Source organism: Coturnix japonica, chromosome 28 (assembly GCF_054131305.1).
Source record: "Coturnix japonica strain WE chromosome 28, WE-NBRP24, whole genome shotgun sequence".
NCBI classification, from domain to species: Eukaryota; Metazoa; Chordata; class Aves; order Galliformes; family Phasianidae; genus Coturnix; species Coturnix japonica.
Genome location: NC_140690.1, coordinates 5,388,818 through 5,457,224, shown reverse-complemented (window position 1 = coordinate 5,457,224; position 68,407 = coordinate 5,388,818). Strand labels below are relative to the sequence as shown.

At 45.2% G+C, this 68,407-nt stretch overlaps 6 protein-coding genes, 1 long non-coding RNA gene and 1 pseudogene across 11 annotated transcripts; 7 read left to right on the top strand and 1 right to left on the bottom strand.

The window, feature by feature from the left end:
• LOC146756166 (obscurin-like) overlaps positions 1-2,966 on the bottom strand; it is a 265,736-nt pseudogene extending 262,770 nt beyond the window's left edge.
• A 25,366-nt stretch (positions 2,967-28,332) lies between these two features.
• On the top strand, positions 28,333-31,399 carry LOC146756165 (obscurin-like protein 1). The gene is made up of 3 exons (XM_085524818.1): positions 28,333-28,675; positions 29,532-29,722; positions 31,382-31,399. Exons 1-3 carry the CDS (start codon positions 28,588-28,590, stop codon positions 31,397-31,399), a joined length of 297 nt encoding a protein of 98 aa, XP_085380944.1. The 5' UTR covers positions 28,333-28,587.
• A 1,693-nt stretch (positions 31,400-33,092) lies between these two features.
• On the top strand, positions 33,093-35,033 carry LOC146756164 (obscurin-like protein 1). The gene is made up of 3 exons (XM_085524939.1): positions 33,093-33,480; positions 33,804-33,916; positions 34,633-35,033. Exons 1-3 carry the CDS (start codon positions 33,222-33,224, stop codon positions 34,687-34,689), a joined length of 429 nt encoding a protein of 142 aa, XP_085381065.1. The 5' UTR covers positions 33,093-33,221; the 3' UTR covers positions 34,690-35,033.
• Positions 35,034-37,999: 2,966 nt separating this feature from the next.
• On the top strand, positions 38,000-39,291 carry LOC146756163 (myosin-binding protein H-like). The gene is made up of 3 exons (XM_085524817.1): positions 38,000-38,269; positions 38,965-39,231; positions 39,278-39,291. Exons 1-3 carry the CDS (start codon positions 38,152-38,154, stop codon positions 39,289-39,291), a joined length of 399 nt encoding a protein of 132 aa, XP_085380943.1. The 5' UTR covers positions 38,000-38,151.
• A 31-nt stretch (positions 39,292-39,322) lies between these two features.
• Positions 39,323-40,980, top strand: LOC146756162 (immunoglobulin superfamily member 22-like). The gene is made up of 2 exons (XM_085524816.1): positions 39,323-39,708; positions 40,694-40,980. Exons 1-2 carry the CDS (start codon positions 39,396-39,398, stop codon positions 40,978-40,980), a joined length of 600 nt encoding a protein of 199 aa, XP_085380942.1. The 5' UTR covers positions 39,323-39,395.
• Positions 40,981-47,592: 6,612 nt separating this feature from the next.
• LOC146756161 (rho GTPase-activating protein 32-like) lies at positions 47,593-49,788 on the top strand. 2 transcript variants are annotated; one of them, XR_014937579.1, is made up of 4 exons: positions 47,593-47,832; positions 48,030-48,175; positions 48,495-49,476; positions 49,692-49,788. XR_014937579.1 is itself a non-coding variant. In XM_085524925.1 (3 exons), the coding sequence occupies exons 1-3, from the start codon at positions 47,807-47,809 to the stop codon at positions 48,923-48,925; spliced, it is 603 nt and encodes a 200-aa protein (XP_085381051.1). In that variant the 5' UTR covers positions 47,593-47,806; the 3' UTR covers positions 48,926-49,527. The 2 variants fall into 2 exon arrangements, 1 of the variants encoding a protein (XP_085381051.1); XM_085524925.1 differs by lacking the exon at positions 49,692-49,788 and having other exon boundaries at positions 48,495-49,527.
• A 505-nt stretch (positions 49,789-50,293) lies between these two features.
• On the top strand, positions 50,294-52,009 carry LOC146756160 (uncharacterized). The gene is made up of 2 exons (XR_014937616.1): positions 50,294-50,378; positions 51,714-52,009. It is a non-coding gene; the product is annotated as an uncharacterized LOC146756160 (long non-coding RNA).
• A 2,456-nt stretch (positions 52,010-54,465) lies between these two features.
• LOC146756159 (myosin-binding protein C, cardiac-type-like) lies at positions 54,466-67,019 on the top strand. Of its 4 annotated transcripts, XM_085524933.1 has the most exons (8): positions 54,466-56,359; positions 57,504-57,721; positions 60,354-60,870; positions 61,076-61,206; positions 62,579-62,724; positions 62,968-63,189; positions 63,939-63,982; positions 66,563-67,019. In XM_085524933.1, exons 1-3 carry the CDS (start codon positions 56,149-56,151, stop codon positions 60,387-60,389), a joined length of 465 nt encoding a protein of 154 aa, XP_085381059.1. In that variant the 5' UTR covers positions 54,466-56,148; the 3' UTR covers positions 60,390-60,870; positions 61,076-61,206; positions 62,579-62,724; positions 62,968-63,189; positions 63,939-63,982; positions 66,563-67,019. The 4 variants fall into 4 exon arrangements, 3 of the variants coding, with proteins under 3 accessions (XP_085381059.1, XP_085381058.1, XP_085381060.1); XM_085524932.1 differs by lacking the exon at positions 66,563-67,019 and having other exon boundaries at positions 63,939-64,406; XM_085524934.1 differs by lacking the exons at positions 61,076-61,206; positions 66,563-67,019 and having other exon boundaries at positions 63,939-64,406.
• The last annotated feature ends 1,388 nt before the right edge of the window (positions 67,020-68,407 follow it).

Genomic DNA, 68,407 nt, shown 5'->3' with positions numbered 1-68,407 from the left:
TAAATTCATTTTCCAGGATGTTCTTGCCCTTATAATTGTAACAAGAAAAATATCGGTGGACTTTGGGAAAACAAAAAACCCTCTGAATTTAAATATTCATTTAATTTGCATTTTGTTTTCAAAGTAAGCGAGAATGGCTTTTGTATAAATCTATCTGCATTCCACTGCCTTTATTTTATTTTATTATTATTACTATTTTTACCTTCAACAAAGAAATGAGCACTGCTTTTATCATCAAAAACATCACAAGTGTATGTATCCTCATCTTCATAATTCGCATCGTTGATGATGAGTTTCTGATACACGCCATCGCTCAAAATTTCATATTTGTCACTGGGATGAATTTCAAGATCCTTTTTGTACCACTTCACTTTAGCATTGGCACGAGACACCTGGCACTCCAGGAATCCCCGATGCTTTTCAAGTGCAATCTTATCTTGCAGAGGCTTCACAGTTCTCTCAGGCAGCTCTAAAAAGAGGAAAACAAACAAACAAATATATGTGTGTATGTATGTATGTATGTATGTATATACACACATTATATATATACATACGTATATATACACATTATATATATACATATGTATATATATACATATGTATATTATCTATATATATATTGATCAATATATTTTATATATATATATATGTTATATATATATATAATGATCTGCACAGTTTCTGTGAGAGAGGCTAACTCAGTAGTGATAGTTCTTCTATGAATGATTACTTAGATGGTGACGCTTTGTTAAGCACTTGATCTAACGCACAGCAAATAAAGAGCTAATTAAAAGAAGACCTGTTATCCCTATTTCACCACTTGGATGGCTAAATTTCAGAGGTAAGGAGTAATTTTCTCAGCACTGTACAGCAGTGAAGTGGCAAAGCTGGGGACTGAACTCTTGAGTAGTGTGCTAACTCAAATGTCTCCCTTTTCTTCATCACACTTAACATCATATATATACCCTAACATTGTATATATTAAAAAAAAACAACCCTGTGCTCTTTTCCTGTGCCTAATACAACTCCTCCAATCTCTGTGCTCTGCCAGGAGGGACATGTCTAAATAGGGTGGCAGATACACGCAGGAGATAAATATTTCCACTTCCCTCAGCCAACACTGCTCTGAATTTCTATGGGACACGTCGTTGGATGAAAAGGCATTTGACAAAGAAGGAAAAGAAAAAGTTTAGTCTGCTGTGTCATTCTCTTGGTAGCCAGAATAACTAACCCTCGCCAGTGTTAGTTCAAAGAATAGGCAGATTTTATCTCCTGACATGAGCAGTAATTCAAAGAAGCTCGTATATGATCCTGTATCCTGCATATTCACTGCAGGCAGGCAAAGACATTATGAGATAAGGGAGATCTACACATCACTCGTTATGAACACCTCATAAAGATAAAACCACACACAAGGGGAGAGTTTATGAAGAGGACTACTCTTGGACTGCTTTCCAAGAGGCATCAATTAGTAACTCCCTTCGCTCATTTTTCACACTACTCTACAGTGTCCTCCTGAGCCCCCTTACTCCTGTTGCCAACTGCTGATGCAGGGAATCCTGAGGAACCAAGGATTCATAGTTGTTCCATCAGTAGTCCTTGGTCAGCTCTCCCTCCCTGCCCCTTCTGTTTTGATCCCACTAACCAAATTTTAGTTAGTCTGAAAAGAGGATGGAAACCTCCGCAGAAATTAGTTTCTAAATATCTTGCAATGGGCAGCTTGTAGGAGCCCCATCTCAATGCCCACAGCACAGGAGGCAGGACTGCTTAGCCCATGCACTAGTGCATTTACCAGCACAGATGTAAGCCCAGATCTATGCACACCAAATCCAGGCTCTCAGTTTGCACAAGGAGGCATCCATGGAGCTGAAGTATTAGGCAGATATTGTGGTGGGGCAGCAGTTATTGAGACGCCAGACAGAAAGGACACAGATAACGTGGCAACTCAGCTTTACCATTATGACTGATGATGGAACATCTAATTTCACTGCTCAAAAGAGAACTTACATATAACTGGAAAGAATGAAATTCACAGGGGAAACCACACACAGACACACACAAAAGCAATACAAAGGAGATGAAGGATGGTTCACATACTAGTGATTCACTCTGAGACGCGAGCAAATGAAAGAGTATCCCCAACCATTTGCCTCCTGAAATGCTAAATATATAAACTCGTTGCTGTGATAACTCCGCCAGACGTGAGTCATACACTGTAAAACCTTATGGGGTCAATCAGTTTAACTTCATAAATTCATTACACCAACAAAAACAGACCATCGTGTCCAGGCAGGTTCATTTCAGCTCTTCAAAGCTGTTGGTAAAACTGCCTGAGAGCTGAAATGCTTACCAGCAAAAGCTAAAAACTGTAAATCAAATGTAATAGGCTGGCTTTGTCTACTGTATAGAAATGATGTCTGAAAAAAAGAAAAGAAAAAAAAAAAAAAGAACCTAAACCAGAACAAATGGAATGGCTGCATAAAACAGCCAGTACTGAAACAGCAACCCAACCTGGTTGCAGAATGAGAGAGAAAATGAGAGTTCACCAAAGTCATGGGACAGGACAGATGTTCATGTTCATGCTAACACTGAACCCAAGTGTCCACATGAGGACAGCATCTAGTAGGAAATCAGAAAAAAGCATCCTTTCATACGTCCCTTAGGAAGGTGGCATCTACCAGGGCACAGCAGACCCGTGTGTTCAGTAACCAGTCTGATGCTTCAGAGCCTGGTGATGAGCTACAAACTGGGGTTTAACCAATGCAACACATGGAGGGAAAATCTGTCTTGAGCATAAAGAAGAAAGAGAAAGGTATCCAAAATGACTAACCAAGAAATGCCCAAACTGCCCATGAAGCATTTCTTCCTGTGGTGCAAAATACCACAATAGGATTTATTTGCTCTTTCAGTTAAACATAAAATGAACCTTTAGGGTAGCTGATGTCTTGTCTTAGGCTGCTCAGCATGTGGATGTTCCCTGATCTTCATATTCACACTTGTGAATAATGAGACTTCTCTTATTTCCCTGGGAAGTAATGCCCACTTTTTTACTTTGACAGAGCTCCTTCCCATCCTAGAAGGGAAAATATCAAGTCAGATCTCCATTAGTCCTTCCATCTCTGCACTGAGCAAAGGGAGCCTTCAGATCTATGCTTAATTCACCCACTCCCCTAGAATTAATGGAACTGTGCTTACTGGAACATATGCTGAAGCTTAAGCACAGTGCAGTGTTTTCAACATGTAGGAATGGCTATAGAACTTGCATAAATTCTGGCTGACCTATGACAGCTTAAAGCACTGCGGAGGACAGTTAACAAGCCCATTTGGACATCACCTTGAATAAATGACGTTATCCCCAAGTAAGGGAAGGAACAGCTGAGCACCGGGGAGGTACACAAAGGGCCAGAGCAAATTCTCACACAGTCAGGTGCAAAGAAAACTCAGATTTCACCCTAAAACCCAGTTCACAACAAGGCTACAAAATCCCGGCTGAGAATTTCTGTGTTAGAGTTGAAACTCAAGACTGTACTCCAACCAACAATATTTTGTGCAGCATGACCTGAGGAGTTCACAATAAACCCAAAACAAACTTCCATTTCTACTTGATAAATGAACTCAGGACATAATAACAAAGAGTGCTGATCTGGGCAAGTAAAAGAGCACAAAGAAAAGGGAGCAATGCAAAAGCTATCAAGCAAAAGCTCAGACTCGCATCCCTTGGAAGTGAAATTAAAGGCTCTCATTCATTTCCAGAGAAGTCAGAAAGGAAAATACCATTACATGCCATACCTTGAACCACTTGACGTCCACCTTGGGCCTGGACAGCTCACACTCAAATGTGACCTTGTCCTTCTGAATGACGCTAATGTCTGCAAATGGTCTGCTGATTTTCACAGGCAATTCTGAGAAGGAGAAAGAAGGATGTGGATTTAGTTGGGAATGAGGTCTCTAGGAGCATCTGGCGTAAGGAATAATGAAAGGCAGTGCCTACTCTCCATGCTTACTAGAACTTGTAATTAACAACAAAAAAAACTATTGTTTTGAGCACATTATCATTACTTGTGCAAGGGACAATAACGTTCCAGCAATCCTCTTGATATTTGAGGGATACTCTGGTGGTAATGGCCCAGTGCAAAACATTCTTTGCAGCTGGAAGGGAAGCTGGTTCTGCTGTTAAAGTAATCTGGGACAGGAGCAGATAATGACACCTTGCACCAACCAGTACCTGTCAAATTGAGCCTCCCCGATGAATGATTTGGACTAATTAAGCTTTTCCCTGATGAAAGCCTAGAAGTATATCACAAGAAGGACCAAGTTACCCATGACCTTTTATTTGTCTTACTCAAGCATCTCCTCCTGACCATAACTGACAATAAAATATTCAGCCAGACTACAGGTTTGAGCAGCTGAGTTGTTTCTAGGATCTCCTGTAATCTTAAGCTTGGAACACACACTTGTCTTTTGACTTAGTGTCTTTTATAGTGCACTAAAACAACAGGTTTTCACATGGCTATTCCTCATTTACCTTGCTCTGAACTCATTCTCAAACCATGCGGGATCAGTCCAGGGAGAAGGCGAGGAGAGAGGAAGGGAAAGGGGAAGTCTATGGTCCTCTAAAATCAGGCTTCTCAGCCTAAAGCTCAACAGCAAATAGCAGTCCACTTCCCCACATTGCTAGACTCCAAGCATTTAAAGAACATCAGCTGACCGCATTATGAGCTCTAACATAGCCAAAGGAATTCATATATTCAAATATTCTCTTCAGTGATGAGAAATATGGAGCATAACTTCAGACTTCTGCTGTTAAACTCTCACTTCTATCATAAACCAGGGTAAGAGTTCAATGCTGTTTTAGATGGAGGACTCATATTTTAAATAACTCATCTTGGATTCCCTACTACAATTAGCTAAATTCCAGTTTGGATCATGCTTCACCTTGGATCACTTAGGGCTTCAGCCACTTATTGGAACTAACTTAGTTTGTCTACAGAGAAGCTGTTTTCTATAGCAACAATAAGCTGTGATTGCTACTGGATGTCGGGAGAGCACAAATCCCACAGTTATCCTGTACCAACATCCTCTCCTTCCATCAGAACAGCAAGTTTTTAAACCAGACTCATGCAAGCTTGCATGACACACCTTGTGCAAAACTGTTGGCAGCCATCAGGACAGCCAGTTGCTTCCTGTATAGACACTGTTCCATCAGTTTTGGTTTTTTGTCTTGCTAGAACAACAGCCAGTGTCTGAAAACTCACACAACTGAAGCAACCACGCTGATATACCACAGTCACTGGAGGTGCTCAAGAGCCACGGGTATGTGGCACTGGGGATGTGGTTAGTAAGTCCAGTGAGGGTGGGCAGGGGTTGGACTCAGCTATCTCAGTGGTCTTTTCCAGCCTTGGGTGCAACTTGTAAGAGGGAATGAAGCAGCAAACTGCCCAGCACTGAGCTGCATTCTTCTGACACGTGGTATCAGTGAACTGCTGTATTTCCCTATCTTCTCTGGAGCTATTCATCTAACCTAACTGAAACAGTTATCCTGAACTGAGATATAAATCAGGATGACAGTCACCCGTGGTTGCTTATATATTCAGAAAGATACTCTAGAGGGTAATTCAGCGCACCTAGAAATTAAAGTAGAAGTTCCTTAGTCAGAAGTATTCCACAGCCAGGTTTTCAGCTCGCTACCACTACATTAAAAAGGAGAATCCAATTAGTGGTGTGGGTCATTGATATTGTTCCAGGGGGAACTGTGGCTGTTCCATGCCCACAGGGTAGAAGACAGCCAGTCTTCCTCTAAGCCACATAAACAGCTGCTTAGTGCTCCCAAAGCGAATACTCACCAGTTGTTTCCAACTTGAAGGTCATCTTCTGGCCAGCAGCCTCGCAGATGTATTCTCCAGCATCTTTCTTCTCCAGCTGCTCCACAACCAGACGCCGTGCTTTGCCCACAGATTCCATTTGGAACTTTCTGGAGGAGGCAAGCAGTCTTCCATCCTTGTACCATTTTACTTCGCTTGGATCCTGTGCTACTTCACAGCTGAGGGAGGCACTTGCTGCCAGGGCAGCACTCACCTCTTTCTGCACCTGCTCCTGGTTTATAAACACAGGTTTTGGCTCTGAGGGAAGAAAAGAAAAAGTATTGACTGAGGGACTGAAATGAGACCAACTTGCAGGTTTGTATGTACAGGTTGGAACAGGTTTAGGTTACCACTTGTGCCCAAACTAATAGCCTTCACTAGAGAATATCAGCTCTTCTGTTGAAACAAAGTGTCAAATCTAGGCAAGAAAGAACCTAGGAACTGAAGGAACCAAGAGGGTCCTTGAACACCAGTCCCATGGTTGCAAGTCACTATGCAAACATATTGAACCCAAAAGAACATCTGTCCTGCAGGCAACCAAAACCTGAGTTCCTTTTACTTAAGACCCACTGTGAAACATCAAAACACATAAACATGTGATAGTCAAACCATTGGCTGCCTTTTCATGACCCAGAACAGTACTCCTGGCTTCCTGAACAGACTCCTCATGGCATCTACCATTGCCACAACTGTGACTGTCAAAGACACAAAGGAAATATGCTCACCAACGCAGTCCTTTGTTCTTTGTGTGTGATTTGCAGATATCTATCTTACTTTGAGCTCTGGCAATAGTCAGCTCTACCAGGTCTCTTACTGTGAGTAGCAGACTCACCTATCCAGATGCAGCCTCCAACATAAAGGCATAGTAAAAAGGCAGTGTACTACTAGGAGAAGTTCCTGCTTCTCCTGCCACGAAAGGCTGCACGTAGAACATGCACTCCAGCCTCACTGCACATACTTATCTTAGTCAAATGTTTAGGTGAAGAAGAATTACAGTTTGGGATATCAGGCACAGGAGAGATTTGAATAATATCTTGAATATTGCTTCCATTGTACATATATCAGTAATTATTATTCTACAGACTGAAACAGGTCTTTGTGCCATACTAAAACCAAATACTTTCTACAAACCCAGGCAGTCAAGTATAGGGAAAAAACCTCAGCACAGACTACTGCACCTGGATCACTGTATAATGGAAACTAGATTTTACTTTACTGTTCTCTGCTGTATTTCATACAACACCTGTCTTACCTGTGACATGAATCTTGAAGGTGAGTCTCTGGCCAGCAGCCTCGCAGCTGTACTCCCCTGCATCTTTCTTCTCCACCTGGCTCACCACCAGCCGACGCTGTTTGCCCTCTGACTCCACCCTGAACTTCTTGCTCGAGGTGATCAGTTTCCCCTCCTTGTACCACTTCACCTCCGTCTTCTCCTGGGCCACCTCGCAGCTCAGTGTGGCATTTTCTGTTGGTGCAGCCTTCACCTCCTTCTGCACCTTCTGCTTGTTGATAAAGGCATCCTCTGCTTCTGGAACTGGAAAACATTGGGTAAAATATACATTAGATATGAACAACTTGTGACTGGAAGACATTAAAAGTTGCTTCTATGTTGTATTGGACCATTTCCTGGAGCAACACTGCTTTACAGTGTTTATCACACATTATAATGCATCTCAGCTCAGTCCCTATGGTCATCCCATCCCTCTGGGTAGTCTTTACTATCAGCTGGAACTCCTAATTTTCAGATTTCTTCTAATGAAGACAATGACAGATCTTCATCTGTATGTCTTTTTGATATTGCTCCACTCTGCACTGGAGATCAGCCAAATACAGCTCAATTATGAAGACCTCAAGATCAGGAAACCATAGAAATTTAAGAGCAGAAAACCATCTTTTGACTCTACCCTATGGTAATGATATAGCCCTTAATATGGTGAATATTTCGCCTACATTAGATTTTGTAGCTCAGTTTTATGCATAAATCATGGTTTTCTACTCTCAGCAACCCCTGATTCTTCAGAGAACTGGCTGAGGTCATCTCCTCTTAATACCTAACACATATAGAAGAAAGTGTTTAAAGCCCACCTTACCCTTTGTGTCAACGAATGGAGTTAGCATCAGAAAGATAGCAAGTGTAATTAGTTAGGCATACACACTTCAGTTAAGGTGATTCAGTTAATCACTTTGCTAAGTGGATCGATTGATACATTGAATCTTTTATTGATTACTTTAATGACTGTTTTATCTGATTCTCCTTTTACCAACAACTGGTTGCTGAGAGCGTTCATGCTAGTTCCTATTTGAGTCGTGGGAGAACAGATAAACCCTAAATAAATGGGCTTCCATTTCTATTCCATGGTTTGCCCTACAAAAGGCTGTAGAAGTGCAGAATATTTCTGACGCACTTACATCATGGACTTCTCTAGTGCTAGCCAGCTTCTAACAGCAGAGCAATTTTGAATAAGCTTCCTATGCTTGTTTGGGTCCCAGGAAAGATCCCAGGGTCCTGATGCTGATACCAAGACAGAGGCTCCAAGCATGAATGCAGGACTAGCAGGTGTGAGGGGGATTGACATTGCCTTTTATTTGCAGTGGAGACATGGAAGACCACTCATTCAGATCATTCATGCAAGCATATTCAGGCATACCCAGCTCAGGTGACCGGGAAGGCTCCTGCTCCCCAGCAGTCATGGCAAACCCTTCCATGACCTGTCCCCTATCTCCTTCCTCCCTACTGTCACTCTGTGAAGCCTTCTGCTGCCATCCCTTTCCCTTCCTTCATGACTTTCTCCTCTGCATGCTGTCTGAATTCTGAGTGGCAGCAGCTGCCCAGGAGGGTAAGTTCAGGTCAAGTTCCTGTGCTGCTGACCGTTGCAGTATGTGCAATCCCAGGATTCACACCACAGCTCTACCACCAGCACTGCAGTCCACTGAAGGTGAGGGAGCAGGGCAGCAAGCCAATGCAAGAATGCAGTTGATACACTCTACATTTGACCTCCCTGCTTGTATTGACTGCAGAAGCATCATTCTCTCCACCCATCTTCAACAGCCCCTGTTTTGACTGATGATTTTCAGGGAAGGTTCAAGTTGGATGTTAAGAAAAACTTCTTCTGAAGAGGAATGGTGATGTGGTGGCACAGTTTTGCAGGGAGGTGGTGGGGTCACCATCCCTGGAAGTGTTCAATAACCATGGAGATGTGGCACTGAGGGACGTGGGCAGTGTGCATGGTGGGATGGGTTGAGGCTGGATGTGGGGATCTTTGTGGTCTTTTCCAACCGCAATGATTTGATGAAGATCAGAAGGCTTCCTCATTAGCAAGACAACAAACATGGCCTAGACCAACCAGGTGATGCAAAACTTCTCACAAATGCAATGGAGCTTTGGCCCACTTCAAATAAGGATTTCAGCGTGCACCACAAATACTGAGATAATGAGATGGCAGAATCAGCCCTTTTTACTCTAGTTTTCTATTGGTTTCCAAGGTGTGCAGCACTTGTTTCTTTTAAGCAAGAAGGTCTAATCTGCATCCCGTAATGCTCAACACTGAGCACCTAACATTCAACATGTCCTTAAAATGGGATTGTTCTGTGCTACCAGTGGAACCCTGGGGTAGAGGAACCCTGAAAATCTTTCTGAGTGCAATGGTAAGAGGACAAATTAAGACTCAGGAAGCCATTGCACTTTGGGAGAAGCTAGTAAGATGAGGATTTCTGTAGTGAAAGAGCCAACCACTCCAAGAGTACTCATAATCCCTCCTGACTTTCACACCACATCATTTTGCAGTGAGGGCTGGACTTGCACATCATGTTACAGTGAGAAATACATAAGAAATACAGCAACAGTAGCTAGGCAAGCACTCTCCACGTATGGCAGAGGAGGAGGTATTACATTACCCTGTGCAGCCATGAGCTCATCCGGTCTGAAAGAGGACAGAAAACCTTTGGTTTCTGAGGCAAACAGCTAATAATAGCCCTCAGCTAGCAAAATTCAAGTGTAAAAGCACTACATTGCTGTGTTTTCTCCCTACACCTCTGCAATAAGACGTGGGCTGGCTTTGGCTGCTGAGGATTAACTTGGTTGATTCCAGCTGTTGCCATAGTCTTTCTGTCATCGTTCATATTTCATTTTCTCTGACAGATACCTCCCAAATCTACCCTGTCTGTAATCCACTCTTTGCTGAAACTGCCAGTTTCCTGAGCCAAAAGCATGAGCTACACAACTCACGGAACAGATCCAAAGGCCCCAGAATCACATCCACGTGGTGTGGGAATAGTAAGAGCTGATGGTTTAGAGTCTACACCACAGGCAGCAGCAAAACTGTCTACTACAGGAGCAGAGATATATTGCACACCAGGGACTGAAGGAGCAGAATGCCCCAAGATGGAGAGAGCAAAGACTGCAACCTTTACAAGGGAACAGAACGCAAGCTATGCCCTGCAAGGACACCAGGTCTGTGTGAGCAGAAAGGCAGTAGACTCCCAGTACAGTTGCTCCTCCACATAGCTGACCAAATGCCAAACCTTGACCAGGATTAAGCTCCAATGTGTTCACTGCCATAAGAAAGAAGATGAGAAAACAGATTCCCTGTCCTGATCAGCTCAGAATACAAGACAAGAACTGTAAAGTTAACAGAGAACAAGCTGACTTACGAGCAAAAACCAGCAGAGTGCAGCTACAAATAAAACAGAAGACAAACCCTCGTCATCAGCCAGCTCACTAATGGTCACTCAGAATGCAGCTGATGTGCCCATGGCTATCTGGAGTCTAAGTTAAAATTTACCGGATCATGTGCAAAATATACTGACACCAGAGCAATCTCTACTGCAGCTGGAGTGAGGGATCTGCCTCCATGCTAAACTCTGAGACTAATGAGAAACGTACAATTAGAAAGGTATCAATGGATTCATGACTGGTCATTACATTTACAGAACATGGAACGAATGGTCGTCAACATGGGATTCAACAAACCAAAGGCAAGTGCAATGCCTCTGACTAAAAGTTCTTAGGACACCAACAACCAAACCTCAGTGCAGCCACAGTAGAGATCTGTAACTACTACTGTTGAAATATCAACTGGTAGAGCAGTGTTGCACATTGTACAAATCACAGTTGGACATCCATGGACAGCTGATGATAAACTAGTTGTAGGGGAAGAGCTGGATGAAACACTGTTAAAAACAAATAATCATTTTAGTTGCACGTTTGTAAGCATTTCTTTTCATCCTCCCAAAAACAGTTGCATGGCAGAATCAAGAGGACACATTCACACAGACGTTTCCACAGCCAGACTATGGAATAATCAAAGAATATCAACCAAAATGTGTTTCCTACCAGTTACATGAATCTTGAAGGTGAGTTTCTGGCCAGCAGCCTCGCAGCTGTACTCCCCTGCATCTTTCTTCTCCACCTGGCTCACCACCAGCCGACGCTGTTTGCCCTCTGACTCCACCTTGAACTTCTTGCTCCAGGTGATCAGTTTCCCCTCCTTGTACCACTTCACCTCCGTCTTCTCCTGGGCCACCTCGCAGCTCAGCGTGGCATTTTTAGTCAGTACAGCCTTCACCTCCTTTTGTACCTTGTCCTTGTTTGTAAACACGTCTTCTTTCTCTGCAGAGACATCACAACAGTCACACCGTTTTGCTGTAGTCTGCTGCAGAGCTAACTCCAGCTCCCCGTTTTCACTATACTTGCCCTTCACAGGGACCATCGTGATGCCTCATTAAGGCAGGAAAACACTTTCCCCTCTATTTTGCCTTGGGAAATGATAAGCATATCATTTCATATCACATCATATCACATCATATCATATCATATCATATCATATCATATCATATCACATCATATCACAAAGCTAAACATTTTGCAGTCTGATAGCAGATTTGGACATGTGATTTAGAACACCTGCATGCACTACTGAACCTCCTCCCTTATCTTTTTTTCTTCTCATGTCTCTCTACATTTCCAGAAAATCAGAAGGGAACGGCCCTCTAGAACAGGTTGCCCAAGGAGACTGTGGATGCTCCATCCCTGCAGGCATTCAAGGCCAGGCTGGATGTGGTTCTGGGCAGCCTGGGCTGCTGCTTGGCAACCCTGCACATAGGAAGAAGGGGGTTGGAACTGGATGAGCACTGTGGGGCTTTGCAACCCAGGCCATTTATGAGTCTGATTAGTGGCATTTTCCACCTAATTGTGTCATTAAAATTTTGTAACCAGATCTCCTCAAACACCTCCCCTTTTCTCACTCTTTGCATGCCCGGTGTGCTCTTGCACTGTAACCCAGCAGACACCAGCTGACTACAAGAGCTGCACAAGTTACCCTCCTTGCCTATTGTTTGTTGCAGTAATTCATTCCTGGATGGAAAAGCACATGTAGAAAAGTGTTGCTATGACACTACATGACAAAGAAAGTCCTATAGCCAAAATGTTTTGCACCAGAGAGGCTGTAAGTTGATCCTCCAAATGCAAGACACACAAAATGAAGCATTCCTTTATCTCCAGGATTTCAAGCATTTTCTCACCTCTGACTTTCACTTGGAATGTTGCTTTGTCATCTTTTGTTTCACAGCTGTAGCTCCCTTGGTCTTTCAGGGTCACATTTTTGACCATGAGCTTGCGGTGCGTCCCCTGGGAGATGATGGTTGTCCTCTGGTCCTGCTTCACCTCTGTTTGATCTTTCTCCATACGACAGCTCCGCTTGCAGCTGACACCTCACACACCAGCTCCAGGTCTTCAGAAGGACTGACTGATATTTCTGGAGTCGTTTTGGGCTTGTTGACAACATTAATGGCTTCATCTGAAGAAAAAAAGAGAAAGTGGTTTACATCCTGACTCAGGCTTATTCAGCACAGCATGAAGATACAGTTAGAGCTGATTGTAATGTCTCTGCTCATTACATTTGGGTGATCGAGTTTCACCTCTGGAGGTACTCACATACAAACGTGTGCTTGATTCTCCTGTGTAAGGAAAGAGTAAGTTCTATGCAGACAGTTCTTATTTCTTTTAATCAGTTCTGTATTCTGCATATGTTCTTCTGAAGCTAAAATGAAGGCAGCTAAGTAACATCTTTGCAATACATGAACAAACCTATTCAACACCTTGTCTCTAAGCTAACAAGCAGCGTTTGATGAGCACATCAGTATTTCATGCCCTTCATTCCATCCAGACAGAACCTGCCTGAGGAGCAAGCTGATGGCTGCCAGCTACGGGCAGACCTAGCTTAGTATTGCATTTCTTAGAGCAACAACTGTTGCTTTCAGTCACTGAATATACCAAGGCCAATTGCTATGCCAGGCACATTTATGGCATCAGTGAACAAATAATGCCTTAAAAATTGTAATAGACAGGAGCCATGAATTCTTTTAAAACTAGGTGACCAAAGAAGAACAGTCCCTCTAGAGTCAAGCTGTTAAGAACTAACAGCATCAATCAATATCACATAGATAGATTACTTCCCTGCCCTAAGACCATCTTGTGACCATTTGGTGCTATTAATTATGCCCTCTTGATGGCTTTTTTGTCTGAGCCATGTGACATTTTGTGATAGGAGTTACTGCTAGTGTTCCCTTAACCCAACACCAAAGTAGGAGGTATCCATTCTCAGGGAATCATGCAGGCTTCCTCTGTATTTGATGCTCAGAGACAGCCCCAGAACTTTTTAAATCTTAGCTTAGCTCTCATCCAATAATGTTCATCAAACAGTGCAACTTGTCCTTTGGGGATGCCTTTGATCTGCATCAACCAGTTCCAACGGAGTCTTCTTGGATTGTTTTAGATCAGTTTTTCAACAGATAAAGCCAGGGTCTTTGAATTACAAAGTGAAATTGCAGAATGCATGATTCTCAACCAAACAGAACAGGAGGTGGGATGCAGGGTGAATACCTGAGCCAACACCACCTGCAAGCAATCCTTCAATATCTTAGGAATCTCTAGCCATCCCAAATCCAGTGTTGGGCTTGATCTATCATCTCTGCTGAGTTTTTAGCTAGCTGATGGTGAGCATCATGGTGGTGATGGGTGAGCAGTCGGACTAGAGGGTCTTAATCAACCTTAAGGATCCTGTTATCAGAGGAATGTGAATGTGCTGTTAGAGGTCACAAGCGCTGCACTGCAGCATGAGCATACACAGCGAAAGGCTTTCAGTAGAGCTTCAGTTCATAAATGAGGACTGGGTTATGGAAAATAGGCTCAAGATAGAAACCAGAAAACAGATCTTAACGCCAGGTTCTGTGAATGCAGCCAGCTGAATTTCACAGATCTTGAATTTCAATGACAATTTCTTGTGTTATTTTACCCTCCAGCTCCACCCTGAACAGGAACATGTCAGTGACAAGCATTACTCCTCCAGGCTTGACCTGACAGTGCTTTACTTGTACTATGAGCTAATGCCAGGAAGAGCAGGAAAAGAGTTTCATCCACGTGCCTTCTCCTTCCTTAGTAAAACCAGTGTGAAACTGCAGCCACGTCAGGCTGAAGGAGACGTCTCAGATGTCCTGCCTGGATGCAGGAGCTCACGTGTCAGAGGATGTCTGGCACGTCAAGTCTCATGGCAGTGCAGTGCATGACAAACTGCAACAACACTTTCCTGTGGGCTCCTTTGGGCACGAGGCCCAGCGGGTGACACACCTCTGGCTGCAGCTCTTCAGAGCCTCCCAGCAGCCACGTGATGCCCATGGGAGAGACACAGCTGACCCGCACAGCAGATGATTTACCAGCTAGCTCTGGTTTACAGCAAGAGAAGATACAAGTGGCCATGCTGAATGGTGAAATACTGCGAGTGTGTGGCATGGGTATAAGATTTGTGAGCCTGAGGATGTTCAAAGTCAGGCTGGACAGGGCTCAGAGCACCTGATGGAGCTGCGGTGCCCCTGTTCATTGCGGGGGGAGTCCAACTAGCTGACCCTTAAGGGTCTCTTCCCTATCTATGAGATACACGAAAGCTGATTCTGCAGTAACCAAGCTACCAACAGCAGTTGTTTGTCTTACAGTTTGCCAGCACAGATTTTAAAATAACAGCATTGATTACTCATTTGATAGTCACATTACAGTGCAAAGCACATGGAAACGTCCACCAGCTAATTCAATTAATTCTGGGGGCAGACCTGCCAGTATGAAATATTATGCTATCATGACTGAGAGAAGAAAAGCAAAATTAAGACTAGCTGACAAACCTTGGCAGGAAGTTCTTTTCTCCATCAATTTAGTCCCATTATTCAATTCTGTTGGGAGCTGTTACCATGTCTCTCTGGAGTTTGTTCTTTGAGAAGAAGCAATTAAGTAAGCTCTCCAATGCCAAAGTGCATACACTACTCTAGGGCTTTGTTGTTTCTCCATGGATCAACAAGGGTGACAAGCCAGCAGAATATGATAAAGAGCCTCATGCATACTCAGTGTGAAAAAAAAAAAGCCAATTGTTGCTGGGAAGAAGGTTCATTTGCATTTGTGTCATCTGCAGAGGGTACTGCAGAAATGGAAAGTCTTCCACTGGAGCAAACAAAGGGCTCTCATTTATTGCAATCAAGGCCCAGCGTGTGGATCTCAGAGATCAGACCTACACCCTGCAGCAAAACAGAGACCTGCGTGGGAAAGTTAAGTTTCTCTCTACATCTGTGCAAGAAAAAGCCCACCATGGAATGACAGCTAAGTAAACATCCCTGTGACTCTTCACAGGTCTCTTCTACATTTGGGATCACTGCTACAAAAAGAGCTGTTTACATCATCTCTCGTGGCCACCCTGAGAGAAGAACAGGAAGACTGGGATGCTCTTTTTCCTATCTTTCCCTTGATTTCCTCTATATCTTAGGGACGAATCACAGGACAGAACACAGAAATCAAATGGCTCTACAAAGCAGATTGGCCAGTTCAAGTCAATACACCCACTGAAAACACCCCAGATGCTGTCTGACAACAGCTGGACTGTCGGGGAGTCAGGTGAATGCAGTCTGCTGGCCCTGGGCAGGAGGAGCACAGCCCAGACTGTCACATACCTTTCACTGAAAGCTGATAGAGCATTTTATCCCCCTCACAGATGCACTGATAACTTGCAGCATCATCCATTGAGTCGTTGTGAATTTTCATGGTGTGTCTCTTCCCCTCAATGTGCAGTTCATAATTTTCACTGGCCTTGAGCTCCTTCCCATCCTTCATCCACTCCACAGTAGCGCCTGTGTCTGAAAGCTCAGCCTGCAGTTTGGCTTCCTCACGCAGCTGAGCGGAGATCTTTTCTACATCTTTGCCCTTATTGGTAAATCTCACTGCAGCACCTGTCAGGAGCAAAGGCCTCGTTATTTCAATTGATATCAGGCTAACGTGGTCAATGTTTGCTGCAACATCTCTGAAAAAGTATCACCTTCTGTTCCTGCACTCATCATTGTGTCAGTGCTGAGCAATTCAAGATATTTCATTTGGTCTTCTTGCCGGATTTAGTAAGTAAAAATCAACCAAACATCTCCTTCTACTGATTAAGAATGCTCTAAACATGCTTCTGCAGAGGTTTCCACCCAATGACAAACAGCTCCTCCCATCATGAATGTTTATTTGTTCTATTTGGTCACGCAAATGTGATTGAAAGAGTTATTATTGGAATGATTGCTCCCCTACTTCTAAACTATTCCAGTGCAATCAGAAAGGCTGTCTGAACCTGGAGCTGAAAGTACTGCTCTATGGTGATGCAGTGGTAAACCTGCTGACTGAATGCACTGGCCAATACCTGTGAACTGCAGACATTCATCAGCTGGCATGAAGCAATCTGGTTCAGATACCAAGCAGCTGGGTAGATTGGCTTACCCTACACTCAGTGCTATCATGTTTAGGTCATTACCAGGACTCACGTCAGTCCATGGGATGCAATTTCAGGTGTTTGGTACAGTCAGTGAATGCCTGCAGCCCCAGTTCTAATCATCAGATCACAGCAACTATGCCTTGACTGGAAGAGGAAAGGAGAAGGATCAAAGCAAATACCTCTCACTCTCATCTTGGTGCTGACATCAACATTTTTGGTAACAAATTTCACTTCTGCTCCATCATCGTTCTTGGTGATGTTCTTTATGATTAGGCTGTGAGTAGTTTGGGTTCTCTTGATGATGCAGGTCTCGCTTTCCTGTAAGACTTTACCATTGAGGTACCAAGTGCCGCAACACGTTGTTGTAAGGTCAATATTAAACATGGCATCCCCTCCAGGTACAGCTTCACCAGTTGTTAGGGGGGATTTCACAGCCAGGACTGGGTCTGAGGAAGAACAACATGGATGTCTTAATGCTCTTTAGATGCAAGTCTGGTATCTCATTTAGAGATGGAAGATTAAATCATAGGGACATTTCTACTTCTCCCTTTGCATGAGTGCTAGAAGAAGCACTTCTGTGCTTAAGATCTGTTACAGAAAGTTCTGCCTCTTGCACATGTGAGATATCAAAAGATAAGGATATTCATGTCTCTGTCACAGAAACAGAACTTGTATCACTTCAGTGGTAGCTGGAGGTTGATAGGAGATAGGAGAACTAAGAATAAAGGAAAGCCTTTGGTGTGTTAATGCACTACTGTCCTTAAAGTCAAAGGAAACATCTTTAGGGAACTAACACAGCTGCTCATGGGGTTTTTGTGCTTACCAAGGTGCACGCTCCCTGGGAATTCCAGAGACGGGCTCTGTCCATGCGCATTGACTGCAGACACTCGGAACTGATCATCAGCCTCTGCAGACAGATTTACAGCCCCTGCACAGCTCTATATAACAGTCTTATAGAACTACCTCTAGTAGAAGCAATCTCCACACAGAGATTCTTTCCCAGCACACTCCGACACGGGGGGGGGGCAAAACGAGGAGGGGGCCACATACACACACAGCGCCAGGGGGGGCCCGTAACTAACCCCCACCCATCCTTTAAAGGGGTGTGGGGTCCGTTTTAATGGGGGGGGGGGCCGAGACCACCTTCACCCCCCCCCCCATCCCCACCCCATCCTTTAAAAGGGGGGTGTCCATTTTGGTGGGGGGGGGTGGCAGTGACAATCTCCCCCCCACCCCATCGTTTAAAGGAGGGGGGGTCCGAGACCACCCCCCCCCACCCCATCTTTTAAGGGGGGGGTCAGGGGCTCATGGGGGGCAGCACATCGTGCACAACTTTGGGGGGGGGCCTCTAAAGGGGGGGGGTTACAAAAAGCATAGCTCTCAACTATAGATGGGATTGGGGGGGGCTCAATCGATTGGGGGGGGCCCTTCATGCAGGGGGGGCACAGCGTAAGGCAGCGGCTTTGAGTGGGGGGGTTGGGGCTGTTTGGCCTTCGGGGGGGTTATTGTGCGCCCCACCCCCACCACCCCCACACACAATGGGGTGTTAATGTGGGGGGGGGAAGGCTTAGATTAGTTGCGTTCCCTATAGCGCTGCCCCCCCCGTCATTAACCCCCCCGCTTTATCCTTACGGCTGAGCCCCCCCCCGACAGCTCCCCATTCATCTTGATGGGGGGGGAGGTTTGTCACACGACCCCGGCGCGGCTTACGGCACATCGTCGACCCCACCCCCACCCCCCATAACCCCACCCGGGGGGGGAGGGGGCGATGTGGTGAGTGGGGGGGGGGTTCCGGAGGTGGGGGTGAGCAAAGCGCAATATGGTATGGGGGGGGGGGGTCCTATAACTGGAGGGCAGCGGCTGCACAAAGAGCCCGCGGGGGTCGGAGAGCAGCACTTTGGCTGGGGGGGGGGGGGGCCACGGGGTCCGGGGGTAATGCTGCCCCACCCCCTCCCCCACCCCCCACTGCCGACCCCCCCCCGCGTTGCCCCCCCGCCCCAACGTCAGCTCCTGCGGCAGCTCCTCGTCGCTCTCCTCCTCCTCTTCCTCGTCTGGGGGGTCAATATGTGGGGGAGGGGGGGTCCCATCGGGCAGCGGCAGCTCCGCCGGCTCCGATTGGCTGAGCCGCAGTGCGCGGGAGCGGCTGTTGTGTGCCGGTCGGTGGAGGGGCGGCTCTTCATGGAGCTGCCCCGCAGCCAACAACAGCCTCAATGAGATCCTGGAGTCCCAGACGCTGGAGGATGAGCCGGGAAAGAGCAGAGGCTCCCCACAGAAGGGCAAATCATGTCTGATAACGTGAGTGTGGAGCACAGCCAGCCCCTTCCTCACATGTGTGGGGCTTCCATGTTCCTCTGTGCCCATTGCAGTGTGCCACCCCAATCCTGCTGCCCAGCCAGGAGTGGATGGGATGAGCAGGTTGGGATGCACAGAGCAGTGCTCAGACATTGCTGGGACATTTGTGCACTGCTGTTGAGCTTCCCTTTGTGCAGCAGGGGAGAGGATGGAGGTTTACAGGTGGATGGTTGTTATTTCTATGGCATTGCACAGGTGGTAGAACCTTGTCCATTCCCAAACTTATTCCAGGGCATGCGGGAATTTGTGCAGTTGTAGTTCCTGAATTGTGCTATTTAAAACCTTCCTGTAAATGGGGATGTTTTGTAATGCCTGCTGGGGCTGCAGGCAGCATTGCCTTCCTCCTTAGGGGGCAGGTTTAATCACAAACCTCCCTATTTCCTATCACAAACGTCCTACAAACCATGTCTGGGCATTGCTGTCTCGGCCTGGATCTCAGCTCCTGAGACTGTCAGATGTGAAGCAGCAGCTGCTGGGACAGGGCTGGCTCTGTGTGCCCTCTGTGGGTCTGTGGGCACAGAGTGGGGCAGAGGGATGACTGTGAGAGGGAGGAATTGCCCAGCCACTAGAAAGAGGAAATCAGCTGAAAAGGGGAGATTTTAGAAGCACTGAGGCTGTGGCTGCTTTGACAGTAAGAAGAAACCAAGCTGTCACTGTGCAGATGGGAACTCCAGTAGGAGAGCTGTGGTGGCTTTACAGATGGCAGACAGCAGCTGGAGTGTAGAGCCAAGGGTAGGGGGGGGATCTTCCTCTTAGCAATGCCATGCAAAGAATGATGCAGACTCCTGCAGGGTCGGCTTTGCTGTGTGACCCTGGGTGGAAGCAGCTGGAAGGTCTCAGCCCTTCTGCGTTATCCCAGGAGCTGGGGCAGTGCTCGGTCTCATCCCACCTCTGCTAATAGCAAATGCAGAATCCCTTATCTGAGTGCCCTTTTCTCTCATGTAGAGTCACCAACCCTGGGAAGTTCACAAAAAGTTTGGGTGTTGTGTTGAGGGATGTGATTTAACTGGGAAGTATTGGTGATGGTTGGACTGGATGATCATAAGATCATCCAGATCATAAGATTTGAGATCATAAGATCATAAGATCATCCAGGTCTTTTCCAACCTTGAAAATTCTATGGAGTTGTAGCAGATTGTGGGGGTGTAGGTGTGGTATGTGTATGTACACAGATGGGAATATCCGTATGGAAAAGATAGATCCATGTGTGTTCTGGGCTGCACTGAAAAAGGGGTGGCCAGCAGGAGTGGGAGGTGATTGTCCCCTCCTGCTCAGCTCTTGTGAGGCCCTATTTGCAGCACTGTGTCCAGGCCTGGGAAGGATGGGGAGCTGTTGGGGGGGGTCCAGAGGAGGGCCACTGTGATGATCAGAGGGCTGGAGCAGCTCTCCTATGAGGAAAGGTGGAGGGATCTGGGCTTGTTTAGCCTGGAGAATGGAAGGCTGTGGGGAGACCTCACTGTGGCCTTTGAGTACTTGATTGGAGCGTATAAACCGGAGGGGGAATGGCTGTTTATGAGGGTGGACAGTGATAGAACAAGGGGGAATGGTTTTAAACTGAGACAGGGGAGGTTTAGGTTGGATCTTAGGAAGATGTTTTTCGCTCAGAGGGTTGTGACGCACTGGAACAGGTTGCCCAAGGCGGCTGTGGATGCCCCATCCCTGCAGGCATTCAAGGCCAGGCTGGATGTGGCTCTGGGCAGCCTGGTCTGGTGGTTGGCGACCCTGCACATAGCAGGGGGTCGGAACTGGATGATCTTTGGGATCCTTTTCAACCCAGGCCATTCTATGACTGTACAGTTCCATAGTGGAACAAATATAAAATGCTAACTATGTAAAACATGGAGTCAGACCTGTGTGATTTGTCCACACCAGGAGGTGATTAGAAAACAATTTGTAAGCTACAAAGCTGCTTGCTGGAAAGGAAAAGAAAATAAAACTACAAGAAAAATGGAAATCATTTCTTCCTGAAAATAGGAAGAATAATGGACCTGACATGAAATTTGGGTGAAGCTGCCTGATTTTATGAAGCTATTCCCATTGTTTTCTTGGTGCTGTGTTTCCAAAATGAGTGGTTTCTGGCTGTGCTGCAGCACCAGTCTGCATGTGAACATCAACTCTATTCACCATCTGGGAAGATTAGGACTTCCCTTCTCCCACCAGCACCACTGAATTACAGTTACTCAGTGGTTAAACAAAGGAATCCTTAAAGAAGGGTTTACAGCTGTCGTGTTATCTGAAGTGCTTGGGGCATTCTGATGCTATTAAGCTCTATGTATTAACAAGTTCAAAAAGAAAAGGTAGGCATCTGATTGTTGTGCCAGTTTCTAAGTGATTTGGAAAGCTGTACCACCCAACCACTCCTTCTATTTGATGGAGGTGACAAAGCTCAGTTTAATTTCTGACTGCTGTTTAAATTCTGAAGCTGGAGCTGGTTCCTGGAGCAGAAAAAGCTCGGAAGCTGTCCCTCCTACAAGCAGGCACCTCTGAGCAAAATATGACATCTCAGTTTCTGATGGTAAGGTCAGGAGATCTGATTCCATCGTCTAGCTTTCGGCTTCACGCTATGTTAGTGGGACCTTTGGCATCTAGCACTGACCAACAGCAACTGACAGGCTGGTAACAGTGCACCCCAAAACAGTTATGTGTCTATTTATGTTATGAGGGAAAATTGTATCGCATTGAGATTTCCTATTTTTACTCTTTGCAGATCTAACTAGCTACTGGAAGAATCCTGTATGCCATGTTCACACCATTTTCAATCAGCTGGATGAGTCTGTTGTTGGCATTTTAATACCATTGACCAGGCAGGCAATATGTATGGAGTATTTGGCTCTCTCTACAGTCATGAATGTTTGAGTATCTTCAACATGTGGCTCATTGCTTCCATTTCAGGCTGCCCAGAGAAGCTGTGGGTGCCTGTCCTTGGTGTTGAAGGCGAGGTTGGATGGGTGATGGGCAGCCTGAGCTGGTTAGTGGGCAGCCAGCCCATGGCAGGGTGTTTAGAACTTAATGATCTTGAAGGTTTCTTCCAACCCAAGCTCTCCCATGATCCTATGATTCTGTGATTTCATTCAGGTTTATTAAGATGAGATGAGTTCTCCTGAATGTGCTGTTCTCCATATGATTATAATTGGAGTCTAGATGGGTGACTTAAACCAGACACCAAACTTTCTGATGGCCAAAATGAAGTGAAATCAATCCTTTACTGTGTCAGTAGTCTGTAACTAGAGCTTATCAGGTAATTCCCAGCCTCCTCCCTGTATCAGTGGCTGCACACAGTGAAAAAGTCTGATGGGATTTTAACCTCTAAAATGTTCCAAAGCAACCAGAGGGTCAATATATTCTCTATGCAAATACCTGCAGGAATAAGCTTGCCATGTATGTCCTCAGGTACCACAGTAGTTAATGGTGGGACTCAGTAGGTCATGCTGAAAGTTGAGTCTGCTGATCTTGAAGGTCTTTTCCAGCCTACATGACCTTATGCTAATATTTCTGAATTTTATTTCTGTTCAGCTCCCAGAAAACCTCCCACCCAGCACCCAGCTGACCCTGTGATGAAAAATAAAACAGAAACCTCAGTGACGCTGGCATGGTCCCCTGCGAAGATGCACTGCCCCATTCCAGTCAATGGCTACATTGTGGAATGCAAGAAACTAACTGGCTTCACCTGGGTGAGGTGCCACGAGTCTCATGTCCCCGTCCCAGAGTTCAAGGTGAGCAATCTGTCTGAAGAGGCTGATGATCAGTTCCGAGTGTCTGCAGTCAATGCGCATGGACAGAGCCTGTATCTGGAATTCCCAGGGAGCGTGCACCTTGGTAAGCACAAAAACCCCAATGGAAATGGGTCAGTGTGTGCTGAGCAGCTGTGTTGGTTCCCTAAAGATGTTACATTTGACTTTAAGGATAGTAGTGCATTAACACACCAAAGGCTTTCCTTCATTCCCAGTTCTCCTATCTCCTATCAACCTCCAGCTACCACTAAAGTGATACAAGTTCTATTTCTGTGACAGAGACATGAATATCCTTATCTTTTGATATCTCACATGTGCAAGAGGCAGAACTTTCTGTAACAGATCTTAAGCACAGAAGTGCTTCTTCTAGCACTCATGCAAAGGGAGAAGTAGAAATGTCCCTATGATTTAATCTTCCATCTCTAAATGAGATACCAGACTTGCATCTAAAGAGCATTAAGACATACATGTTGTTCTTCCTCAGACCCAGTCCTGGTTGTGAAATCCCCCCTAACAACTGGTGAAGCTGTACCTGGAGGGGATGCCATGTTTACTATTGACCTTACAACAACGTGTTGTGGCACTTGGTACCTCAATGGTAAAGTCTTACAGGAAAGTGAGACCTGGATCATCAAGAGAACCCAAACTACTCACAGCCTAATGATAAAGAACGTCACCAAGAACGATGATGGAGCAGAAGTGAAATTTGTTGCCAAAAATGTTGATGTCAGCAGCAAGATGGGAGTGAGAGGTATTTGCTTTGATCCTTCTCCTTTCCTCTTACAGTCAAGGCAGAGTTGCTGTGATCTGATGATTAGAACTGGGGCTGCAGGCATTCACTGACTGTACCAAATACCTGAAATTGCATCCCATGGACTGACGTGAGTCCTGGTAATGACCTAAACATGATAGCACTGAGTGTAGGGTAAGCCAATGTACCCAGCTGAACCAGATTGCTCCATGCCAGCTGATGAATGTCTGCAATTCACAGCTACTGGCCAGTGCATTCAGTCACCATGTTTACCACTGCATCACCATAGAGCAGTACTTTCAGCTCCAGGTTCAGATAGACTTTCTGATTGCACTGGAATAGTTTAGAAGCAGGGGAGCAATCATTCCAATAATAACTCTTTCAATCACATTTGCGTGACCAAATAGAACAAATAAACATTCATGATGGGAGGAGCTGTTTGTCATTGGGTGGAAACCTCTGCAGAAGCATGTTTAGAGCATTCTTAATCAGTAGAAGGAGATGTTTGGTTGATTTTTACTTACTAAATCCGGCAAGAAGACCAAATGAAATATCTTGAATTGCTCAGCACTGACACAATGATGAGTGCAGGAACAGAAGGTGATACTTTTTCAGAGATGTTGCAGCAAACATTGACCACGTTAGCCTGATATCAATTGAAATAACGAGGCCTTTGCTCCTGACAGGTGCTGCAGTGAGATTTACCAATAAGGGCAAAGATGTAGAAAAGATCTCCGCTCAGCTGCGTGAGGAAGCCAAACTGCAGGCTGAGCTTTCAGACACAGGCGCTACTGTGGAGTGGATGAAGGATGGGAAGGAGCTCAAGGCCAGTGAAAATTATGAACTGCACATTGAGGGGAAGAGACACACCATGAAAATTCACAACGACTCAATGGATGATGCTGCAAGTTATCAGTGCATCTGTGAGGGGGATAAAATGCTCTATCAGCTTTCAGTGAAAGGTATGTGACAGTCTGGGCTGTGCTCCTCCTGCCCAGGGCCAGCAGACTGCATTCACCTGACTCCCCGACAGTCCAGCTGTTGTCAGACAGCATCTGGGGTGTTTTCAGTGGGTGTATTGACTTGAACTGGCCAATCTGCTTTGTAGAGCCATTTGATTTCTGTGTTGTGTCCTGTGATTCGTCCCTAAGATATAGAGGAAATCAAGGGAAAGACAGGAAAAAGAGCATCCCAGCCTTCCTGCTCTTCTCTCAGGGTGGCCACGAGAGATGATGTAAACAGCTCTTTTTGTAGCAGTGATCCCAAATGTAGAAAACACCTGTGAAGAGTCACAGGGACTAAATTGATGGAGAGCAGAACTTCCTGCCAAGGCTTGTCAGCTAGTCTTAATTTTGCTTTTCTTCTCTCTCTTTGTCATGTTAGCATAATATTTCATACTGGCAGGTCTGCCCACAGAATTAACTGGCACAGGCTGCCCAGAGAGGTGGTGGGATCCCTGGAGGTGTTCAGGAGCTGTCGAGATGTGGCCCTGATGGATATTATCAGGGGGCATGGTGGGGTGGGTTGGGGTTGGAATCAAAGGAGGACCCCCATGTATTTCATCAGGAAGCACTACTGGTAATAAGACCTTTGGAGCAAATCCTGGTAGGGCCACGCTCAGCTGGTCCAGTCCGGAGGCTGTTCCTCCTTACTGCAGTATCTGCAGTGAAAACCAGCACCTGCTTTTGTGTGGCTGAGCTCACATCCAGCAGTGGTGAGGGGACTACAATGATAAGAGACAGTTGCTGAAAAAATGAATGAAATTTGACTGTATGATAGGACGGAGTTAAATGTATTGACAGGATCTCAGTCATCCCAGTGTCCATCAGCTGGCTCTCGAGCTCCTAAAAGACAGGCATTCTGTAGAACGTTGTTGAATTTGTATTATCCATGCGTGTTCTTGGAACTTCAGAACAAATGCGTGCATAATCCAAACTTTGATTTTAGCAGCTCTGACTGTGCTGTCTCAACAGACCCAACTCAGTTGTGTGCGCTGTTTTGAAATGATATGTTAACAAGAAGTTGGAAAACAAACTCCATTACCTGGAGTAAAATAGGACCGTGGCCTTAGGCTTAAACCTTTGGCTAAGACAGTGGTGAGATTTTGAATCTTTGAAGTCAATTATTCCACTGTGTGTTAATAGGGGCCAGTTTCATCATCTAACTTTTGTGCTCCAATTACTTTCCATAAAGGAATTCTGTTTTTCTTTTCAGTCCTAAGTGATATCTCTATCTTTTAGGCTCGATTTGTTTGCCAGGGGGTTACAGTGCAGTAATAGAACACCCTCCATTGATTTCCTTCTAGTTTGCTTGTTCCAATTCTTTCCTCAGGTTTCCTATTTCCGACATTTTCTTGAAGCCTTGGGCTTCTTCCTTTGGCTCTGTCCCCTGTACAGTGTATGTCCTTCAACTTCTGGAGATAAGGTAATCTGGTACGTGGTTTATAAAAGCTGCCAATTTGCCAGCTTCTGAATTAGAATCCAGCAATTAGAACTAGGATTAAACGTGTACGTTTGGTCTTACGATAAATGAATGCCTCATGGTCACCAATGTCCCTGCAGTTCTTTACCATCATACATATTTTGAGTGTCCATATTTTGTTTCAGCACTGGCAGACTTCATAAACAAAGAGACAACTGGAGGAGTTATCAGAGCCGTTGCTGGAAAACATGCTGAATTTGTTTCTGAGACCTCTGAAGCCAATGTCATGGTGAAGTGGTACAAAAATGGCAAAGAAATCACGACCAGTAAGAAATTCACAATGGAAGATAAAGGGAAACTGCATAAGCTCGTGGCTTCAGCTGTAACGAAAGAAGACGAGGGAACATCTGCAAAATTGGAGGTGACACTCTGATTTTTGATTGGAAAGTCTCAGGTAAGTTTGTGAGGCAAACATGGGATCACAATCCATGTAAAGCACTTCAGACTTAATTCATTTTATTTGTCCAGCCCTGTGGGTTTCCAGTATTTAGGACAAAGATTGCATAGCTCTATTGAAGCAATTCTGACCTTCCTGTTGTCCCTATGCAAATCCACAGTATGAGCAAATAATGTAACTGTGTTGTGATGAATTCAGGACAGCCTTAGCTCCAACTGACGCTGGAGTCATGACTTGAGCCCTCACATCTGGGCTTCATTCTTCTAGTTCATGAATTGCCTCAGTGCTTACATCATGTTTAAACCTCTGACTGAAATGGTCCTAAGTTCTTAGCATGGGAATCCTGTCTCCTCTTTGGACAAATTAAACTCCATATTTGGAGAGTTCAGTGTCTCCTGCTGTACCCGAAGGATGCTGTGATCTCTGAGGTGTCTCCCTGAGGTGCTGTAAGCACAGCCATTAGCTCATAGTGCAAGTAAAACACTGTCAGGTCAAGCCTGGAGGAGTAATGCTTGTCACTGACCTGTTCCTGTTCAGGGTGGAGCTGGAGGGTAAAATAACACAAGAAATTGTAATTGAAATTCAATATCTGTGAAATTCAGCTGGTTGCATTCACAGAACCTGGCGTTAAGATCTGTTTCCTGGTTTATATCTTGAGCCTATTTTCCATAACCCAGTCCTCATTTATGAACTGAAGCTCTACTGAAAGCCTTTCGCTGTGTATGCTCATGCTGCAGTGCAGCGCTTGTGACCTTTAACAGCACATTCACGTTCCTCTGATCACAGGATCCTTAAGGTTGATTAAGACCCTCTAGTCTGACTGCTCACCTATCACCACCATGATGCTCACCATCAGCTAGCTAAAAACTCAGCAGAGATGACAGATCAAGCACAACACTGGATTGGGATGGCTAGAGATTCCTAAGATACTGAAGGATTGCTTGCAGGTGGTGTTGGCTCAGGTATTCACCCTGCATCCCACCTCCTGTTCTGTTTGGTTGAGAATCATGCATTCTGCAATTTCACTTTGTAATTCAAAGACCCTGGCTTTATCTGTTAAAAAACTGATCTAAAACAATCCAAGAAGACTCCGTTGGAACTGGTTGATGCAGAACAAAGGCATCCCCAAAGGACAAGTTGCACTGTTTGATGAACATTATTGGATGAGAGCTAAGCTAAGATTTAAAAAGTTTTGGGGCTGTCTCTGAGCATCAAATACAGAGGAAGCCTGCATGATTCCCTGAGAATGGATACCTCCTACTTTGGTGTTGGGTTAAGGGAACACTAGCTGTAACTCCTATCACAAAATGTCACATGGTTCATACAAAAAAGTCATCAAGAGGGCTTAATTAATAGCACCAAATGGTCACAAGATGGTCTTAGGGCAGGGAAGTAATCTATCTATGTGATATTGATTGATGCTGTTAGTTCTTAACAGCTTGACTCTAGAGGGACTGTTCTTCTTTGGTCACCTAGTTTTAAAAGAATAGATGTCTCCTGTCTATTCCAATTTTTAACGAATTATTTGTTCACTGATGCCATAAATGTGCCTGGCATACCAATTGGCCTTGATATATTCAGTGACTGAAAGCAACAGTTGTTGCTCTAAGAAATGCAATACTAAGCTAGGTCTGCCTGTAGCTGACAGCCATCAGCTTGCTCCTCAGGCAGGTTCTGTCTGGATGGAATGAAGGGCATGAAATACTGATGTGCTCATCAAACGCTGCTTGTTAGCTTAGAGACAAGGTGTTGAATAGGTTTGTTCATGTATTGCAAACACGTTACTTAGCTACCTTCATTTTAGATTCAGAAGAACATGTGCAGAATACAGAATTGATTAAAAGAAATAAGAACTGTCTGCATAGAACTTACTCTTTCCTTTACACAGGTGAATCAAGCACACGTTTGTATGTGAGTACCTCCAGAGGTGAAACTCGATCACCCAAATGTAATGAGCAGAGACATTACAATCAGCTCTAACTGTATCTTCATGCTGTGCTGAATAAGCCTGAGTCAGGATGTAAACCACTTTCTCTTTTTTTCTTCAGATGAAGCCATTAATTTTGTCAACAAGCCCAATACGACTCCAGAAATATCAGTCAGTCCTTCTGAAGACCTGGAGCTGGTGTGTGAGGTGTCAGCTGCAAGCGGAGCTGTCGTATGGAAGAAAGATCAAACAGAGGTGAAGCAGGACCAGAGGACAACCATCATCTCCCAGGGGACGCACCGCAAGCTCATGGTCAAAAATGTGACCCTGAAAGACCAAGGGAGCTACAGCTGTGAAACAAAAGATGACAAAGCAACATTCCAAGTGAAAGTCAGAGGTGAGAAAATGCTTGAAATCCCGGAGAGAAAGGAATGCTTCATTTTGTGTGTCTTGCATTTGGAGGATCAACTGACAGCCTCTCTGGTGCAAAACACTTTGGCTATAGGACTTTCTTTGTCATCTAGTGTCATAGCAACACTTTTCTACATGTGCTTCTCCATCCAGGAATGAATTACTGCAACAAACCATAGGCAAGGAGGGTAACTTGTGCAGCTCTTGTAGTCAGCTGGTGTCTGCTGGGTTACAGTGCAAGAGCACACCGGGCATGCAAGGAGTGAGAAAAGGGGAGGTGTTTGAAGAGATCTGGTTACTAAATTTTAATGACACAATTAGGTGGAAAATGCCACTAATCAGACTCATAAATGGCCTGGGTTGCAAAGCCCCACAGTGCTCATCCAGTTCCATCCCCCTTCTTCCTATGTGCAGGGTTGCCAAGCAGCAGCCCAGGCTGCCCAGAACCACATCCAGCCTGGCCTTGAATGCCTGCAGGGATGGAGCATCCACAGTCTCCTTGGGCAACCTGTTCTAGAGGGCCGTTCCCTTCTGATTTTCTGGAAATGTAGAGAGACATGAGAAGAAAAAAAGATAAGGGAGGAGGTTCAGCAGTGCATGCAGGTGTTCTAAATCTCATGTCCAAATCTGCTATCAGACTGCGAAATGTTTAGATTTATGATATGATATGAAATGATATGCCTATCTTTTCCCAAGGCAAAATAGAGGGGAAAGTATTTTCCTGTCTTAATGAGGCATCACGATGGTCCCTGTGAAGGGCAAGTATAGTGAAAACGGGGAGCTGGAGTTAGCTCTGCAGCAGACTACAGCAAAATGGTGTGACTGTTGTGATGTCCCTGCAGAGAAAGAAGACGTGTTTACAAACAAGGACAAGGTACAAAAGGAGGTGAAGGCTGTACTGACTAAAAATGCCACGCTGAGCTGCGAGGTGGCCCAGGAGAAGACGGAGGTGAAGTGGTACAAGGAGGGGAAACTGATCACCTCGAGCAAGAAGTTCAGGGTGGAGTCAGAGGGCAAACAGCGTCGGCTGGTGGTGAGCCAGGTGGAGAAGAAAGATGCAGGGGAGTACAGCTGCGAGGCTGCTGGCCAGAAACTCACCTTCAAGATTCATGTAACAGGTAAGACAGGTGTTGTATGAAATACAGCAGAGAACAGTAAAGTAAAATCTAGTTTCCATTATACAGTGATCCAGGTGCAGTAGTCTGTGCTGAGGTTTTTTCCCTATACTTGACTGCCTGGGTTTGTAGAAAGTATTTGGTTTTAGTATGGCACAAAGACCTGTTTCAGTCTGTAGAATAATAATTACTGATATATGTACAATGGAAGCAATATTCAAGATATTATTCAAATCTCTCCTGTGCCTGATATCCCAAACTGTAATTCTTGTTCACCTAAACATTTGACTAAGATAAGTATGTGCAGTGAGGCTGGAGTGCATGTTGTACGTGCAGCCTTTCATGGCAGGAGAAGCAGGAACTTCTCCTAGTAGTACACTGCCTTTTTACTATGCCTTTATGTTGGAGGCTGCATCTGGATAGGTGAGTCTGCTACTCACAGTAAGAGACCTGGTAGAGCTGACTATTCCCAGAGCTCAAAGTAAGATAGATATCTGCAAATCACACACAAAGAACAAAGGACTGCGTTGGTGAGCATATTTCCTTTGTGCCTTTGACAATCACAGTTGTGGCAATGGTAGAGGCCATGAGGAGTCTGTTCAGGAAGCCAGGAGTACTGTTCTGGGTCATGAAAAGGCAGCCAGTGGTTTGACTATCACATGTTTATGTGTTTTGATGTTTCACAGTGGGTCTTAAGTTAAAAGAACTCAGGTTTTGGTTGCCTGCAGGACAGATGTTCTTTTGGGTTCAATATGTTTGCATAGTGACTTGCAACCATGGGACTGGTGTTCAAGGACCCTCTTAGTTCCTTCAGTTCCTAGGTTCTTTCTTGCCTAGATTTGACACTTTGTTTCAACAGAAGAGCTGATATTCTCTAGTGAAGGCTATTAGTTTGGGCACAAGTGGTAACCTAAACCTGTTCCAACCTGTACATACAAACCTGCAAGATGGTCTCATTTCAGTCCATCAGTCAATACTTTTTCTTTTTTCCCCTCAAAGCCAAAACCTGTGTTTATAAACCAGGAGAAGGTGCAGAAAGAGGTGAGTGCTGCCCTGGCAGCAAGTGCCTCCCTCAGCTGTGAAGTAGCACAGGATCCAAGCGAAGTAAAATGGTACAAGGATGGAAGACTGCTTGCCTCCTCCAGAAAGTTCCAAATGGAATCTGTGGGCAAAGCACGGCGTCTGGTTGTGGAGCAGCTGGAGAAGAAAGATGCTGGAGAATACATCTGCGAGGCTGCTGGCCAGAAGATGACCTTCAAGTTGGAAACAACTGGTGAGCATTCGCTTTGGGAGCACTAAGCAGCTGTTTATGTGGCTTAGAGGAAGACTGGCTGTCTTCTACCCTGTGGGCATGGAACAGCCACAGTTCCCCCTGGAACAATATCAATGACCCACACCACTAATTGGATTCTCCTTTTTAATGTAGTGGTAGCGAGCTGAAAACCTGGCTGTGGAATACTTCTGACTAAGGAACTTCTACTTTAATTTCTAGGTGCACTGAATTACCCTCTAGAGTATCTTTCTGAATATATAAGCAACCACGGGTGACTATGATCCTGATTTATATCTCGGTTCAGGATTACTTTTTCAGTTAGGTTAGATGAATAGCTCCAGAGAAGATAGGGAAATACAGCAGTTCACTGGTACCACGTGTCAGAAGAATGCAGCTCAGTGCTGGGCAGTTTGCTGCTTCATTCCCTCTTACAAGTTGCACCCAAGGCTGGAAAAGACCACTGAGATAGCTGAGTCCAACCCCTGCCCACCCTCACTGGACTTACTAACCACGTCCCCAGTGCCACATACCCGTGGCTCTTGAGAACCTCCAGTGACTGTGGTATATCAGCGTGGTTGCTTCAGTTGTGTGAGTTTTCAGCCACTGGCTTTTGTTCTAGCGAGACAAAAAACCAAAACTGATGGAACAGTGTCTATACAGGAAGCAACTGGCTGTCCTGATGGCTGCCAACAGTTTTGCACAAGGTGTGTCATGCAAGCTTGCATGAGTCTGGTTTAAAAACTTGCTGTTCTGATGGAAGGAGAGGATGTTGGTACAGGATAACTGCGGGATTTGTGCTCTCCCGACATCCAGTAGCAATCACAGCTTATTGTTGCTATAGAAAACAGCTTCTCTGTAGACAAACTCAGTTAGTTCCAATAAGTGGCTGAAGCCCTAAGTGATCCAAGGTGAAGCATGATCCAAACTGGAATTTAGCTAATTGTAGTAGGGAATCCAAGATGAGTTATTTAAAATATGATTCCTCCATCTAAAACAGCATTGAACTCTTACCCTGGTTTATGATAGAAGTGAGAGTTTAACAGCAGAAGTCTGAAGTTATGCTCCATATTTCTCATCACTCAAGAGAATATTTGAATATATGAATTCCTTTGGCTATGTTAGAGCTCATAATGAGGCCAGCTGATGTTCTTTAAATGCTCGGAGTCTAGCAATGTGGGGAAGTGGACTGCTATTTGCTGATGAGCTTTAGGCTGAGAAGCCTGATTTTAGAGGACTGTGGACTTCCCCTTTCCCTTCCTCTCTCCTCGCCTTCTCCCTGGACTGATCCCGCATGGTTTGAGAATGAGTTCAGAGCAAGGTAAATGAGGAATAGCCATGTGAAAACCTGTTGTTTTAGTGCACTATAAAAGACACTTAGTCAAAGGACAAGTGTGTGTTCCAAGCTTGAGATTGCAGGAGATCCTAGAAACAACTCAGCTGCTCAAACCTGTAGTCTGGCTGAATATTTTATTGTCAGTTATGGTCAGGAGGAGATGCTTGAGTAAGACAAATAAAAGGTCATGGGTAAGTTGGTCCTTCTTGTGATATACTTCTAGGCTTTCATCAGGGAAAAGCTTAATTAGTCCAAATAATTATAGCAGAAACACCACACCAAGAACATGTGAGTGATATTTCAAATTTCTTGACGTGAAGGTAAACTTTACCTGGTTCTGCCATTCCCCAAATGTTTGTTTCATTATGACAAGAAGAACTTTGCAGAAGTAATATATTTTTTTTTCAGTCTTGTGTGCAACACAAAAAGGGGTAAAATCTAGGAGGCCACCTGAAATGTTTTTTCCATCTGGAAGGATCATTTAAGAGCACCCATGGACCTGGTTATGAACAAGTTTTCTTCTTTGCAAAGGCTGTTGCTTAATTGGCAGATACTGTACCTGGGAGAGGAAGAGGGAAGTAACTTGTTTTGGAAGTCCTGATGCTATTCAAGCATTCAAGGCCAGGCTGGATGGGGCTTTGTGCAGTCTGGTCTAGAGGGAAGCATCCCTGCCTACAGCAGGGGGTTTGGAACTGGGTGATCTCAAAGGTCCCTTCCAACCTAAACCTTTCTCTGATTCCTTTGATGATTCTATTTCTCAGCTGCTGGTGTGAGATCTCCAACCTCTCCCCGTTGTCTTTCAGTGCGGCCGATGAAGCTGGTGAAAGGTCTGCAGCCCCTGGAATTCCCTGAGAAGGGAACTGTCACCTTTTCGGTGGAGGTGTCCCATGAGGATGTGGAAGGGACTTGGCAGAAGGACGGCGTGCGGCTGAAGGCTGCACCAAATATCACGATGGGTGTCCAGGGGAAGAAACATTCCTTGACACTTTCTTCTGTGACCCTTGAAGATGCAGGACTCATTTCCTTTAAAGCAGAAGGCATGAATTCATCGGGGAGGCTCACTGTGACAGGTATTGGTTGGTGCAAGGTGTCATTATCTGCTCTTGTCCCAGATTACTTGAACAGCAGAACCAGCTTTCCTTCCAGCTGCAAAGAATGTTATGCACTGGGCTATTGCCACCAGAGTATCCCTGAAATATCAAGAGGATTGTTGTAACATGATTGTATCTAGCACAAGTAATGATAATGTGCTCAAAACAATAGGTTTTTTTGTTGTTAATTACAAGCTATATTAAGCATGGCAAGTAGGCACTGCCTTTCATTATTCCTTATGCCAGATTCTCCTAGAGACCTCATTCCCAACTAAATCCACATCCTTCTTTCTCCTTCTCAGAATTGCCTGTGAAAATCAGCAGACCATTTGCAGACATTAGCGTCATTCAGAAGGACAAGGTCACATTTGAGTGTGAGCTGTCCAGGCCCAAGGTGGACGTCAAGTGGTTCAAGGTATGGCATGTAATGGTATTTTCCTTTCTGACTTCTCTGGAAATGAATGAGAGCCTTTAATTTCACTTCCAAGGGATACGAGTCTGAGCTTTTGCTTGATAGCTTTTGCATTGCTCCCTTTTCTTTGTGCTCTTTTACTTGCCCAGATCAGCACTCTTTGTTATTATGTCCTGAGTTCATTTATCAAGTAGAAATGGAAGTTTGTTTTGGGTTTATTGTGAACTCCTCAGGTCATGCTGCACAAAATATTGTTGGTTGGAGTACAGTCTTGAGCTTCAACTCTAACACAGAAATTCTCAGCCGGGATTTTGTAGCCTTGTTGTGAACTGGGTTTTAGGGTGAAATCTGAGTTTTCTTTGCACCTGACTGTGTGAGAATTTGCTCTGGCCCTTTGTGTACCTCCCCGGTGCTCAGCTGTTCCTTCCCTTACTTGGGGATAACGTCATTTATTCAAGGTGATGTCCAAATGGGCTTGTTAACTGTCCTCCGCAGTGCTTTAAGCTGTCATAGGTCAGCCAGAATTTATGCAAGTTCTATAGCCATTCCTACATGTTGAAAACACTGCACTGTGCTTAAGCTTCAGCATATGTTCCAGTAAGCACAGTTCCATTAATTCTAGGGGAGTGGGTGAATTAAGCATAGATCTGAAGGCTCCCTTTGCTCAGTGCAGAGATGGAAGGACTCATGGAGATCTGATTTGATATTTTCCTTTCTAGGATGGGAAGGAGCTCCGTCAAAGGAAAAGAAGTGGGCATTACTTCCCAGGGAAATAAGGGAAGTCTTATTATTCACTAGTGTGAATTTGAAGATCAGGGAACATACACGTGCCAAGCAGCTGAAGACAAGACATCAGCTACCCTAAAGGTTCATTTTATGTTTAACTGAAAGAGCAAATAAATCCTACTGTGGTATTTTGCACCACAGGAAGAAATGCTTCATGTGCAGTTTGGGCACTTCTTGGTTAGTCCTTTTGGATACCTTTCTCTTTCTTCTTTATGCTCAAGACAGATTTTCCCTCCATGTGTTGCATTGGTTAAACCCCAGTTTGTAGCTCATCACCAGGCTCTGAAGCATCAGACTGGTTACTGAACACACGGGTCTGCTGTGCCCTGGTAGATGCCACCTTCCTAAGGGACGTATGAAAGGATGCTTTTTTCTGATTTCCTACTAGATGCTGTCCTCATGTGGCCACTTGGGTTCAGTGTTAGCATGAACATGAACATCTGTCCTGTCCCATGACTTTGGTGATCTCTCATTTTCTCTCTCATTCTGCAACCAGGTTGGGTTGCTGTTTCAGTACTGGCTGTTTTATGCAGGAACTCATCTGAAGATGAGGAGATTGGTGGTAACCAATATGGCTTCCTCAAATTCAAGCCATGCCTGCCAAACTTGGTGGCCTTTCATGATGGAGTAACAGCATCAGTGGATAATGGGAGAGCAACTGACATCATCTACTTGGACTTGTGCAGAGCATTTGATCCTGTCCTGCATGACATCCTGGTCACCAAAGTGGAGAAAAATGGTTTTGATGGATGGACCAGTTGCAGGATAGGGAACTGTCTGGATGGTCACACTCAGAGAGCTGCAGTCAATAGCTCAGTGTCCAGGTGGAGGGTGTTGTTGGGACCAGTGTTATTTAACATTTTTGTAGGCAACATGGACAGTGGAATCAAGTGAACCCTCAGCAAGTTTGCAGATGACACCAAGCTGAGCGGTGCTGTTGATGTGCTAGAGGGAAGGGATGCTACCCAGAGGGACCTGGACAGGCTGGAGAGGTGGGCCCTTGGCAGCCTCATGAACTTGAGTGAGGCCAAGTACAAGGCCCTGCACCTGGGTCAGGGCAATGCCAAGCACAGGCACAGGCTTAGAGGAGAATGATTTGAGAGAAGCCTTGACCCTGAGGAGAAGAGATGGTCTGGAGGGAGGTGTCCCTGCCTATAGCAGGGGGATTGGAACTAAATGACCTTAAAGATTCAGTCAGTTCTATTGTTTTTCTACCCTTAATTTTGCTTGAAAGGTTTTAGAATAAATGAGATTCTGGTTTCCATGAAAACTGTTTGCAGGGAGCGCCATTGTAGCTAGTAAGTCTATCTTTAAGCTCAAGGGCAATAATGCATTGACTGTGTTGAAGAGAGAAATGACTCAGGAATGGATGATGGTTTAGAATAAAACATAATCCTACTTATTTTCTATGCAAATATGTGTAAGGAAAAGATGCTGCACTCAGTTCTGGAAATATCCTGACAAATATATCTCTAGTGTTTCACAGCTGGAGATATCAAGATTGTTAAACCACTGGAAGATGTGGAAGTGAATGAATATGGGAGTGCATCTTTTGTCTGAGATTTCACACGATGAGGTTCAGACCCAGTGGTACAAAGATGACAACAAGCTGAAGGCTGATGACAACATCAGAATGCGGCAAGATGGTAGGGTGTAAGAGGGGGATCTTTCTCCTGAGTGGGGGGTGGGTTGGAGATCAAGCATATAAGACATCTGAAATGAAGTGAAGAGGGTTCAGAAGCGAGTTCCCCTTTTGTTTTGGGACTGAGGTTTAGGTGGAACAAGTGACATGGTGGGATGCTTAGTGTGGGAAGTGTGATGCTATCCCACCATCCCACACTGCCGGGAGCAGGTAGGAAATCAGTGCAGTTATTTCCAACGTGGGGGTGAACAGGGCAGTCAGTTCACCTTTCCAAAGAGGTTTTGTCTGACAGTGAGTGTGATCCTTCTGTATCAGGTACTTTGAAGGTGACGGCGGCCACATTTGGTCAGTCCTTGTAGAAGCCATGTTTAGATTACACTTTGGTGGGGATGTGGACGTGGGGGAATGGGTGGTTTCATTGACTTGAGAGAACAGGCAGTGATGCTGTGAAACCAGATGGATGATGCTCAGCCTGGCCATGTGCCTCAGAGCTCTTTGCTCAAGGAAGCCAAGTGTAGTTGTGGGTTTGCTCTCAAGAGCACAGTTTGGTAGGGATGAGCTGGCGGTTGGACTAGATGACCTTAGTGGTCTTTTCCAGCCTTAGTGACTCTGGTTCTCTGCTTCAGGAAAGACCTGCTCTCTGACTTACACACGTGTCCAAGTCAAGGATGCAGCAGAAATAAAATCTGTAGCAGAAAAGGCAGAATCTCGTGACTCTTGTGCCCATCTTACAGTTAAAGGTAATTATGCTTCTGATGACGATTTTGATTAAATTATCTTATGTTATAAACGAGCTAACATCCTTTGCTTTAATGTCAAAGAAGTTAAACACCACCAGGGCCTTTCACAGAAATAAAAACTCCTACCTACCTACCTTTCTGCCCACAAAATATCCAGCTTCTCTTTTGGAATTTACTTTTGCTAAGTAAAACAGATTATTTTCTTAGGAGGTTGATTTTCTACATTTAGACTTCAGATTTGTGTTTGAACGTTGAGGGATAAAAAACATAGCTTGACTTTTTCTTCATTTTCTCTTGCTGTTTGAAAAGAACACAGGGTTTTGGTTTTTTTTTTATATATATACAATGTTAGGGTATATATATGATGTTAAGTGTGATAAAGAAAAGGGAGACATTTGAGTTAGCACACTACTCAAGAGTTCAGTCCCCAGCTTTGCCACTGTTACCTTTGCCACTGTTACCATTATAAGGGCAAGAACTTCCTGGAAAATGAATTTCTCCTAAGTAGAGTCATTACATTTGAGCTACAGAGACCTTTACTAGGTGAAAACTTGTTGTTCAGAGCTAAGTTGCTGTATTTAACCAAAGTAATTATCAATGTCCGTGTTTCATTGAACCTCTTTTCCATTTCGTAATGCGAGGAGTTTGATATTGGGATGGGAAGGTCATGGTTTGATTTAGATGTTGGACTGGGAATCAGAAGATCTGGGCTCTTTTCAGATTGTCAGTCTTATTGTCTGACTTCTTAACAACATTCTTTTCTTTCTATTATTTTTTAATGATGTTTCAAGGCATTCTGAGCTGATAGGTGTAGTGTTCATGTGCAGTAATGCTGACGTAAGTAAGTGGGGTGATAATGTAAGGGTTTTTTACATTCCTTCTAAATCTCTGCTTTCTCTTGTTCCATCCTTCTTAAAGAGCAATCCATTAATCTAGTAAAGGAGCTGTGTGATGAGGATGTGACTGAGCCTGAAGAAGCCAAATTTGAATGTGAGATATCCATTCCTTCTGTGAAACCTCCCAAGTAGTATCTACGTGGGGAAGTCTTACAGGCTGGCAGAAACTTGATTATGCAGCAAGAAGGCACCATCCACCAGCTGACCATACCGAAAACCACCACTGATATGACAAGCACCATTCAGTTCTCAATTGGCAAATCAAAATCCATAGCCAGTCTGCTTGTCAGAGGTAACATATCCAGGCTTGGTTTACATCATGAAGATGAAGAATTAATTAACGTACAGCCTTCCTTCACTGGGGTCTTTGAAATATTGTGTGTGTGTCTGGACGGTCTGCTCCATTTCCAGTTCAAAGTTGTTGGACACTAAATGAGACAGCTGCATCTCAGTAAAAGATCTGTTTGAATAGCTGTGATGTGCTTACTATTCAGATCTACAGAGCTGAGGTTTTGTCCTTGGCTATACCAAAGAAGTCAAATCAGGTGAAATTAATTGTATTTCTGAACTAGACAAGTTTAAGTTTGGTAGCACGTAAATTTGATGCAGTTTGTCATTGATTTCATCTGAAAGAAACTTGCAGGCTTTTTATCTGCTGCTGTCCCCAGCGTAAGAGTCTCCATTCACATCCTAAAGTACTTGTTATGTTTTCAACGCACTCTTATTTGAATAAAAGCCTCAACAAATGGGAGCAATTTAATTAGCACAGAACAAGAGCTGGACCTTGCATTTGGTAGATAATATACAGTATTACTTTATAGAAATGTAGTCAATGGCATTCCCTATAGACAATCATTTGTTTTATCTTTGGAGTGGTTCAAAAAACCATTGTGAACATGACATTAATTGTAATTGAATACATGCAAGAGACTTTCCTCTTCTTCCAATTGTCCTCATCCTTTCTTCTCTTCCACCCCTGCTTTGCAGATTACCATATAGAAATCACCAGGAAGTTGGAGGACAAGACAGCTTTGGAACGTCATTCTGTCATCCTGTCCTGTGACTTCAGGCCTTCTCCAAAGGTTGTGAAATGGTTCAAGGGCCACACACCCATCGAACCCTCTGAGAAGTACAAGATCAAGAGGGATAAGCATTCAGCAGAGCTCAAGATTCTGAAGCTGAAGCCCGATGATGCTGGTGTGTACAAGTGCAAGGCAGGAATTGCAGAGACTGAAACCACGCTGACAGCTGAAGGTAAGAGCAGGGGGGGTAGTCTCTTACATGTCCTATTTCACCTCAGATTTCTTTTCTTGAGGTTGATTTCTGCCGTTCTCTCCTGCTAACTTTATAAATGTATAATCTTCACTGAGAATACTACACAAAGATCGTCTAGTCCAACCATTCTACCACATCCCAGTATGATTTATAGTAACAGTGGTAACAGTTCACCTTGTTTCCCCACAGCCCGCAATGTAGAAGTAACGAAGCACTTGCAGGATGTGGAAATTGAAGAAGAGAGCTCTGCTGTCTTCTCCTGCGAGCTGTCCCATGATGACGAGGACGTGGAATGGTTTCTGAATGTCAACCTCATTTACACCAACAATTACAAGGACATCAAGAACGTTGGCAATTGCTGCAAACTGACAATGAAGCAGGTTAAGCCTGAGGATGCTGGCCCAGTGACAGTGAAGTCAGACAAGGTGTCAGAAAGCACGTGCCTGAAGGTGATAGGTGGGTCTGATCACACCCCTCCTGGATGTAAGAGATGCTAAGGAGCCCCAGTTCATTCTATTGTGCAGCAGTCCTGCTTCTAAAGCTTACCTCTCTGGGGTGACAAGACATCAGGGGCTTTCTTCCAGTGGAAGGTTCCATTGCAGCAGATATCAACGAAGGAGGATGGTTTTGGTGTCCTGCCATAGCATTCCATTGCTTTTTATCATCATTTTACTTAACACAAGAAGAGTTACAAGAGCAATTTCTTTTACTGCTTCAGTAACATGCAGTGTCAATGCTGTTGTCTCCAAGTATTTATGACTGAAGGGAGAGCTCATTCAGTGTGTGTTTTGCCTCTGGAATGACTAATGACCAGGCTGTGAGTAACCTGATCTAGCTGTGAATGTCCCTGTTTATTGCAGGGGAGCTGGGCTAGATGGCCTTTAAGGGTCTCTTCCAATTCTAAGGATACTGTGATTCTAATCTGATCTCCCCAGCAATTAAGCTCTTTTACTCTATGCACTCCAGAGTTTGAAGGATTTCATTTTTCTCCTTTCTTTTGCATTTGGTGGGTGTTTTTTCCCCATTATAAACATCTGATGTGTGAAATAGAAGATAGATAAAAGGAGTCAATAAAACAGGAAAATCAAAATTGTTCAGCAGCTTATCCTCTTAATCCTGTGGCCTGCTGTATGAGCTCTGCTGTACGTGAGGGCAATGCCAGCTCTCCAGCTTTAGAAGAGCTGCATCCCAATAACTTCATATGATATCAGTCCCACCCACAGCAATGCAGGCTGTCCCTCCTGTTCCCTGTATTCTCCTACTGATTAGTTCAGAATTCCTTAAAGCGCATTCTGTCAAGAGACATGAAACCGCTTTAGGTTCTATATTGGTGTTGTCAGTACTGGTAAAGATTTATTGATCTCTCCTTAAAAAGCTGAAAGCAACTGGAAATGTCTCAACTTCTGTATCACGTTGTTCTGTTTTGCCTGTTTAATTGCAGAGAAGCCTGCTGTCTTCATGAAGTCCTTGGATGATGTTTTTGGTGAGGAGCGGGGTGTGATTAAATTGGAATGTGAAGTCTCTAAAGAGAAGGTCAAACCAGTGAGGAAAATGGACGGTGATGTGCTCACTTCTGGCAACAAGTATGAGCTGGTACAGTCTGGGAAGACCCTATGTCTCCTTCTCCATGACCTCGAGAAGCCAGATGCAGGTTTCTATACCTGTGATATTGGCACTGATGTTGCCAAGTCAAATGTCGGCGTTCAGGGTAAGTACTGTGGAAAGTGAAGGAGTGCTAAAAGCACATTCAGTGTGGTCACTATGTCTTACACCTATTCCCCCACGAGCCTTAATAGTTTCTACAATAGAACAGTATTTCTGCAATTTAGCGCAGTGATGTCTGGAAAATTCCCATTGCTTTTGAAGTAAATGTATCTCCTTTTGCCATGAAAATCACAAAAAACGTCAAGAATGTCCTGGAAATGTTTCCTTTCTAAACATCCCTAAAATGGAGAAATGGTTTGAACACCAGTAGGGGTAGGATGGTAACAAATTAGCTAATAGAAACATTTAATGTCTTGTCGTAGGCAAAACCCTTTTTCTCACGCAGCATCCTAGAGTTGTCCTCTCTGTTAGGTTTTTCCCTCTGTAGCTCATTGAATCTTCATTGTGCTCCATGGACTGAGCTGCTCTCCTTGTAGTTCTTCCAGAGCAAAGCCAAGAGATTCACGTCTCTTTTTTTTATAGCTTTCCGGTAATTCTGAGAGGAGAATGTCTTAGAGAATACATCAGTGAGGAACGCAGCCATGATCTGCAAATCCTGAGTTCAAACACCAGTCCTGCTACTCACATTGGTCACGAATGCCTTTTCTCCATCTAAACCTCATACTAACCTATCTCTTATCTTCCAGAGCTGAATATTGGCATTAGCAAACGGCTGAAAAACACTGAAATCCAGGAGGTAGAAGATTGCACTTTTGAATGCATTCTGTCCCATGAAAGCATTGATGAGTTCAAGTGGACACTGAATGGAAGCAGAGTGGAAAGCGGTGGGCGATTTAAAGCTTCTAACGTGGGTTGGTAAGAGACTCTCCTTATCAAAAGTGTGACTCCTACTGACTCTGGGGAAGTCGTTTTTATTGCCCGTGGTCTAACCTCCAAAGCCTCTCTGTCTGTGAAAGGTAATGAGATGGGAGAGATTCTGGGGTCTGATTCCTTCAACTGTCTTCTGATAAGATTGTCATGAGAGCTAACTCATAATATGGTTAAAGTGAATAGCAACCTTCTACTTGAACCTTGAAGCACTGAGAATTTCTCTTAAAAATAAGTAAAAGGAGGAACCATTTTACACAAATGTGAGAACTACCCAAAGCACTGGGGTAGTGTTGGCAATGAGCATCTCACTACAGCTTGTTCCATTACCAGTAAATCAGGAATGATCTGTTGAGGCAACTGTGGGAGCAAATATCCTCTAAGTATAAGCTGAAGGGATGGCCTTCACATCATCTAGCTGTACAACAAATTCCTATCTAGAACATGTGCATCTGAGAGCATCATCTGAGGCTCCCAGTGTGATCAGTGGAGAGAAGGAAGAGGCAGTTTTCAGACATGGTTCATCATCCTCAATGGGGTAGATTTAAGAGAGAATTAATGGTGCCTGGAATTCTATTGCCTGTACTTTACAGATTACTGCTGGCTGTAGGATGGCGTCTGTTGCAAGTGCCTCTCTAACTTATCTCCAGCATGTAGATGCGTGTATTTTGAGAGAGGCATCCTACCCTAAGTGTATGTTACTCAAAAAGCATGTTTTCTTTCAGAAAAACCTACGGAGGTAACAAAACAGCTGGAGGATAAGACAGCAGCAGCAGGGCAGGACATCAGCCTGAGCCGTGAGCTGACGAAACCAGATGTGAACATCAGGTGGTACAAGGATGGCAAAGCAATCAGAAAAAGCCAGAAGTACGACTTGCAGCAGGAGGGAACTGGGGCCATTCTGATCATCCATGACTCTACCGCCAAGGACAGCGGGGAGTACACCTGTGAGACAGAGGACTCTGAAACAAAAGCCAGGGTCACTGTGCAAGGTGAGTTGAAAAGCACACTGGGGATGGCATGTAGAGAAGTCGAGGTAAATATCTGCAGCCTGTGGGTGATGTTTTTCTCTTCTGTTTCCTTGAGCGGGATCAATTCTTAGTTTTCAGAAAATATGGTGGATTAAAATATTTTAGTTAAAATAATCTCTAAACTGAATGATAAATGGCATGAGAAAGCAAAGCTGAGAACTAAGCTCCAGAAGAGAAAACAAAGTCCAGTATGGCATATTTAGAGACAGGTGAAGAACCCTTGAGCGCACTGAGGAGTACTAGCATACTCTGGAATGTCTCTTGGGCTCCCTACAGCACACATACTTGCTCTGGGGCATGTCTGGATGTCTGTAGAGCTAATTGCAGGGCCCTGAGAAACCTCTGGGGCACATTAGGGGGCACTGGTTTCCATGTGAGTGTTTCCAGGTTCCCAGAAGTCAACAGGGAAGCCTTTGGAGACCCCTTGGGAAGACTCAGTGGGGCCCTAGAGTGATGTAGCAGCTTGTGTTGGTTGCATCTGCTTGGCAGGGAAGCGAGTTCCCTGGTGGGAGCTGACTGACTGGGAGGTGATTCCCTTGGTTTAATTAATTTAATTACCTGGATTATAATTAAATAACACTGTTCAGCGTTCAATCAAGATTATATTTTTCCAAAGTACTGCAGTCGTGCATCTGTAGCAGCTTTCCTAAAATATATCGAGTTTATTCAAAATTCCAGTGATGCTCCTAAAGCACTTGAAGTGCATTTGAGGTGGCGAGTGACAAAACAGCTCTGAGAGAATCATCATCAAATCAGAACATTGGAACGGTAACTAATAGCAGAGATTCTGATAAGAATATTTAAATTTTCAAATTGCCTTTTTCTATAGTTGTATTTCACCAAGTTTCATCAATATGCACACTGAAGAGCTGACTTGCTATGTTTCTTTTTATAAAAAATCATGTGTTACAATTGAGAAAAGAAGGTATAGCATGTAACATCCTCCAAGTAAAGTGCAAAAAACATTTCTTCACAGTTCCAATTAATGTCTTATGTTTTGTTCTGACTCACTAAATGATGTATTTCAGGGTACATCACATGGGAATATAAGAAGATTATTCAGAACAGGAGCTGCAGAGCAAGATGAACAGCAAGTGAAGGTAAGGCCGGGAACCAAGGACACAGCTTTTGTGTCACTCAGCCACCTGTGGCAGAGGTCAGGATTTCAGCAGGGATTTCTGCAGACGTTCCTTGAGCACCCCCAGGGTGGGTGACTCCACCACCTCCCTGGGCAGTCCATTCCAGTGCCTGGCCACCCTTTCTGAGAAGTAATATTTCCTAATGTCCAGCCTGAACCTCTCCTGCCGCAGCTTGAAAACATTCCCTCTAGTTCTATCAGTAATGACACGAGAGAAGAGGCCGACCCCCAGCTCACTGCAACCTCCCTTCAGGAAGTTATAGAGAGCAATGAGGTTTCCCCTGAGCCACCTCTTCTCCAGGCTGGACATTCCCATCTCCTGCAGCCTCTCCTCATATGGCCCCATTGTGCTCCAGACCCCTCACCAGCTTTGTTGCCCTTCTTTGAACACGTTCCAATGCCTCAGTGTCTTTTTCTCAGTGAGGGGCCACAAACTGGACACAGAATTCGAGTTGTGGCCTCACCAGTGCTGAGTACAGGGGGACAGTCACCTCTCTGCTCCTGCTGGTGTCACTGTTTCTGATGCAAAATGTATGTAAGTGTCACATGTGTGACATCCTTCTTGATGGAGTTCTGTGACTGGAGTTCAATGGATTTGAGAGCTGACTTGAAGCCTGTGGGCATCACCCAGGAGTTGGGGTGAGAGGATGAGGCGTAGGAACAGGAACCTCTTTGGTCGTTATTAACTCCCAACTTTTTGGTCAGGAATCTCTGTGTGTTTCTTTATCATGTAAAGAACAGAGTCATTGTGCAGCTTGTGAATGAATTGATTCACACCTGCTGATTGGTGCTGTTCTCTACAGGGAGCTGTAATGGAAATGGACACTTGTGGTCCACTGTCCAGCCCCCTCCCGTGTTGGATTTTCTGGGCTTTGAGACACATCTTCCAGATGCACTTTGTGTTATTTCTGATGTGTTGACCTGTTGAGCTCCAGCCCCAAAGGAGGATTCAAGTACTACCATTGGGAATGTAGTATTTCTTGCTAAACAGAATTCGTGTGCACCCTTGTCTTTCGTCTGCACAAAGGATCTTGTAATCATCTCTGTCTGTGTTTCTTTTAGACCCAGAGATGGAGCAGAGAGGAACACAGACTTGGGTGAATCTTCATTCAGGAGCAGGGACACGTCATGCTCATCTGAGGTGTCTGGCTGACAGCAAGAGCAGAGAGGTAAGTTTCATAGGGTCGTGTGCCCATTTTATTTTATTTTTCATTCATGATGCATAGAGGCGTTCCCCAGACAAAGTGAGCATTTCTCAACTGGACTTTCTAGAAATGAGCTAGGCAGTGAAAATGGGTTTGAAGCATTCCTAAGAGCCCCGCAAGAGAATGCTGAGAGTTAATCTGGCACCCTCCTTTGGAAATGTCCGTTGTCTGTCAGCTCTTCAGCTGTGCCCTAACACCTCCCATTGCGCTGCCACACCAGGATAGAATTCCAAGCCCACACTGAGTCCTGGAATGTTGTGGTGCCGTGTTGGAATCAGATGTGACCACGTGGTCTTGGCTCCCCGCCTTGTGGGGGGTCATGGTGGACCAGGCTGTTGGCCGTTGGTGATGTCATAAGCGGCTGGAATGAGGGGAGGAGCGGTGCGTTCTGTGTTCCTTTGTGGGTGAGCTAGTGGTCGGAGTGGTTGATTGTCTTGTTGTTCTTGTGCCTTTTGTGCCGTTAGTTAGTTAGTTTTGTTAGTTAGTTAGTGTTGTTAGTTAGCGTTGTTAGTTAGTTAGCGTTGTTAGTTAGTTAGCGTTGTTAGTTAGTTACTGTTGTTAGTTAGTGCCGTTAGTTAGTTAGTTCCGTTAGTTAGTTAGTGCCTTTAGTTAGTGGCTTTAGTTAGTATCTTTAGTGCTTTTTCTTCTCACCGTCGTGTGCAGCAGCTTGTAGGTAAGCTGAGCTGACGTGGGATGGATGGGTGGGCAGTGAGGTGTTGAGAACTGCTGGCTGTCGGAGCTCACAGCACCGTATTGCTTACTCTTGACCATCAGACGTAATTTTCCCAGGTACACACGTTCCAAAGGGGGTATCAGTAAAGTTGGCACCTGTCCTGTGCTTCTTCCATTGTCTTTGCTCAGTAGTGGAAGCATTGTAAAGTTGCTGGGCGGACAGGCATCACGTAGCCTGAGACTCAGCATGTCTTGCAGCAAGTGGGTGGGACAGTTGTGCTGTGTGTGTTATTCCATGACAGTCTTAGCCCTGCTCACTGACCTGCTCTTTCTCTCTCCTCTCCTCACCCTCCGCCCACTGCCTCGGTGCAGCTTTTGCTCTCATTTCATCCGAGCAAAGCGACAAGGAACTGCTGCAGATAGCTTGAGGTGATCTCACTGCCAGGTACGTGCCATTTTTTGTCCCCCCGCATGGTTTTGCCGCAGGGTATGCGCGGGTAGCTCTGAAGAAGTCTGTCCATACTGTGCTGTGTGAATAGAGAAAACAGAAGTGTGTTTCTGCTCTGTTCCAGCTGTTCACACTTGCTGTGATGGGTGCTGCGTGCAGTGGGATCAGCCGTGAGCCTGAGTTGGCGGCGACGGAGGTACAGTATGAAGCTCTGGCCGGTCTTTTTTCCCTGTGTTGAGCCATTAGAAGGAGCTGCAGGTGTACTCTCCTGCAGGAAAGAATGGGCCAAAAAGGGCCTGGCCACTTGTCTGTGCCAGTGCCATTGCTGATTAGTCTGGGTAGAGAGAGATGCATCTTTGCATGGCCTGGCAATGCACGCCAGAAAGGGAAATAACTGTGATGAGACGTGCAGCTCCTTCTGAAGTGCTCCTGATAAGGACGGAGCGCATTTGCTGCAGCTTTCTTTGCAGATGTGCTCCTCACCTTGAAGTCCTCCTGGTTTGTCCTCATCTCCTGACCACGGCCTGTGCTCTGTTTTGCAGGCTGATAACATGCGGGAGCCGCAGCTGGTGCGTGCTATGTCATCTTTAAACGTACCAGCGATTGCGGCAGCCCATGTTATTAGGAGCCACGTCACCCAGGGGCTGGATGAGCTCTCTCTGGAGGTAAGCAGTTCCAGGCATTCCTTGTTGTTGTGCACAGAATTAGTATAGAGTGTGAACGCCTCGGGAATACTCTCATATTTTGTGTCGTAGAAGAAGGCTTTTGTTTTAGCTGTGCTGAAGCTGGGATTGATGTTTCAATCTTTTGCAGGTTGGAGACATCGTGTGCATTGTTGATATGCCACCAAAGGAGATGAGCCCCTTTTGGAGAGGCAAGCGTGGCTTTGAGGTAGGCACACATTTTTGACTAGAGAGCACAGCTTCAGTAGAGTCGGGAATCTCCGGTTGGAGCTGCTCTGCCTGCACAGGATGGCTTCTGGATGCAAACAGTTGCCCTGTGTCGGTGTCAGAGGACCTTCCCTTTGGCTCTGGGCTTGGGCTAATGCCCACCTGTCTTTTTGTTCTTATTATAGGTTGGTTTTTTCCCTGGTGAGTGCGTGGAACTCATCAGGGGAAAACTGCCCGAGTCCATCCTACATTCATTGCCAAAGCCAGGTGCGTATTTTACATTTGACAATGCGGGTTAGTAAAATGGGGTCTGAACGTGGCTTTCAGGGGGTTCATTAATGCCCGAGTTGAGCAAGCTTAGAAAGAGAACTGCATTAAGCTCCTTGGGCACCTCCAGGGATGGGGAAAATCCGTTCTTGCGTGTCTTTGTTTGGAACATGCTTTCTGTTGTTACGTGTTCTGTTGAATGTGTTGCACTCGGCCTCGTCCAACCGAGCCAGGGCTGAAATGAACTTGTTTTTTTGTTTTGTTGCGCAGAGCCAAAGAAACGGGGCAAGTTCATCTCCTGCCTTCGTTCCCTGTTGAAGGCCTGCCCCAGGAGAGCGAAGCAGCCTGAGCCTCCAACATTCTCGGGATCCATGTCCCTGCTTGACATCGTTGAGAGGTATTTAGCCAGCAGGACTTGAGGGCTGAGCTGTAGGAATGGAAGCATCCTCTGCTGTTTGAAACAGAGCGCTTTTCTAAGCTGTGTTTCAGCAGAAACCAGGCATTGCCAGGAACAGGCAACTATTGGCAAGGGTTCGGTGCAGCTCTTTCCTCACCCTGCACCACGACTGACAGCATGCTCTGTTTTCTCTGCAGAATGAGTTCTCCCAGTAAGAGGGCAGAGTCAGCAGCTTGCAGTTGGCGTTCCTGCTTCTGCCTGGGCAAACCATCCCCTGTGGCCAAACGCCAACTGCAGAGCAGTGCCAGGGAGCCCTCTGAAGCTGAAGTCTTGGTCCTGGAAGGTAAGCATGCAAATCCAGCTTTCAAATCACTGCTTGTCAGCAACACAGGTAGAATTCATGCTTTCAGTGGGCTTGTACATCCTTCTGGCATTCAAGCCTGTGCCTGACATCTTCAGTTGACCCCTGTCTTTCCCAAATGAGTCTCTTGTCAACACAAGAGCTGGACCTGCACGAGGATCACTTTCAAGACAGTGACACTGTTGCTAGAAGCCTATTTGCTTCTGCCCACCATCACTGCATAGCCAAATGTCAAGAACCTGTTTCATGATTCATCTTGTGAAACTTTGACACTAACTGCTGTGCGTCTACTCCTTCCTAGGTGACCCGAGCCCTTGTATATCTCCAAGACGCCAGGCATGTTACGATGCAGCATCCTGTGATTCCATCAATGAAGAACTGTTACTAAGCACAGGATGCTGCAGTTCAGATGAAAGCCTTCCGTATAACATCAGTTATAAAGAGAAGAATGCCATCATCGTTGAAGCTCTCGTTCATCCCATACCTGTTGAAGCTGCTGACCTGAGCCTGCCAGACTCCTCAGGCACCAGCCTGAACCGAGTGCCTTTCGAGGACAGCCCAGCCCAAGCACAGCACGAGTGCCCCGACAGCAGCACAACCATGCAGGCTCAGGTCAGCATTACAGAGGAGAAGCCAAACATCTTGGAGGGGGAGGTAGAATCAGGCCAAGAGTCCCAGGCTCCGGGCAACAGCACGACTTCTGAGACACTCTCGTCAGACAACAGAGAATGAGTCCCATCTTTCCTCCAGACCTCACACCCCCTCCTTTTTCCTATTGAATAAAGGCACGCTCGTGCTCAATCAACGCCTTGACTGAATTCTGAGTTTTCATTCGCAGAGATTGGGATGAGTACAAGAAACAGCAAGACAGCTCAGCTTGCAACGCTCTGGCTGTGGGGTGCGTGCAGGGACACTGTAACCATACAGGGAAAGGCTTCCACTGCTTCCTCAAGCTGTAGTCCAGCCCTGCTACTGCTCTGTGGCACAAAGCCCTGAGGGATGTTCCATATTGTTAACCTAAGTGAAGCCAGCTTCATGCACTGTGTTTTGTTGTTGCTGGGTGAGAGGGGGATGCACGTTGGTGAGAAGATGAGCATTGCTGGATCTGCCACGAGTGTCCCTTCTGCCTCTAAGAATATGTCCTAAGTAGGATGTGAACACTGCTGGCCCTTCCTCATTGCACGTGCTTGGAGGATCTTCAGTTCTTGCACATTTCAGGATGTCTGTCAGTGACTACGAGGAAATTCTCAAGTACTAGGAATTCCATGAAACAGTTGGAACGGGTAAGTGTCATCTTTGTACAGAAACAGCACACCTAACAGTCTGTCTCACCACTCTAGAATTAATCTGAGAATAGATTGACAGCTCCTGTCAGTTCTCTAAGTCAGGTTTCATTTGTATAAATTTGGAATTCGTTTTTTAAACCAGTTGGAAATTGTAATATTATATTAGAGAAGAATTCACACTCAACTTTAAGCATCTGTGTTTTGATTTGTAGGTGGTTTTGCCAAGGTAAAACTCGGGCGGCATCTTCTGTCTGGTGAAAAATTTGCACTAAAAATCATGGAGAAAGTTACTGTAGGGGTAAGCCAAAAGGCATTTAAATATGATAATATCTTCTGTTGGAGTTGTGGAGTTCTCAAGAACACGGGGGCAGGTGGGATGGTACATACGAATGCAGCCTACTGGTCCCATTGCCTTTTGAAAGATGCTGTAGAGCTGGAAAAAGTTTAACAGAGCACCACAAATCTTGTTGCTGGTTGTTCAGAGGGCAGTATTCTCTGGCTTTAAAATGGAGGAAGTTATTACATCATTACATTACATTACATTATTGTTACATTATTACAGCAACTTTACCAAAATGCCAATGAAAATGCTGAATGTTTTACTTTTCATTTTTCACAGCTCTGTTTCAGAATTTCTATGGGAGTGATGTCAGTCATTGCTGAGTTGATGTTGAATTGTGTACTGTCCCATATGTGCTTGTTCTGTTCCACAGCAGTCAGATGTGGTACCTGGTATGTCACAGTAGTTAGCGATTTCATCGCTTGCTTTTATGGTCTCTTAAGGATGACTTGCCTCATGCTAAAACAGAAATTGATGCCATGAAGAACTGAAGTCATCAACATGTTTGCCCATTGGATCACGTAAGAGAGACATCAAAGAAATATTTATAGTCATAGAGGTAAGAAATAGTTTCTGCTTTCTGTGCTGTCTTTCTTACTTATCTTTCTCTGATACTCTCTAAATGCATTTTCAGATAACCTTATCTTACAGGGAAGCTGTTTGATTGCATTGTTTCTAAGGACCGCCTTTTGGAAGAGGAAGCTCCAGTCTTTTTTTGACAGACTGTTTCAGCAATTGCTTCTGTTCACAGTCAGGGTTATGCCCAGAGACCTCAAACCAGTGAGCCTGAACTGCAGTCAGTCTTCCATAAATAATAATGAATGTGTTTTTATTTTTCTGTTGGCAGAGAGAGTTACAGTACTCCACTCCATTCCAGTGGACTGCAGGAGAGAACTGAAGGGGGGAGAAGTAACACAAAGTAGAACTCATGGGTTGAGATAGAATTATGTACTGAGATAGAGAAAAGGATAATAGTTATGATGAATGCAAAAGCAATTGCTCACCACCTACCAATCAGTGTCCAGTTAGCCTCCTAGTAGTGGAAGAGATTTACATGAAGTTATACCCCCTTCAAAACTCCTTCCACAATATGTCATATAGTATGGAATATCCTTTGGCCAGTTTAAGTCAGCTGTCCTAGTTCTGTTCCTTCTCACTTCCTTGGGCTCTCAGCTGAGATTGACTGTGGCTCTGTACAACGCTGCCTGGCAGCAACTGTAAGCATCACTGCGCTATCTCCATTGTTTCTCTAGAATGAAAACGTAGTATTATATCAGACACTGAAGAAGATCATTCAGTCCCAGCTGAAACTCAGACAATAACTTGTGCTTAGGATTCTTTCCCTACAGGAAATGTTAGATATTTATTGCTATGTGGTACTGTGTTCTGTAGCTGAGCTGGATTTTGTTATCCTTGAAGAAGTATCTTCCTCTGAAAGGGGAGTAAAACATGATGCTCCTAATGAGCGGAGCAGAGACACAGATCTGATCTGAGTGTTGGTTTCACATTTTTGTGATGCTCTTTGCTGCAGTTTGTATCTCGAGAGAAGCCCTTGTGGTGTCAGTCTGTTGTGTAACCTGCTCTAGTTTTGTGCCTCAAGGAAGAGTGATCCTTTAAACAAATGGTGGCTGTACAGAGGGTATGGGGTGAGATGCATTCCTCTGGCCCCATCCAATGGATTTTCTGTCACTGAAGTCTTGAAGCACAGGTTAGGTACTGGAAGGCTTGAATATTTCCTCACCAATAGGTTAGAGCTTGGCATTTTGTAAGCTGCTGGTATCACTCAGTAAAGCAAATCATTACAGCACGAGCATTTTCCTAGGCATCTTATGAAATCCCTCTATCTAAGGAACCTTTCCCCTCTGAAAAATGAATCATTGTCTGTATGTTTTAGAAGCAACTGGCTTCCAGCTGAGAAGCTGATGGATTTATGGGCTTGGACAGGAACTGGGTGTGGAGGTGACTTGTAGAGATTTGTGCCTGAACCTGCTGCTCTGGGAATCGTGAGACCAAGTTTCTCAAGAGCTTTTCCCACTCTCATCATCACTTTCTGCGAGGGATGAGGCTGCATGTTCTCTCTGGGTAATATGTTCAGTGCTTGGAAAGCTATTTCCTTCTATCTAGTCTGCTGTTTAGGTGTATGACTGTTTCCTGTCACAATCCCATCGTGACCTGCTGGCCAGAGCCTCAGTCAATCTTCATACGCACCCCCTCTCCCCACCCCGTAGGCATTGAGAAGCTGCCATGAGGTTCCTCTGCACCCTGAACAAACATCTTTCTCCCCAGCTTCTCTTCTCTGAGTGGGAGCTTCAGCCCCCTGCACAGGCTGGATGTCATCCACAGAGTTTGTTTCAGGTTGTTATCCTTCCTGGCCAAAAACCAGATACAGTATTGTAGATGTGGTCCAGTGAGTGTTGAAGCAGGAATGACTTGTCCTGGTCTGGTTGTGCTGCTTTTTAATGCAGCTGATGATCTTGTTGTACTTCTTTTCTGTCAGAGCACACTGCTGGCTTGCATTCAGCCTGTGGTCTCTCACCACTTGTCCTCCTAGTCCCCAGGTCCTTTCCAACAGATACAAGCTAGTATTTCCCACCTGGGATATTGGAAGATGGGAACTTGCCAGCAGTCAGTGAAGATCTCTGAGACAGCGAGAGCGAGCGAGCTTTGAGTAGACTGGGAACCACTGTCCACAGCAGGAAATAAGAGAAGAGAAAAGATGTTTCCTTGGGCATTTGGGTGGAAATCATTCCTGACTGCTTTCTCATCCACCGGGAAAATCTGCTGATTGACAATTTGAAGCTGATAGACTTTGGACTCTGTGCAAAGCCAAAGGTAAGAGTATCTGTTAAATCAAATACAATGTGCCCCCAAGTAATGCATGTTTGACCACCGTATGCAACAGGGGCTTGTCCAAACAAACTCCTTAAAATCAAGCTGTTTCTGTGGCTGACATGTCATTGCATCTTGTTTGGATTGGCCTGAACTGTATGAGAGTGGTTAACAGATGGCTCAGAAGCACAGGTAGATAATTTTCTCTAGCTAGACTCCCTGTTTTCATAGTCTAAGCTGTAGATAATCTTGTAGGTATATCACCTGTCTTATGCAAGGGTCTGTAATAGGAGCATGGGGTTGGTGTGCCTAAGGAACCCTCTAAGGAACTGCATGTAGGATGAGATTGTGGATAGAATAAAATGACTTTTGCAGGTGACGTACAAATCCTGTGATTGCATATGCTTGAACTGAATTGTTTCTTGATCTTCAAACTGATTTCCAGAAGCCTTTATTAACATGTAAGATGGGTGCTGGTAAGAAAGAATGGGAAGACTGCCTTACTGATTCCAAGAGAATTACTTGTCCTCAAATGATTTTTCCTGGCCAAAGTTAGAGCCTCTCACAGGTAATCGAGACCAACAGGCTGTTGTTGCACAATCAACAGGCACAATCTAGATGATCAGCTGAGGAAAATAAAGCATCATGCCAAGGGTACTAGATAAGTGAGCAGCTTGAGATCTGCACATTTATGTGATACTCATGGTCTTAGACAATATTTGTTTAGTGAGGTCACATTGAATGAAAACAAAATCTAAGATTAATGAAAATATACAAAGGAGAAGAAGCCTCTGAGGCTTCTGAAGTGTTATGACCAGAAGACATAAACTCTGTTTTTGAAAGAGCAATTTGCTCTGTTAATTATCCATCATTTTTGTGCAGTCTGTTTTGTCAGACTTGTCTTTAGCTTCCAAGTTGTATGTGAAGACTTGTTTGCACTGTAATGCACAATGTACGAAAAATTGAGAGATGAAAATGTGAAGAGTTTTTCTATCTTTGATTTCATGTCTGGAATTTTGGAACCCACTACTTGCAGTTGTTAATCTGTCCAAACTGGTCTGGTTTGCAATGCCCTCATACTTCTTGAAAAGCTCTGCTGTTAAAGGCAGAACAATTCCTACAAGTGCCATGGCCCCACCGTTGTTCTAATTCTTGTTTCTTTGTTTTCCACACGCTGCTTTTCAAGCCTCCTTTTTCTTTACAGTCCAAGTGAGAATTGCACTGTGAGGTGTCTGAACCTTGTTGTGCCTCTACATAAAGAGAACAGCAGCAAAGCCTGACAGGTGACTGTGCTGACAGCTCTCGTAGCCAGTAACACGTAACTGTGCTAAATCCCTTGTGATGGCTTTGATTTAATTTTTGCCAGTGAAATCCTTGTAAAAGGAACTGCAGCAGTGTGATGAGCTAAGGTGAAGATGCTGGTTTTAGTAGTGCTCTAAGCTGAGTGGAAGGGCAATTGAATGAGGGTTATATGCTTTCTGTGGACAATAAGGTTGTGGTGCTGTTGGGGTGGGTCCAGAGGAGGGGCCACTGTGATGATCAGAGGGTTGGAGCAGCTCTCCTATGAGGAAAGGCTGGATTGTGGCTCTGGGCAGCCTGGTCTGGTGGTTGGCGACCCTGCACATAGCAGGGGGTTGGAACTGGATGATCTTTGAGATCCTTTTCAACCCAGGCCATTCTATGGCTGTACAGTTCCATACTGGAACAAATATAAAATGCTAACTATGTAAAACATGGAGTCAAACCTGTGTGATTTGTCCACACCAGGAGGTGATTAGAAAACAATTTTTTAAGCTACAAAGCTGCTTGCATGAAAGGAAAAGAAAATAAAACTACAAGAAAAAGGGAAAACCTTTCTTCCTGAAAATAGGAAGAATAATGGACCTGACATGAAATTTGGGTGAAGCTGCCTGATTTTATGAAGCTATTCCCATTATTTTCTTGGTGCTGTGTTTCCCAAATGAGTGGTTTCTGGCTGTGCTGCAGCACCAGTCTGCATGTGAACATCAGCTCTATTCACCATCTGGGAAGATTAGGACTTCCCTTCTCCCACCAGCACCACTGAATTACAGTTACTCAGTGGTTAAACAAAGGAATCCTTAAAGAAGGGTTTACAGCTGTCGTGTTATCTGAAGTGCTTGGGGCATTCTGATGCTATTAAGCTCTATGTATTAACAAGTTCAAAAAGAAAAGGTAGGCATCTGATTGTTGTGCCAGTTTCTAAGTTATTTGGAAAGCTGTACCACCCAACCACTCCTTCTGTTTGATGGAGGTGACAAAGCTCAGTTTAATTTCTGACTGCTGTTTAAATCCTGAAGCTGGAGCTGGTTCCTGGAGCAGAAAAAGCTCGGAAGCTGTCCCTCCTACAAGCAGGCACCTCTGAGCAAAATATGACATCTCGATTTCTGATGGTAAGGTCAGGAGATCTGATTCCAGCGTCTAGCTTTCGGATTCATGCTATGTTAGTGGGACCTTTGGCATCTAGCACTGACCAACAGCAACTGACAGGCTGGTAACAGTGCACCCCAAAACAGTTATGTGTCTATTTATGTTATGAGGGAAAATTGCATTGCATTGAGATTTCCTATTTTTACACTTTGCAGATCTAACTCGCTGCTGGAAGAATCCTGTACGCCTTGTTCACACCATTTTCAATGAGCTGGATGAGTCTGTTGTTGGCATTTTAATACCATTGACCAGGCAGGCAATATGTATGGAGTATTTGGCTCTCTCTACAGTCATGAATGTTTGAGTATCTTCAACATGTGGCTCATTGCTTCCATTTCAGGCTGCCCAGAGAAGCTGTGGATGCCTGTCCTTGGTGTTGAAGGCGAGGTTGGATGGGTGATGGGCAGCCTGAGCTGGTTAGTGGGCAGCCAGCCCATGGCAGGGTGTTTAGAACTGGATGATCTTGAAGGTTTCTTCCAACCCAAGCCCTCCCGTGATCCTATGATTCTGTGATTTCATTCAGGTTTATTAAGATGAGATGAGTTCTCCTAAATGCGCTGTTCTCCATATGATTATAATTGGAGTCTAGATGGATGACTTAAACCAGACTCCAAACTTTTTGATGGCCAAAATGAAATGAAATCAATCCTTTACTGTGTCAGTAGTCTGTAACTAGAGCCCATCAGGTAATTCCCAGCCTCCTGCCTGTATCAGTGGCTGCACACGGTGAAAAAGTCTGATGGGATTTTAACCTCTAAAATGTTCCAAAGCAACCAGAGGGTGAATATATTCACTATGCAAATACCTGCAGGAATAAGCTTGTCATGTATGTCCTCAGGTAGCACAGTAGTTAATGGTGGGACTCAGTAGGTCATGCTGAAAGTTGAGTCTGCTGATCTTGAAGGTCTTTTCCAGCCTACATGACCTTATGCTAATATTTCTGTATTTCTTTCTGTTCAGCTCCCAGAAAACCTCCCACCCAGCCCCCAGCTGACCCCGTGGTGAAAAATAAAACAGAAACCTCAGTGACGCTGGCATGGTCCCCTCCGAAGATGCAACGCCCCATTCCAATCGATGGCTACATTGTGGAAGGCAATAAACTAACTGGCTTCACGTGGGTGAGGTGCCACGAGTCTCATGTCCCCGTCCCAGAGTTCACGGTGAGCAATCTGTCTGAAGAGGCTGATGATCAGTTCCGAGTGTCTGCAGTCAATGCGCATGGACAGAGCCCGTCTCTGGAATTCCCAGGGAGCGTGCACCTTGGTAAGCACAAAAACCCCAATGGAAATGGGTCAGTGTGAGCTGAGCAGCTGTGTTGGTTCCCTAAAGATGTTTCATTTGACTTTAAGGATAGTAGTACATTAACACACCAAAGGCTTTCCTTTATTACTAGTTCTCCTGTCAACCTCCAGCTACCACTAAAGTGATACAAGTTCTGTTTCTGTGACAGAGACATGAATATCCTTATCTTTTGATATCACACATGTGCAAGAGGAAGAACTTTCTGTAACAGATCTTAAGCATAGAAGTGCTTCTTCCAGCACTCATGCAAAGGGAGAAGTAGAAATGTACCTATGATTTAATCTTCATCAAGAGAACCCAAACTACTCACAGCCTAATCATAAAGAATATCACCAAGAATGATGGTGGAGCAGACGTGAAATTTGTTGCCGAAAATGTTGATGTCAGCAGCAAGATGAGAGTGAGAGGTGTTTGCTTTGATCCTTCTCCTTTCCTCTTACAGTCAAGGCATAGTTGCTGTGATCTGATGATTAGAACTGGGGCTGCAGGCATTCACTGCCTGTACCAAATACCTGAAATTGCATCCCATGGACTGACGTGAGTCCTGGTAATGACCTAAACATGATAGCACTGAGTGTAGGGTAAGCCAGTCTACCCAGCTGCTTGGTATCTGAACCAGATTGCTTCATGCCAACTGATGAATGTCTGCAGTTCACAGCTACTGGCCAGTGCATTCAGTCAGCAGGTTTTGCCACTGCATCACCATAGAGCAGTACTTTCAGCTCCAGGTTCAGACAGCCTTTCTGATTGCACTGGAATAGTTTAGAAGTAGGGGAGCAATCATTCCAATAATATCTCTGTCAATCAGCTTTGCATGACAAAATAGAACAAATAAACATTCATGATGGGAGGACCTGTTTGTCATTGGGTGGAAACCTCTGCAGAAGCATGTTTAGAGCATTATTAATCAGTAGAAGGAGATGTTTGGTTGATTTTTACTTAGTAAATCCGGCAAGAAGACCAAATGAAATATCTTGAATTGCTCAGCACTGACACAATGATGAGTGCAGGAACAGAAGGTGATACTTTTTCAGAGATGTTGCAGCAAACATTGACCACGTTAGCCTGATATCAATTGAAATAACGAGGCCTTTGCTCCTGACAGGTGCTGCAGTGGGATTTACCAATAAGAGCAAAGATGTAGAAAAGATCTGCGCTCGGCTGCGTGAGGAAGCCAAACTGCAGGCTGAGCTTTCAGACACAGGCGCTACTGTGGAGTGGATGAAGGATGGGAAGGAGATCAAGGCCAGTGAAAAATATGAACTGCACATTGTGGGGAAGAAACACACCCTGAAAATTCACAACGTCTCAATGGATGATGCTGTAAGTTGTCAGTGCATCTGTGAGGGGGATAAAATGCATGAGTTTGCATGATGAGGCTCTTCATCATCTTCTGCTGGCTTGTCACCCTTGTTGATCCATGGAGAAACAAGAAAGGCCTAGAGTAGTGTATGCACTTTGGCATTGGAGAGCTTAATTAATTGCTTCTTCTCAAAGAACAAACTCCAGAGAGTCATGGAGACATCTCCAAACAGAATTGAATAATAGGACTAAATTGATGGAGAGCAGAACTTCCTGCCACGGCTTGTGAGCTAGTCTTAATTTTGCTTTTCTTCTCTCTGTCATGTTAGCATAATATTTCATACTGGCAGGTCTGCCCAAAGAATTAAATGAATTAGCTGATGGACGTTTCCATGTGCTTTGCACTGTAATGTGACTATCAAATGAGTAATCAATGCTGTTATTTTAAAATCTGTGTTGGCAAGCTGTATGACAAACAGCTGCTGTTGGTAGCTTGGTTACTGCAGAATCAGCTTTTGTGTATCTCATAGATAGGGAAGAGACCCTTAAGGGTCAGCTAGTTGGACTCCCTTGCAATGAACAGGTGCACCGCAGCTCCATCAGGTGCTCTGAGCCCTGTCCATCCTGACTTTGAACATCCTCAGGCTCACAAATCTTATACCTATGCCACACACTCGCAGTATTTCACCACTCAGCATCACCACTTGTATCTTCTCTTGCTGTAAATCAGAGCGAGCTGGTAAATCATCTGCTGTGCGGGTCAGCTGTGTCTCTCCCATGGGCATCACGTGGCTGCTGGGAGGCTCTGAAGAGCTGCAGCCAGAGGTGTGTCACCCGCTGGGCCTCGTGCCCAAAGGAGCCCACAGGAAAGTGTTGTTGCAGTTTGTCATGCACTGCACTGCCATGAGACTTGACGTGCCAGACATCCTCTGACACGTGAGCTCCTGCATCCAGGCAGGACATCTGAGACGTCTCCTTCAGCCTGACGTGGCTGCAGTTTCACACTGGTTTTACTAAGGAAGGAGAAGGCACGTGGATGAAACTCTTTTCCTGCTCTTCCTGGCATTAGCTCATAGTACAAGTAAAGCACTGTCAGGTCAAGCCTGGAGGAGTAATGCTTGTCACTGACCTGTTCCTGTTCAGGGTGGAGCTGGAGGGTAAAATAACACAAGAAATTGTCATTGAAATTCAATATCTGTGAAATTCAGCTGGCTGCATTCACAGAACCTGGCGTTAAGATCTGTTTTCTGGTTTATTTCTTGAGCCTATTTTCCATAACCCAGTCCTCATTTATGAACCGAAGCTCTACTGAAAACCTTTCGCTGTGTATGCTCATGCTGCAGTGCAGCTCTTGTGACCTTTAACAACACATTCACATTCCTCTGATCACAGGATCCTTAAGGTTGATTAAGACCCTCTAGTCTGACTGCTCACCCATCTCCACCATGATGCTCACCATCAGCTAGCTAAAAACTCAGCAGAGATGATAGATCAAGCCCAACACTGGATTTGGGATGGCTAGAGATTCCTAAGATATTGAAGGATTGCTTGCAGGTGGTGTTGGCTCAGGTATTCACCCTGCATCCCACCTCCCGTTCTGTTTGGTTGAGAATCATGCATTCTGCAATTTCACTTTGTAATTCAAAGCCCCTTTCTTTATCTGTTGAAAAACTGATCTAAAACAAGCCGAGAAGACTCCGTTGGAACTGGTTGATGCAGAACAAAGGCATCCCCAAAGGACAAGTTGCACTGTTTGATGAACATTATTGGATGAGAGCTAAGCTAAGATTTAAAAAGTTCTGGGGCTGTCTCTGAGCATCAAATCCAGAGGAAGCCTGCATGATTCCCTGAGAATGGATACCTCCTACTTTGGTGTAGGGTGAAGGGAACACTAGCAGTAACTCCTATCACAAAATGTCACATGGCTCAGACAAAATGCCATCAAGAGGGCTTAATTAGGAGCACCAAATGGTCACAAGATGGTCATAGGGCAGGGAAGTAATCTATCTACGTGACATTGATTGATGGTATTAGTTCTAAACAGCTTGACTCTAGAGGGACTGTTCTTCTTTGGTCACCTAGTTTTACAAGAATAGATGACTCCTGTCTATTACAATTTTTAACTCATTATTTGTTCACTGATGCCATAAATGTGCCTGGCATAGCAATTGGCCTTGGTATATTCAGTGACTGAAAGCAACAGTTGTTGCTCTAAGAAATGCAGTACTAAGCTTGGTCTGCCTGTAGCTGACAGCCATCAGCTTGCTCCTCAGGCAGGTTCTGTCTGGATGGAATGAAGGGCATGAAATACTGATGTGCTCTTCAAACGCTGCTTGTTAGCTTAGAGACAAGGTGTTGAATACGTTTGTTCATGCATTGCAAACACGTTACTTATCTGCCTTCATTTTAGCTTCAGAAGAACGTGTGCAGAATACAGAATTGATTAAAAGAAATAAGAACTGTCTGCATAGAACTTACTCTTTCCTTACACAGGAGAATCAAGCACACGTTTGTATGTGAGTACCTCCAGAGGTGAAACTCAATCACCCAAATGTAATGAGCAGAGACATTACAATCAGTTCTAACTGTATCTTCATGCTGTGCTGAATAAGCCTGAGTCAGGATGTAAACCACTTTCTCTTTTTTTCTTCAGATGAAGCCATTAATGTTGTCAACAAGCCCAAAATGACTCCAGAAATATCAGTCAGTCCTGAAGACCTGGAGCTGGTGTGTGAGGTGTCAGCTGCAAGCGGAGCTGTCGTATGGAAGAAAGATCAAACAGAGGTGAAGCAGGACCAGAGGACAACCATCATCTCCAAGGGGACGCACCGCAAGCTCATGGTCAAAAATGTGACCCTGAAAGACCAAGGGAGCTACAGCTGTGAAACAAAAGATGACAAAGCAACATTCCAAGTGAAAGTCAGAGGTGAGAAAATGCTTGGAATCCCAGAGATAAAGGAACGCTTCATTTGGTGTGTCTTGCATTTGGAGGATCAACTGACAGCCTCTCTGGTGCAAAACATTTTGGCTATAGGACTTTCTTGGTCATCTAGTATCATAGCAACACTTTTCTACATGTGATTTACATCCAGGAATGAATTACTGCAACAAAGGGGAGTACAGCTGCGAGGCTGCTGGCTAGAAACTCACCTTCAAGATTCATGTAACTGGTAGGAAACACGTTTTGGTTGATATTCTTTGATTATTCCCTAGTCTGGCTGTGGAAATGTCTGTGTGAACGTGTCCTCTTTATTCTGCCATGAAACTCTTTTGAGAAGGATGAAAAGAAATGCTTACAAACGTGCAGCTAAAATGATTATTTGTTTTTAACAATATTTCATCCAGCTCTTCCCCTACAATTACTTTTATCATCAGCTGTTCATGGATGTCCAACTGTGATTTGTACAATGTGCAACACTGCTCTACCAGTTGATATTTCAACAGTACTATTTACACAGACGTCCTTTTCTGCTCCAAATCCACACCAGCCATGGGAGAGGGAGTAGGTGAGCATCTTCCTCCATTAGCTTGATCTAAATCTGACAGCTTCATCCAATCCAGGGCTTCTCCAAGACCTTTGAAAATTCTGTTACTGTTGAGGAGACAGCAGGCTTCTGGGCTTAGGTTAGAATATGGTGCCCTGTTGATGGGTCCTGAGAGTGTCCAAGCCTTACATAGAGAAAACCATCACTGCTCTTAAGATGTTTTGCAAGCAGGTGAAACTTGATTGAAGTGTGGCAGTGATGCTTTCTGAGATCTCTGGCCCCTCGTTTTTCTACGCTTTTTGTTTGCCTCTTAAGATACAGTGAGCTGCTCTTAATTGTGGCTGTGTCCTTTGCCACGAGCATACCTCTGAGCACACAGTTATTTTGAGCTCCTCTTCTTCCAGTGGCTCGGATGAGCAATTCTGAGAGATATGCAGAATGGGGATGGCTGTGCTGCTGCTTCCTTTTCTGTCTTAGCTGTGGTTTTCCCTTGCAGGGCACAGTTCTCTGCCTGGGCCCAAGTCTGTGTGGGTGTCTCCATCCACAAAGCTGCTCACCGTGCAGGCGGCACAGGCTGAGAGGAGAGGCCAGAGCAGCTCTCCTGTTGCAACACGGAGCAGCAAGATACAAGTGGAGGAAGGGCCTGCAGCTGTACTGAGGAACTTCAACGCAATCATTGATTTTCCATCTGAAAGATAAAGAAAGAGGAATTCCCTTTCCAGCCCCTACCATCATTGTTCGGATGATTTTTATTGGTTTATTTTTTGTCCATTATATCTTTGAGGATTCAACTAACACACAGTTGCCCTATGGCCTCAGTGGAGCCACACAAGGTGCCTTTCCTTCCTGGTTGGGCAGGCAGTCACAAGATGCAGAAAGCCGTGCTGGCGTCTATCCTGTTCTGTGCTGGCTGTACATGGAAATCTTGGGGTTTTCCAGATTTCAGGGCCATGTGCCTGAAACCAATTGTGCTTCTCCTGTAAGCAGAGCTGTTGGTCAGACTTGCTGGCACTAGAAATTAAAGGTGGCAGTGAGCTGAGGCCGAGGAGGTGTTAACGTAAGAGTCAGGGATGCTTTTGAGCTTCCCTTATAACTGTACGGTTCCTCAGAAAGCAGTTACGCCTGCCAGCTCCTTTCCTGTCCGGCTGTGGAGCCTTTGCTCACATGCTCCGAATCTTGCTTGAAATCATTGAGAGGAATGTAGCCAGCAGGACTTGAGGGCTGAGCTGTAGGAATGGAAGCATCCTCTGCTGTTTGAAACAGAGGGTGTTTCTAGGCTGTGTTTCAGCAGAAAGCAGGCAGTGGCGGGAACAGGCAACTATTGGCAAGGGCTCGGTGCAGCTCTTCCCTCATCCTGCACCACGACTGACAGCATGCTCTGTTTTCTCTCCAGACCAAGTTCTTCCAGAAAGAGGAAGGAATCACCAGCTGGCAGTTGGCGTTCCTGCTTCTGCCTGGGCAAACCATCCCCTGTGGCCAAACACCAACTGCAGAGCAGTGCCAGGGAGCCCTCTGAAGTAGAAGTCTTGGTCCTGGCAGGTAAGGGTGCAAATCCAGCTTTCAAAACACTGCTTGTCAGCAACACAGGTAGAATTCATGCTTTCAGTGGGCTTGTACCTCCTTCTGGCATTCAAGCCCGTGCCTGACATCTTTGTTTGACTCCTGTCTTTCCCAGATGAGTCTCACAAGCTGCTTGAAACCTGCTTGACAGGCAGCACCAAGCCTTTGCCTCCTTGGACAGTGAAAGTTTGACGCTAAATGCTGTGTATCTACTCTTTCCAGGTGAATCGATCCCTTGCCAATACAGGAACCCACCAGCAAGTTGCAATGATGCACGTTGTGCTTCCATCAATGGAGTGCAGTTAGGATGCATGAGTCACTGCAGTTCCAAGGACAGCCTTCCACGTGACAGCAATGATGGAGAGAAGGATGTTTGACCTATTCAGTTTTGGGCCCCTCCCTGCAAGAAAACCTTGCGGTTCTGGAACGTCTTCAGCTACAAAGGTAGTGAGGGGTCTGGAGCAGAAACCTTACGAGGAGCTGCTGAAGGAACTAGGATTGTTCAGCTTGGAAAAGAGCAGGCTCAGGGGAGACCTTATAACTCTCTATAACGTCCTGAAGGGAGGTTGTAGTGAGCTGGGGTTTGGCCTCTTCTCTCGTGTGATCAGTTATAGGTCTAGAGGGAATGGTTTTAAGCTGTGCCAGGAAAGATTCAGGCTGGACATTAGGAAATATTACTTCCCCTAAAGGGTATTCAGGCATTGGATAGCACTGCCCAGGGAGGTGGTGGAGTCACTGACCATGGGAGTGCTCAAGAAACGTTTGGATGTTGTGTTGAGAGGTATGATTTATCCGGGAAGTATTGGTAATGGTTGGACCAGATGATTTTGTAGGTCTTCTCCAACCTTGATAATTCTGTGATTCTGAGCTGAGAAACTTTTCTTGCTCAAGTCCAGCTTCCAAGCTTAACCACCTACAATGAAGTTGATGTCGTTTTTCTGGTAGCCCTCAAGACAGTGTCCGCATTTACCCAAAATCAGGAGGTAACCAGCTGCAGTGAAGTGAGCAATTTCAGTGCCTATTTCTGATGGTGGCAATGAGTTCAGAGGTCACACTTAATTGACGGTGCCTGTTTCCATTCTGACAAAGGATGTAGTTGCAGCTGACTTCCCGAGGCTGCCATACGTGGTGGTGACGCAGCCTTGGGCTTCTGCGTTTGCATGACTCCCACCTTTCCTTTCTGTGTCTTGCAGGTCAGCTGGTGCTGGAAGCGGCCGGTATCTGAGTAGGAATGAAGGTGAGTGCAGGAGCAGCTGCTGAGGGGAGGAAGGAAGTCCATGCTAATGAGCTCTGTAGCATCTGCGGGTACGGAAAACGAGGAGGCAGCAGTGATGCAGGGGGCTCCCCAGCAGGAAGCTGTCTGATCCAAATGCTTGCTGAGAGTTTGGAAGCCCAAGCCCTTATGGTCTCTGTAAAGGTGGCTAGTAAAAAGATGTTAACCAAGATGGTGGTAAATAGTCAAAGATTATTAGCAAAGGAAAACTGACCAATGTTGATGCCTTGACCAGAAAGCTGAGGCAGTCTCAACTGGGGAGCAGTCTCCAAGAGATTCTGCCTTAGTGGTGGTCAGCGTTTAAATGAGGTGAGGTCTCAGAAGAGGTGCAGTCGAGGTCCACCCCTTCTGGGAGCACAGCTAGATTACTCTCACCTGTGCTCCCGCAGCTGGCCCAACACTTGCCTCAGCTGATTAATCAGAGGTTCAAGCTGTGATTTCCCATACAGTCTCTAAGCTGAAGGCAGCATCTCCTTGATCTGATGGTGGTGTGCCTGAGTGAGGGAGTGATCCAAGCTGGATGCAAAAGAGTCATCTTGATTTCTCTCCTATTTTACTTCAGATGACACCTATTGGGTGTTGGTTTCTTAAAATTTGGATCTAGGAGGTGGCCTCTCCCTTTGCTTCTGGTGAAAGCACAGATGTGCAGCAGGAGTAGAAGACAAAGAGGTTTTCTTGGTGACAGCAACACCAATTATTTGATTCAAATGTAGAACTGTGATGAAGATGGTGAAGAACAGATCCGCCTCAAAGACATGCTTGATAACATAAGGAATGAGCATGTGATCCAAGACAGTCAGCGTGGCTTTAGCAGGGGAAGGCCATGCCTAACCAATCTGGTGCTCTTCTATGATGGAGTGACGGCATTTGTGGACAAAAGGAAGGAAACTGATGTCATTGACCTGGACTTGAGCAAGATCTTTTACATGGCCCTCCACCACATCCTTATCTCTAAACTGGAGGGATGTGGATTTGACAGGTGGACCACCTGGTGGATAAGGGATTGGTTGAAAGGCCACAGACAGAGGGTGGTGATTCATGGTTCTGTGTCCAGGTGGAGGCCAATAACAAGTGGTGTCATCCAGGAGTCTGTCTTGGGACCAGTGTTTTTTTACATGGTTATCAGTGACACCAATGATGCAATGGAGTGCACCCTCTGCTGTTTGCTGAGTGGTGCGGCTGATGCAGTGGAAGGAAGGGATGCCATTGAGAGGGAGCTCAACCGAGAGGTTGGCCTAGGTGAATCTAATGAGGTTCAAGACAGCAAAGTGCAAGGTTTTGCACTTGGGCTGGAGGAATCCCAGGCATTTCTACAGCCTGGGAGGAGCAGTCCTTAAGAGAAGCCCCGCAGAGAAGGACCTGGGGGTCCTGGTGGATGAAAAACAGAACGTGAGCCATCAGCGTGCTCTTGCAGCTCAGAGAGCAAATGGTCCCCTGGGCTCCATCAGAAGAGGGGATGGCCAGCAGGGACAGGGAGGTGATTGATCTTCATGATCCTTGAGGTCCCTTCCAGCCCGGGCCATTCTATGATTCTGTGATTACACTCGATGTCAGAAATAACGGCAGCTGTACAGAAGCTTGTTTTTTCTTTCTTTTTCTGGCTTTGAAGGAGAAGGGGTGGAGCAAGGGGAGACCCACTGGTCATTTGTCACCTCATGAACAGGATGGATTCTGCATTGACTGTGAAAAACCTGGGCTAGTAGCATGGGCATGTTTCAGGCTGGACTCTTCTTTTGCTGCTTGGTTTCCTTTTGGCTACAGGGAGACAGCTGTCTAAAGGTGTGTTTTCAAACCCACTCTCCAAAACCATGTTTCATTGTTGCAGGTGGTTCAGTGAGCTCTTGCAGTGCAGATGCTGTAGTTTGCTGTAGAATCTGAATGGTTTCTGTTCCTAGGGGAGGACTGGGAGGAGGTAGTGAGAAGAGAATTCAATGCCTAAGGGGAGGGGAGATCGGGGATTGGTGGGAGAGGGAGCCAATAGGAGGGAGAGAGGAGTTGGGCGCAGGGTGATGGTAACACCCATTTGTGATGTCATAATGCCCCTTTGTGACGTCATAATGCTTCTTTGTGATGTCATAATGCTCCTTTCTGACATCACGATGCCCCTTTCTGACGTCACGATGCCCCTTTGTGATGTCATAATGCCTCTTTGTGACGTCATAACGATCCTTTGTGACGTCATAACGATCCTTTGTGACGTCATAATGCCCTTTGTGACGTCATAATGCTTATTTGTGATGTCATAATGCCCCTTTTTGACATTATAGTGCCCCTTTGTGACATCATAATGCTTATTTGTGACGTCATAATGCCCCTTTGTGACATCATATCACCCCTTTGTGATGTCATACTGCCCCATATGAAGTCCAGGCAGAGTCAAAACTTATGGACCTGCACGAGGATCACTTTCAAGACAGTGGCTCTGTTGCTTCAAGCTTATTTGCTTCGTCCTGCCGCCACTCTATTACCAAGTATCAGCAACCTCTTGCATGATTCAACTTGCAAACGTTTGACACTAACCCTTGTGTTTCTGTGCCTTCCTAGATAATTCGAGCCCTTGTCAACCCCAAAGATCCAAACCAAGTAGTGATGTGCAGTGTGTTTCCATCAATGGAGAGTTCTTATTAAGCACAAATTGCTGCAATTCGGATGACAGCCTTCCACATGGTAACAGTGATGGACACAAGGGGCTCATCCACGTTCATGCTCTCATATCTCCTGGCTCTGCTGAAGCTCCTGACCTGAGCCTGCCAGACACAGCAGTCACCTGCCTGGATTGTGACCCAGCGCCTTTGCAGTGCTGCCTATCCCAAGCACAGCCCGAGTGCCCCAACAGCAGCACCACCATGCAGGAGCAGGGCAGCATCAGTGAGGTGAAGCTGAGCATCTTAGATGGGGACTTAGAGTCAGGCTGCCAGTCCCAGGCACCAGGCAGCAGCACCAGCTCTGAGCCACTCTCATCTTGACAAGAGGAGTCCCATCTTCACCCTTGACCTCTCAAGCCCTCCTGTCTTTTATTGAATAAAGTCACTCTCATGCTCAATCATCGCCTTGGCTGCATTCCGAGTCTTCATTCACAGGGATTGGGATGAATGCAACAAACAGCAAGGCAGCTCAGCTTGCAATGCTATGGCTGTGGGGTTCGTGCAGGCAGAGCTCTGGGTTCCCATTTTGCATGGCTTTGGGATGTCAGCAGCAAGATCTCTACCATTTTGTATGGCAGCAAATAATCTCTAGCATCCAGGTTGCTGCTCATGATAATCCCAGTCTTCCTGGCTGTCGCTTTGTGATACCTTTTAAAGCCTTTTGATACTCTTTGATGCCTTGGCTGCTCCCTAACACCTCTGTCCTCCTGCCATGTTGACTCACGTCTCCCACTTTGAAGCTGGCTTTGCAGATCATCTCCAGCCCTGTCATCATCACGCTGCAGCAGGAGGTGCTCACCTGGCCCAATGTCTGGCAGTGCTGCTTGTTCTGCAGATGAGCAGCTGCCTCCTCATCTCTTCAGCTACAGTAGTTTTTCTCAGGGCAGTTAGATGCAGTCATGCTCCTCTGGATTTGGTGTGTTAAATCCATGCTGCATGGCAGCAGTCAGTGCAATACAAAGGTGTTCTGTGTGCCACAGCATTTCTCCAGGGGCTGCCAAAGGTAGAAGCACAACACAGCACCATCCTTCTGACAGTAATGTCTGTGAGTGTTAGACATGTGAGCACTGCATCATCCCCAGCGTGTCAGTGCTTTTCCACACCAACCTGACTCTCACACTCTGCACTGAATGTAACTCTGCTCTTGTGGAGACAAATGCTTTCTGTCACATCCTCCATCCCTGCAACCATTTGCCGGTAGGCAGCTCTTGCAGAAGAATCAAGCAGCAGAACCTTTTGCTCACCCTGCAGCATGCAAATGCTATGAAAGCAGAAATAACCTGGCGTGCTCTGGGTCTGCAAGGCTGCACAGATGGGAGAGGTAGATTGTGTTTTTGCAGTGGAAGTTTCCAGTATTTTCAGTACATAGTGTAGGCCCGAACTGAATGTATAACCCTCTTGTAAAACAGCTGTATAAGTAGTTTTTGCACCAAGAAAGTTGCTGAACAGAGTTAAGTTCAGACTAGGGGGATTCTGACATGGGGAGAATTGAGACAAGCACAAGATAAATACACAGGGTGGGTAGAGCCCAGCACAGGACAGAATGAATGTACTGACTTTTGGAAACATTGCCCTTCTCTCTCCGCAGAAAAGTACAAGGCAGACCTAAAAACAAGAGGTTGGTAATTGACCTTATTTGGAAATGAATCCTAGCAACAGTCTCGAGGAGTCTGTGAGCCTGAGATGCTCAACCAATGAGAGCCATGAGAGCATCACCTGCATTGGGTTTAGGGCATAGAACAGA

What these genes read in the sequence shown, in the direction of transcription:
- LOC146756165 (XM_085524818.1), top strand. Translation starts at nt 28,588, where the DNA reads ATGGTCAAAAATGTGACCCTGAAAGACCAAGGGAGCTACAGCTGTGAA. An exon ending in ATTCCAAGTGAAAGTCAGAG is followed by an intron (nt 28,676 to 29,531) that starts GTGAGAAAATGC and finishes ATGTCCCTGCAG; the next exon opens with AGAAAGAAGACGTGTTTACA.
- LOC146756164 (XM_085524939.1), top strand. Translation starts at nt 33,222, where the DNA reads ATGAAGCTGGTGAAAGGTCTGCAGCCCCTGGAATTCCCTGAGAAGGGA. An exon ending in GGGGAGGCTCACTGTGACAG is followed by an intron (nt 33,481 to 33,803) that starts GTATTGGTTGGT and finishes TCTCCTTCTCAG; the next exon opens with AATTGCCTGTGAAAATCAGC. An exon ending in TGGACGTCAAGTGGTTCAAG is followed by an intron (nt 33,917 to 34,632) that starts GTATGGCATGTA and finishes TTTCCTTTCTAG; the next exon opens with GATGGGAAGGAGCTCCGTCA.
- LOC146756163 (XM_085524817.1), top strand. Translation starts at nt 38,152, where the DNA reads ATGCAGCAAGAAGGCACCATCCACCAGCTGACCATACCGAAAACCACC. An exon ending in AGCCAGTCTGCTTGTCAGAG is followed by an intron (nt 38,270 to 38,964) that starts GTAACATATCCA and finishes CCTGCTTTGCAG; the next exon opens with ATTACCATATAGAAATCACC.
- LOC146756162 (XM_085524816.1), top strand. Translation starts at nt 39,396, where the DNA reads ATGATTTATAGTAACAGTGGTAACAGTTCACCTTGTTTCCCCACAGCC. An exon ending in CACGTGCCTGAAGGTGATAG is followed by an intron (nt 39,709 to 40,693) that starts GTGGGTCTGATC and finishes GTTTAATTGCAG; the next exon opens with AGAAGCCTGCTGTCTTCATG.
- LOC146756161 (XM_085524925.1), top strand. Translation starts at nt 47,807, where the DNA reads ATGTCCCTGCTTGACATCGTTGAGAG. An exon ending in CTGCTTGACATCGTTGAGAG is followed by an intron (nt 47,833 to 48,029) that starts GTATTTAGCCAG and finishes TTTTCTCTGCAG; the next exon opens with AATGAGTTCTCCCAGTAAGA. An exon ending in TGAAGTCTTGGTCCTGGAAG is followed by an intron (nt 48,176 to 48,494) that starts GTAAGCATGCAA and finishes ACTCCTTCCTAG; the next exon opens with GTGACCCGAGCCCTTGTATA.
- LOC146756159 (XM_085524933.1), top strand. Translation starts at nt 56,149, where the DNA reads ATGCAACGCCCCATTCCAATCGATGGCTACATTGTGGAAGGCAATAAA. An exon ending in CCCAGGGAGCGTGCACCTTG is followed by an intron (nt 56,360 to 57,503) that starts GTAAGCACAAAA and finishes TGCTCCTGACAG; the next exon opens with GTGCTGCAGTGGGATTTACC. An exon ending in ACGTCTCAATGGATGATGCT is followed by an intron (nt 57,722 to 60,353) that starts GTAAGTTGTCAG and finishes TTTTTTCTTCAG; the next exon opens with ATGAAGCCATTAATGTTGTC.